General features: G+C 36.0%; 2 protein-coding genes and 1 long non-coding RNA gene across 3 annotated transcripts; all 3 read right to left on the reverse strand.

Annotated features, from left to right (window-relative positions):
- Nucleotides 1-31,256: 31,256 nt before the first annotated feature.
- LOC131605189 (uncharacterized) lies at nt 31,257-33,615 on the reverse strand. Its single transcript, XM_058877577.1, has 2 exons — nt 33,153-33,615; nt 31,257-33,079 (listed from the first exon to the last, which is right to left on the reverse strand). The coding sequence occupies exons 1-2, from the start codon at nt 33,613-33,615 to the stop codon at nt 31,257-31,259; spliced, it is 2,286 nt and encodes a 761-aa protein (XP_058733560.1).
- A 3,904-nt stretch (nt 33,616-37,519) lies between these two features.
- On the reverse strand, nt 37,520-38,884 carry LOC131605190 (uncharacterized). The gene has a single exon (XM_058877578.1). It carries the CDS (start codon nt 38,882-38,884, stop codon nt 37,520-37,522), a length of 1,365 nt encoding a protein of 454 aa, XP_058733561.1.
- A 15,311-nt stretch (nt 38,885-54,195) lies between these two features.
- On the reverse strand, nt 54,196-55,575 carry LOC131607073 (uncharacterized). Its single transcript, XR_009285191.1, has 4 exons — nt 55,221-55,575; nt 54,863-54,969; nt 54,688-54,747; nt 54,196-54,567 (listed from the first exon to the last, which is right to left on the reverse strand). It is a non-coding gene; the product is annotated as an uncharacterized LOC131607073 (long non-coding RNA).
- Nucleotides 55,576-72,089: the final 16,514 nt, after the last annotated feature.

Here is a 72,089-nt window from a genome sequence, read left to right on the forward strand (position 1 = left end):
TGTACAAGCACACTGCAAGACGGTTAAACGGGCTTGCACAAGCCTAAATGGCCGCGAGATGACCTTAGCCTAATTGGCGTCATTGTCCCGTTAACCTTCTTCACGCTAGTGAGTTACGCCGAGTACAAATCGCCACCTTGACGCCTGAGCCCATCGGGCGAAAGCCTAGTATTAGTCTACGTGACTTCACTAAAGGTGAGTTACCTCATTATGCATTAGCCTACTTGGCCGCATAACCCCACCATACCGAGCACGCAAGTGTGTTAACGCCAAGTGAGTAGAACCCCGTACGGAAACTCACGAGCACACTGCAACGGTAGCTCAGATGCACACCATATCGAACAATACACATGAACGGGTTATTCCATTGGACTACACGGCCCGGGAGGGCTCATAGACTACATAGTCGGAGCAGCGTCCCAGTCTAGCCTTCCGGCCCCTTCGATTCAAGCATACAGAAATATGACGTAATGTCAAGGTCACAAACAAGGCAAACAATTCAATCGTTTAACCAAAACGAAGGAGTTTTCATATTTCCAGCATAGTACGCATTGACATAACACAACTATCAAGAATAATGAAGAAAATTTGGTCTAAATACACATACTTCACATGTTATCAGTGTCGCACTTAACTGAAGGTGCGTCAGATATATCGAAAAATATTATTTAGACACTAAGGCTAATTTTCCTAGATAGTACACTTAATTAGCTTTCTAACGATGTATGGTACGCGTCAAACGGATACACGAAACGGGAGATATGAATTTCCCAAGATTGCTGAATTTTCACCCTGCGCCCAGGGTAATCGGTTACTCTGGGACCAGTAACCGATTACTGACATCAAAAATGCCCAGCCACGCCATTTTACACAGGGTAACCGGTTACCCAGGATCCAGTAACCGATTACTCTGATGCAGAATCAATTTTCTGCGTTTTAGGAGCTCTAAACCAGTCCCAAACAACCTATAGTTGATCCCCTACACTTGCATAACAGTCCAAACGAAATTTCATCATACAAAAACCATTAAGAACATCAACATGCAAAGATTAGAGCAAAGCAAATAGATTTAGCATCATTGATTCATAGGTTCATTCACAATTCCTAAACCCCGATTGAATCCCCACATGCAAAACCCCATGGCTACTAACTAGGGACTCACCTTAGGAGGAGATGAAGATGATGATAGAGCTGAAAGCAAGATGGAGATGATGATAAGAGCAAGGGTTGGACATAATTTGCTGCATGCAAGAAGTGAGCTTGGACCAAGTTTTGAAACTTTCTTCCTCTGCCTCTCTTTCCACGCTTCCTTTCCTCTTTCTCTCCCTCGCAAAATTATGTTTTTGATCAAGAAAAGAATGAGGGATCCAAACAAGTCCCAATTCCATTTAAGAGTGAAAGTACCATTATACCCCTTCTATAACCACTAATAGGTTTAGTTAGCACAAAAGACCAATTAGTAGAAATATATATCATATTTATCCATCTTATTTTATACTAATCACATTAGTAATGATAAAGATTGAATAAATATAATATCGGGTATTACATTGGAGTACTCAACGATTTTTTTCACTGCATGAATATTTGACATTTTACATGTGCAAAAAACTAAAATGCCATTAGCATATAAAATATGGGATGAAACATAATTATGCTTGGAGGATTTGATGAGATCTAAACCGCCCTCTAAAAACAACTTTGCAATGCTTCTATTGAAAACATCCTTAACTTGACAAAAAAAGAAGAGGAGACAAGGGATATCATTGTTTGACTCCTCTAGTACACTTAAAATAACCATGATTTGCACCATTGATTGTGATGGATAGAATAATAAAAGGATATAATAGTTTGGATCATTGACAAAAAGTTATGGAAAAACCAAACTTGCTAAGCACTTGCATAAGAAAATCCTAACTTATTGTATCAAAAGCTTTAAAAATATTTACTTTAAGGGCTAAATTCCCACCATAGTCTTGTTCCCCAACACATTCACCATTTCAGATGCTAGGCAAGTACAATCTCTTATACTCCTACCATGAATGAAACTCGTTGCTCCTTTGAAATAAGAGAAGGCATGATGGAATCAAGTATGTCAACTAAAATTTTCAAAATGATTTTAAACTTGATATTTTCTAAGGCAATTGGTCAGACATTATCCATTGAATCAACATCTTTGACTTTTGGAATAATGATAATAGTATTAGCATTGTAATTGGGCAACATCCAACCTGTACTGAAAAATTGAATCACTACAGTGCAAACATCCTCCTCAATAATGCTCCAATAAGTATGGAAGAAAATGCCTCAAAACTATCTGGCTCTAGAGCACTATATTTGTTGAGATTGTGGATAGGATTGTGTGAGAAAAATAGAAGATAAGGTAAAGTGGTGTAGAAGAGATGAATAGAAATCACAAAATAGTAAAGTTTTGGGGAGGGAAATGTTATGTTATTGAATTGCATAAAGCTGGAAAATACTTTAAACTATATAGAGCCAAGCAATAAGCTTGCTTGTTGGGGTGAAGATAAAATCAAATGCAAATATACTCTAAGTAGTAGGCATCATTAGATTTGGTCTACTTTTACTATCTTGACAAACAAGAATCTAATTATTATAGTAAGAACAACAAGTAAAGTAAAGTAACAATAACAAGCAAAGTAACAACAACAAGCAAGTAATTGATAAGTTAGAAAAATATCAATTTCTAACACTATTCCTTGATATTTTTCTTGAATACTCCAAGCATTGATTTCAATTCTTCAAACTTTCCATTGGAAAAATATTTGGTCATTATATCTGCTATCTGATTTTCTGAATTGCACTGCTCCAAACTGTTTTCTTTTTTACTTTTCAGCTTCTCTAATAGCATGATATTTAAACTTGATGTGTTTGGTTCTTCCATGCTAGACTAGATTCTTAGCTATGGCTATAGAAGATTTGTAATCCACCCATATGATTGTAGCTTTGTTTTGAAATTGTCCCACATCTGTTAAAATCTTCCTTAGCCAAATAGTTTGATTTGTTGCTGTAGCAGCAGGAATATATTCCGCTTTTGCTGATGATTGGGCGATAATTTCTTGTTTCTTTGAATTCCATGAGAACACAACACTGCCAAATGAGAAAACATAACCAAAGGTACTTTTTACATCATTTACACTTCCATCTCAGTCACTATCTGTATATCCTTAGAGGTCTCCACTCTCATTTTTCAAAAAACACAAATCATAATCAGTTGTACCTTTTATGTACCTCAAAACTCTCTTAGCTGCACCAAGATGAACTTGGAAAGTAGGCTAGTAGCAAACATTATATGAGGCCTGGTCGCTGAATGATACAACAAACTTCCAATCATACTGCTATAAATAGAAGCATCTGCACTATTATCACCATCATCCTTTGATAATTTTTCATTCATAACCAGAGGTGTGGAAACAAGCTTGCATTTATCCATATGAAACTTCTTTAATACCTCCAAAGCATATTTCTTTAGAGAAATGAAGATTCCAGCACTTGACTGAAAGATCTCCATTCCAAGAAAATATTTCATTTCACCCAAATCTGTCATCTTAAATTCATTCTCCATATCTTGCTTGAATTGACTTAGAGAGTTGGATTCAGTAGACTATTAGTTGCAATTCATTCTTTGACCTATTCACATACAAAGTAGCCTCATATTCACTTCTTTTTGAAACCTTTTTGCAAAAGATAGCCATAAATTTTGCTATACCATGCTCTTGGTGCTTGTTTTAAGCCATAGAGGGCTTTGTAAAGCTTGTAAACTTTATTTTCATTTCCTGCAACCATAAAACCTTCTGGATGGTCGACATCAATGTCTTCATCAAGCACTCCATTAAAAAAAGCTGATTTAACATCAAAATGATAAATTTTCCATCCCAGTTTTGTTGCTAAGGCAGCCAATAACCTAATTGTAACATGTCTTGCAACAGGTGCAAAAGTGTATGAAAAATCAACACCATGTTGTTGAAAATAACCTTTTCCCACCAATCCGGCCTTAAGCTTGTTTAACCATCAGGATTGAGTTTGGTTCTATAAACCCACTTAACACCAATAATCTTTTAATTTTTTGGTTTGTCTACAAGCTTCCATGTTTGATTTTTCTCTATCATTTTCATCTCCTCCTACATGGAAGTTTTCTATCCCTCAACATTAGCAGCTTCAGCATACCGTGTGGGCTCTAATGTAGCTATATTACACCTAGCATAAATATCATCCAAGGTTCTAGTACCTCGGGTTGGAAAATCAGCATCACTATCATAAATTTCTCCTTCATCTTCTGAATTTTGATCCTTCAAACTATCTTCCATAGACAATACCTTACTTGAACCTTCAACTTGACTTTTCTCCCAATTCCATTTAGGGAACTAATCAAATTTCACATCTCTGCTAACCAACATTTTTTTGGTCTCCAAATTATAAATTCAATACGCTTTGGAGCTACTGATGTACCCCAAAAATATACCAATCAAAGACTTTGTTTCTAATTTATCTCTTTCATATTTGGAACATGGACGTAGCATACACATCCAGATATCTTCAAATGTTGAATAGTTGTATTTCTTTTATACCATGCTTCAAAGGGTGTTTTTCCCTCCAAGGCTTTGGTGGGCAACAAATTCAACAAGTACACTGAGGTGTTAACAGCCTCAACCAAAAGGTTTTAGGAATATCTTTCTCAAAAAGCAAACATCAAGCCATCTCCATGACTGTCCTGTTCTCCATTTCACTCACTCCATTTTGTTGAGTGTAAGGAATAGTAAATTGATGTTGGATTCCAGCTTTCTCTCAAAATTTTTAAATTCTCTTGCTGTATACTCAGTTTTATTATCAGATCTGAGCTTTTTAATTTGACAATCAACATCTTTTTCAACCATAAGTTTGAAACTCTGAAATGCAGCAAACACATATGACTTCCGCCTTAGAAAAAATTACCCAACTCATCCTTGTAAAATCATCAATAAATAACAGAAAATACGTGTTGCCATTTAAAGATGTCGTTGATATCGGACCATACACATCAGTGTGTATGAGCTGTAACTTTTCAGAAGCCCTCCAGGTTGACGCCGCAGGGAATGATAATCTACTTTGTTTTCTAAATTGACATACATCACACTTGTCAACAACATCATCAATGACTAGTAAATTTTCAACCAAATCATGAGAACTCATTTGTTTTAAGATTGAGTAACTAAAGTGACCAAACCTTTTATGCCACAAAGAGGAATCATGACCAATACTTGGAAATGCATGCATGGTTTTTTGCTTCCATTCTACTGGAAAACTTTTACCCCTCATTTCAACCATCATTAACTTAGATCCAAAATGATCTATAATAGTGCATCTCATGTCTTTGAAATGAAATGAATTGTTCTTTTCCATGATTTATCCCACACTTAAAAGACTTTGATTTATTTTAGGTACAATAAAACATCTGAAATATATTTGATACCCGAAGGAGTCTCAAATAAGCTTTCATTTTTTCTGCCCACAAATGATAGTTTTCTCATACAAACACGGGAGGTGGAGGTAAAGAACTACTGTTGGAAACCATTTATGGTGTTTAAAGGTTTTTTGTGTATTTTTTCTTATTGGGTTTCTTTCCTCACAGACCCGTTAAGATCAATGAAGCTCTAGATACCATGTACGAAAAATAGAAGATAAGGTAAAGTGGTGCAGAGGAGATGAATAGAAACCCAAAAATAATAAAGTTTTTGGGAGGAAAAGGTTATGTTATTGAATTGCATAGAGGTGAAAAATACTACAAAATATATAGAGCCAAGCAATAAGCTTGCTTGTTGGAGTGAAGATAAAATCCAAAGCAAACATACTCTAAATAGTAGATATCATTAGGTTTGGTCTACTTTTACTATCTTGACAAACAATAATCTAATCATTATAGTAAGAACAACAAGTAAAGTAAAGTAACAACAACAAGCAAAGTAATTGATATGTTAGAAAAATATTAATTTCTAACACAGTGGATATTTCTTCTTTGGAAGGAAGGATAGTAAGAATATTATTCATACTCATGTATACCAATGTAGGAATGACTTCATCAACCCATTTTCTTAGGGTCATTGATGACTTTGTCCCATTCTCTTAGATGTGAAATGATGTTTTGGATCATTTAATCTTTACCATCTTATGGAAAAAGGTTGTGTTTCTGTCCCCATTAAGATGCCAATTAAGTTTGGCCTTTTCAAACCAGAAGAGATTTTCCTTTGCTTGATAATCTTCTAGCACTCTTTGGGCTTGTTTCTCTTGAGCTCTAAGACCATCTGTCATACCATATTTGCTGATTAGATATGGAATCTAATTAGACCATCTGTATAATCTTTAACCAAATTGTGAATATTGCTAAAAACCTCCTTCTCTAGAGTCCTTAGACTTATCTTTAGGAGTTGTAATTTATTATTGGGAATGAACATAGGGCAACCTATAATTGGAGTGGAAGTGGGTAGTGGTCAGGCATTAATCTAAAGATGGTTGCAAAAAGCTCTATCAAGATTTATTTCAACTAAACCTATACCAATCATACCATTAGACCTAGTGTAAGTGACACCCTTGGTAGGATTCTCCGCTAAATTATTTTGGCATGACCAATATTTAAAATCTTTCATATGAGATCTATTATGGCTAAGACCATCCATGTGCTTATAAGCCCCAAAAATGAAATTATAGTCACCTACGAAGCACCAGGGAATATTATTAGTAGACAATATAAGGGAAATGTATATCCATAATGTCCTTCTAACAATGTTACAGTTAGAAGCATAAATGGTAAAAAAATCCAAGATTAATTGCATCAATAAATAGATTAAATAAAGCTTGTCGCTTTCAGGCAGAAATGATGACATGGTCAAAAGACTTCCTACAAATGCACCATAAGTTGAGATCCAACTCCACTCTAGAGTTAACAACAAAAACTTTCAAATTCAGTTAGTTCGAAAATCTTTGAGGAAATTTTTCTAGGGCCATCCATAGCTCTGCAAAAAAAATAGAGGACATGGTAATGGATTTTTAATTAAATTCTTTAGAGCCAATCTTATAGGGGATTTGGCTAGAACTATTGCATTCCAAAACAAACACTTCATGAGGAAATGTTGACATGACCAACTTTTGATCTAGTTGAGTATCCCTCCATTGACTTAAACTTTTTCCTCATTTTCTTTTTATGTGACTTAGTTAAAGCTAACTAGAATTGTTCCAGGTCTGCTTTAGGAAATGTTTCTTCTTTTGATCCATCATTTCTATCTTTGCAATTTGGTGAGTCGGTCCCTTCACTCGAAACCAAAAGACTCTGATACCATTGTTGGAGTCAATTCGAGGGTCAACACGAGATAACATTTTACACTTGAGACACACCTTTATGAGAGACATGCCATATATTCTCTCAAATCTTAAGGTGGTAGATGTGTGGATTCTGTCACTTATGAAGTGCTCAATCTTCCTTTTTCTAATCAATTTGAGACTTCTTCCTCACACTTGATTCTTAACAAAGATTCCTTTAGGAATGTTGCATTTTTATCTTGAGTTTATTCTATAATTTCCTCTGATCCATCAATAAGTGTATCATCTACAAACTCTAATTCATCATAGAAACTCCCTTATAGTGTAATTCCTTCATCGACGTCTTTTGACAAGTTACCATCTGGATTTATAATATCTTTAAGGCTTAAATAGTGTTTTTGTCCCTGTAAGTTAGCATGTTTTTTGATTTTAGTCCCTGAATCTTTTTGTTGGCCCAAGTCCCCATATGTCCAATTCGCTTTAGCGTTAGTCCCTGCTGTTAGTCAGACATTAAAAAAAACGCTTGGGTGGCAGACGTTGATAACTTGGCATATGTTTTAGCTTTTGTTTTATTGTTTTCTTTAACACACGTGGATATATTCTCCCCCCCCCCCCCAAAATATGTCATCAAAATTCATGTCCCTCTTTGGTATTTAGTCCCCTTAAATTAGGGTTTATATTTAAAAAGCATTTTAGTCACAACTCAGGGAAGGTGGAGGCGATTGGTACAAGAACTTGTCTGGGTGAGGCATTTGAGGTTGACGAAGTGACAATCGTGTTTGAGCGACCTCAACGAATCTTCCAGGTATGAAATTTACGGTGAACATTCATCATGAGGGTAAGTTTCTTAGGGACGGTGTGGTATACTACTTAGGCGGGGGCAAACATTTAGTAGATATTGACTCTGATAGGTGGAGCTTCTTTGAAGCAACTGGTATTGTGAAAGATATTTGCAATCTTAAGTCCACTAATTATTGGTATGGTGATATAACATTGTATCATGTAAGCATGCAAGGATGGTTAGTGATGTGGATGTTGCTGAGGTCTACGAAAATGCTGCTTAAACTAGTTGTAGCTGTAGTTGTAGCTGAAAATGTAGTTAATGATGATGATAATGTTAATGTTGATAATGATGTTACTGATAATGTATATGATATTGAAGTTGATAATGTTGATGAAACTGCAAATGTTGATGATATTGTAGCTGAAAATGTTGTTAATGATAGTGAAGCTGATAATGGTATTGCTGACAATGGAAGGACACAAACCTCATATTGTTGTATCAACTGTGGTGTACATGGCCACAATGCAAGGAGTTGTTAAGTACTGGTTCCTGACCCTGAAGCTCAAAAAAGAAAGGTAAAATCTTAGCTCAATAATGCATTCTTACTAGCTGTTGGCAATTGATATTGATTGCATCACTCTGTATGCAGAAAAACCAAAGAAAAAAATGTTGCACAACATGTACCAACTGTAGCAAAACAACCAACTGAATGTGAAACATCTATTGAGTAGCAACAACCTCAAGATGATCCTCCACCTGAACAACATCCAATAACACAATGTGATGTGGACCAAGAGATTGAAATGCTTGCAGCAGATCTTTGTGCAACTTTTGAAACAACACAACCTCAACCCAATGTCAATGATCTCACTTCCCATGTTCCACCTCAAGTTGTTAGTGACCATGTTCCAACTGTTGGGTCTGCACCTGTAATTACTTCTCAATTAGTTGGTGACTCACAACCAAACTACATTTTGTCTGCACCTACTCAAGATGTTGAGGCTACACCTAATGTACCTGTTCCCGCGCCCCCTAAACTAGTTAACATTGTTACTGACAAATTTAGTTCAGGGTCAATCTCAAATTTATTGATATTTGCATAACTCTATCTATTTTAATTGTGTCTTTGCAGGAAAAAAAACCAAACAAAAGGTGGCAAGGAAGTTGGAGTTGAGGAGGAGTGATAGAACAAGAGTACTCAAATGCAAAAAGCTAAAGGGAAAAGGAAGCAGTGCAGCACAACCATAGAAATTATAGACATGCAGTTTAAGACTTGTTATTTTCATTTATGTATTTTGATTACAACCATTATGTATTATGTATTTTGTATTATGGCTTTAGCCATGGAGATTTAACCTTTATGTTTTGGACACAACCATATAATGCGGCTTAAGCCTTTAGCTTTATGACACAATGTGTGTTATGGATGCATTATCAAGTTTGTTTTATGTTTGTTTTATGCACAATTGAAGTGGCCTTTTACCAAATTGGCTTTCATGAAAATTTTCAAGTTTGGTCTATGCACAACTCAAAACAGGATGAACAACTTAATGTGATACATATACTAGCCAAAATTAAAACATCTTTTGCATTGATCATATGATACAAGGACCATTTCCAAAACACATTAATGTTACAAGGAATAAACTAAAAAAAACAACAAATAGACACAAACAAATGGGTTCAACACCATTTGTGATAAGCAAAGAAGAACCCCCATGACCCAACCAACAAAAGCTTCAATAGAGTCACCTTTCTCTTCTCCTTCTCTGACTTAATCTTCATCTTTGCCTTTTTGCCTATCTCAATGTCCTTAACAATGGACCCTAAATCCTTCAACATATCCGAGCAGTTGCACCCAATTGAAATTCTAACATCATTAGTTAGATTTCATTCAAGCTCATCGTCCCAAAGGAATAACTTGCAACTAGACACTAACCCTGCATTTTGACACTTCCAAAATCTCCTTTTAGGGTTTTCAATGGAGTTTGACATAAACATTTTCATGCTTAAGTTGCAACCACAAACCGGTGTTTGGACGTGATGAGAGTTGGCAGACGAATAAGAAGCCATGGATGAATGGAAGATGACTGTGCGGCGAATGAGGACGATGCTTGAAGGTGATGAGAGTGAAGGAGAAGAACACCAAATGTATTTTTTTTTCATTTAGTCCTTATTTAATAAACTGCAAAGAGAACAATTCCACATGTGTTAATGAAAAATAAAAAAATGAAACAAAATTATCCAGGTCATCACCGTTTGACAACTCACCTTTTTTTAATGTTCCATTGATAGTAGGACTGATTGCAAAGCAAATTGGACATATGAGGACTTAGACCAAAAAAAAGATTAAAGGACTAAAACAAAAAACACGCTAACTTACAGGAACAAAAATACTATTTAAGTCTATCTTTAACTATAATGTTGTTTCTTATCTAGATCAGATCATCTACCACAAATGATAACACCCGATTCTATATGAATCCAGAGCCATGTATTCATACTCATACATGTGCTGCCTATAATACTAAATTAACTCCTTAAAAAAATCGTTCTTACATTATTTTAAAATAGGCATAAATACAATTGGTCAAATTCTAAAAACAATTATCTCATGAATAGTACTATTAGTTAAAAGAAGTCATTAAGTTTATTTTAAAAAAAGAACATTTTAATTTTTTTTGTCTAATATATAGAATTGTCGTAGGTCCGACTTTAGGCTTCTACAGTCACACAACTATCAATTGAGTTGGCTTAACAAAATCACATTTCTTAAATTTCTTTTAAAAAGTTAAATTTCCTATTAAAAATATTTTCCTAAATTTCTTAAATTGAGTTGGCTTTACTAATATTTTCCTATTAAAAATATTTTGTAGTTAATACTATCATATGTACATTTGATTAGGGGTGTAATCGAATAAAAAAAATCAATTAAATCGATAATCTAATTCAAACAAAAATAAACCAATTATTTCTGGTTTGATTCAAAAATCAAATCAAATCGATAAAAGTCGAGGTGGTTTGGTTTGATTCTCGATTTTATGTGTGTTTGAGGTGTAAAAAATGTTATTTTTTGTGTATGATAACCTTTTATTGCTACAGTTCTTTTATTTGTAAATGAACAAAATTTTATAAAATATATTATCTAAAAAATTTAAAAAAAGAAAATACTCTAAAAAAAATGATAGTTGTGAATACACAAATTTATATAATGTTTGAAAAAAAATAATGTTTGGTTCTTTCCATTTTTTAAAAACACTAAAAAAAATTAAATCAAACCAAATGGATAGATATAGTTCGGACAATTTTTTTATCAAAATTCGATCCAAACCGGATCAATTATACCTCTATGTTTAATATTTAATCTTCTGGATAGTGTCCATGTATGTAATGAGGATTATTACCACCGAAAAAGTCCAACAATCTGAAATTTGATTGGATTATGAAAAAAAATCTTCTTTCTATTATTTTATTTTTATTGCGGCTTAAAGCTTAAAGCCATGATGACCATTGATTTCTTTTTTTATAAAACATGTGGTGTGGATCACATATTATATTTATGCATATCTATTTACTTTAATTTTTGCTGATAAATAAATGAAAATTAAATATTTTTAATTTATTATTTCAACATCAAGATATATAGGTTCAATAATAAAAATATATAAGTTGATGGTAAAAACTTGAAAGTTAAAGCATACTTATATTTGATGTGTATATATATCTAGAATCATCTCGCATTGCAGTCTAGAGTATGTGAAAGTTGGTCATCTCCAAACCAATTAGATCTAACACTTTCTAATTTTTCATAATATAAAAAAAAGTCAAAAAAAGTGTTTAAAATATCTAGTATGCTAATTTTAATGCAATAGGCATTCAAAAATTTCCGTAGGTCAATAGAGAAATCTAGAAGACATTTTTACCATTTAAAAAAAAATATGATGGTGTTATCTTCTTCAAAAGCATTAGAGATTATTAGATGTTTTTTATAATTTTGAAAAATCTGAAAGTGTTAATTAATTAATTAGTTTATAAAAAAAAAAAGAGTTTGTCGTTTTTCTAAATCTCTATAGATTATCTAATATTTCAAATAACCTTAAAAATTTCTATATTATTTTTAACAGTTGTGATTTTGCAACACTTTTATACGATTGTAATTGCATCGATAATTTTATATGATCTATAATGATTCCAAACTTATATAAATATGCATCATATGCTCTTAAAGTAACATATGAGAATGTTTCAATATCAGTATCATGCGTTGGTGTAGTTCAATGACATGCAACCTCCAATTGATTTTAGGTTCACACATAACACTCCTCTTGATGCTCTGAAATTTAAATTGACTAATCTTGTGCACCATACATACAACAAAAAGGTGGTTAAGATCGAGTATATTCCACCAATATCGATAATGAAGGAAATATTAGTTTCACTAAGTTTGAGTTGAAGACGAATTAAGATTTAAAAGTCATGTGAAATATATATCAGCGATACGAAGCAAACAGTCTGATCGAGGTGGATGTGACAGTCATACCAGTTGGAGGCAGTGACTCATTATTTGAAGGTCCTCCATCATGGAAAGCTCCAGCATCATCAGCAGGCTCCACGTGTGAGATAATGCAAGGGTGTGATACTATAGCGTACCACTCTAAGTAATCATCCTCACACTACCTAAGAAATTGCACATTCATCTATGAATGCCCTTAGATGGCATAATCGGGACTGGTCGAATGATGCCTTGAACATATCAAAACTCCTATCGCAAATAACCCGAAAACAGACGCAAACACCTCTTAGGTAAATATCTAGCCACTAAAATCTTCCATCGCAAATAACCCAAAAATAAGGCAATATCATCAAAATCCCGATGCACTCTATGTTATATATAGAGTGTCTAAATGACATCATCTACAGTCAACGTATCAATCCTTTGCTTGTACTCTAGAATACCTTCTAGATGTGAATCTATGATCCTCCATCTGGTGACTCGTGGGAAGCTAATGATAGAAACACGAACACGCCTGTCACAAATGGACAAGAAATGTTCGTATATATACAACATTAAACAACAAAAAGAAATTATATATACAAAATGTATTTGATAACTAAAAACTAATTAAATAAAATATAATAAAGAGTTAATAGTAGTTTACCCCTTGTAATATGAACGTGTTTCGGTTTACCTCCCACCGTTGCCAAAGACAGGTTTTGGCAACGTTTTTTTTTAATAAACCGTTGTCAAAAGGTAGGGAGGGGGAAAAGCAAAATTCGCTAACATTACAGGGAAGAAATTACTATTAACCCTATAATAAATATTCATACGTAAAATGAATTCATATAACTAAAAAATTGTCTTATCTCAAAGACAACCAAACTCTCCAAGTACCAAGTACTGTGTGAAAATTGTTAATTCCATTTTTTAAGAGATGGAGAAATCAAAATTTCTTGTAGAGTGATATTTCATTCTTTTAAATTGAAATTTTTTAGAAAGGAAAAAGTGATGCTAAAATATAATTTATTATGCTAATGAAATTAACCTATGTTTTTTTTATAAAATTCTAATTTGTGTTTTGCATTCCATTTTTTCAAATAAACATCATTTTGACAATTAGTTTTTCATTACAACTTCATAATTTTTATAATTATGATTTTTTTATATATGTTTTATTTTGTTATTTTTATTATTATTGTTTTATTCCTTGAATTTCATACTGCAATTCTATATTTATCATGTTTTTTTATTTGTATTAATTTTTTTAAAATATTAAATATTGTATTTGATTATTTGTATTGTTTATAAATGAGAATTTCTCTTTTGTAAAATATAATTAAAAGTGATCTCACCCATGAGAACTTTATTTAACATGAAAGTTGTAAAATTTTAAAGATAAAAAAAGTAAATTAATTTTAAAATTAATTTCTCTTCTTAAAAATTAAATATATTTATAATTAATTTTTTTTAAAAGAAACTGCAACCACTTTATGCTAGAATCTGATCCCAAACCTGACTAAATAGGTGGTGAAAAAAAACTTCTTCCCCTAAGCTGTCTTTTGAACCACATATATTTAATTAAAATAACTCACATTCTTTCTCTCTCTTCCCCCTCCTTTGAACCAAAGAGACTTTAATGTATACTTTCCATTTTATAAATCAAATCCTTACTCAAAATATGTAATTATAAGATCTTCTTTTCCATCTCACCCTTTACTCTCTAGTAAATTTATGTCCAAACAAATGGAAAAGCCCATTTTTCCCGTTAATTCATGTAAACAAAGGTTAAAATGTAAATTATAAGATTAAAATATAAATACTCAAATTCTATATATATATATATATATATATATATATATATATATATATATATATATATATATATATATATATATATATATATATATATATATATATATATATATATATATATATAAAAAGTGTGTGGATTTTTTTTATTAGCAGCCACTTTTCCCTAAGCTAAATGAATTAAAACAATTCATAAGCTATATATACATATTTACATCATGACACTAATGTACATCAAAATCCTAAAAAACTAGGGAGGTGGGGAATTAAATAAAACTGCAAAATTTATGTACATAATAATCATGTTCAATATTTTTTGGAAGGATTGGAGACCATCCTGTTTATATAATTCTTTTTGCCAAATCCTGTCTAGCTTTTGAATTAAACAAAACAAGTGATATTCAATTTGATTTACGAACCAAGAAGACTTCATCTATTCATGTTTGAGGGCAACCCAACTTGCTTTAAAGAACAGTCGATCAAATCAATATGGAGGGGTTTCTAAATTGTGTTGCCGTAGCATCCGATAGAAACATGACTAGGTTCTCTCTCAACATGTTTCTCCTTCTTAAGTTCAAGATATCGAACCCGAGGGTAATTTAAACATGTTAATGTAATATTGTCTTTTGAATCAGATTGCACTGTGCTACCATGAAGGCCATACGTCCCACTTTTAATAAGATTATGTTTGTGAGATATAAGTTTAAGCATCCCAATTCTCATGTAGAAATAATTGTTAGATCATTTTCTACGAGCATCGATAAGTTTACTGTATTAGAAAGCCAATAATCTTAATGCTGAAGGTTACTAACTGATTGGGTACATAACAATTCTCAAATTGTCCAACATTGCTATCGGTAGGAAGAAATCACCCTGAATAATTGAAGCATATGCAAAAGAAACATGTTGATATCATCAGTTATGTTAATTGACACTAATATGTCAAGCGTAAAGGTAACAAAAAAGTATTGATAGCACGAGGGACAAATTACCACATTCAATTAGGACTTAATCATACTCAGGCCAATGAGTTTAAGCACGATTACTTGATAACACAGCTAGGGAACAAAGCAAGTAACAATCAAATTATATAATGGTTAAAAATACATAGAAATATAGATTTTGAGCATTTGCTAAAATAATAGAGAAAGCAGTGCAAAAACTGCCAAGGACATTTTCTTTCCTATCATATACAGTTCAGAATTCAGATATAAATACTTTTTCCCCCTCTACATTTTATATCTTGTTTTGTTAGGATGAAGATCTTATTGTGACTTGTGAGTTTTTAGTTCTTCGTTTTTGATTTTGAAAGTCAATATCAAAATATGTTTGGATAAAATAGGGATGAGTTGATTTTTCACAAAAGTTAACCATTGTTTTCCAGTAATAGTTATATATAGGGAGTAGCAAATGAAGAGTAATGCTTACTTAGACTAAGTAATGCCATCTAAAAATATACTTTTTGGTTGAGCATAATGCTTACTTAGACTAAGTAATGCGATTTAAATGTAATCTACTATGTTCTGTTAAACAGTCCTACATTAGATATGATTTATGACTTGATGAAAAAGTGTTTATAATGGGAAGCATCCCTCGCCAGATAAATTGGTTTTGTAAGTTGAATTAGACCAAAATCCAAATGTTAAGATGGATTCAAATTGTTATGTAGGAGTGAGTTAAATCCAAACTCATTATAAATTGTTCAAAAAAAAAATTATTGAGAATTTTTTAATTCACGTTTTGTTTGAAGAGCGTTATTTATATCCATAAACTCAATATTACAAAGCACACCTTTCTACTCTCTACTTATCAAGAAACTCATACAATAAACCATTCAAATAAAGACAACTCATAACCATGTATATTATTAAAATCTCTTATGATATGTGGAACTAACTCCACCCCTTGAAATCCAACACAATGAAGTGTTTGGAGGCTGCAAAGAAGGCAAGCCAAATACCGCAATTAAGACAACTAGAGGTGGACTATAATAAAGGCGGAAATTTTAACAATCTAAAATAATATTTTCAGGAGGCATGCTACTAAACACCTAGAAATATCTTATTGGATGATTGCCCTTCAGTTAATAGATAATCAATATCTTCATTTTAATTCTTTAAAAGTTTTCAATTTAGATCTTTATTGACTTAGATATCTTAGCTAAAAGATTGTTGGGCTTGATTTGATTTTCATTGAGTAGAAATGATATTAAACTTCTAACACGTGGAGAAGTCATGCTTGAACTTTCTTATGATCTGCATTTGGCTTTTATGAAATGGATTATATCTAACCAGGTAAGAGACATATTAGCTTGATTTGATTTCTTTCTATTTTTTCTTCAAAATAAGAAAAAACATAAAGAAATCAAATCAAGCTAATATGTCTCTAACCTGGTTAGATATAATCCATTTCACAAAAGACAAATACAAATCATAAGAAAGTTCAAGCATGACTTCTCCACGTGTCAGAAGTTTAACGTCATTTCTACTCCATGAAAATCAAATCAAGCCCAATAATCTTTTAGAGAAGATGTCTAAGTCAATAAAGATCTAAATTGCAAACTAATAAAGAACTAAAATGAAGATTTTGATTATCTATTAACCGAAGAACAATCATCCAATAAGATATTTCTAGGTGTTTAGCAGCATGCCTTCTGAAAATATTATTTTCATTGACTAGAAATGACATTAAACTTCTAACACGTGGAGAAGTCATGCTTGAACTTTCTTATGATCTGCATTTGGCTTTTGTGAAATGGATTATATCTAACCAGGTAAGAGACATATTAGTTTGATTTGATTTCTTTCTATTTTTTTATTCAAAATAAGAAAAAACAAAAAGAAATCAATTCAAGCTAATGTCTCTAACCTGGTTAGATATAATCCATTTCACAAAAGACAAATGCAGATCATAAGAAAGTTCAAGCATGACTTCTCCACGTGTCAGAAGTTTAACATCATTTCTACTCCATGAAAATCAAATCAAGCCCAATAATCTTTTAGCGAAGATGTCTAAGTCAATAAAGATCTAAATTGCAAACTAATAAAGAATTAAAATAAAGATATTGATTATCTATTAACCGAAGAACAATCATCCAATAAGATATTTCTAAGTGTTTAGCAGCATGCCTCCTGAAAATATTATTTTAGATTGTTAAATTCCCGCCTTATTACAACCCACCTCTAGTTGTCTTAATTCCGGTATTTCGCTTGCCTTCATTGCAGCCTCCAAACACCTTCATTGTGTTGGGTTTGAAGGGGTGGAGTTAGTTTCACATTGCTAAGAGATATGACATGTGTTATGTTTATAAGTGAGAGCAATCCCTACCTTACAAATCGGTTTTGTAATGATAAGTTAGGCCCAATCCAAAATTCTGAAATGGTATCAGAGTCTATCCTAAATTCGTTGTTGGTCTTCTTGCATCATCCTCGCTTCAGCCTCTTAAAGGTTCGAGCGTGAGGGGGTGTATTGTGTTAGATTTGAAAGGGTAAATTTAGTCTCATATTGCTAAGAGATATGGTCCGTGTGATGTTTATAAATGATGGCAATCCTCACCTTACAAGTCGGTTTTGTAGGGATGAGTTAGACCCAACCCAAAATTCAGAGAGGGGGTGTGTTGAGATTTCCGCCTTAATTGTGGCATTTGGCTTGCCTTCATCATTACAACCCCAACACTAGAAGTTTATGCTTCTCGCATCGTCCACGCTTCAGCCTCATTGAGGTCTGGGCGTGGGGGCATGCTGAATGTGATTTGACCTTAACATTTCTTCATTTCTTCATAAAAGATAGAATTTATAACTCTATTATAAAGGTTAGAATTTTAACACACCCCCAAACGTGAGGGAGTGTCTTAAAATTCCCGCCTTAATTGTGGCATTTGCCTTCATTACAACTCCAACACCTTCATTGTGTTGGGTTTGAGGAGGGTGGAAGCTTATCCTAGATCACTCTTTGGGCTTCCCGCATCGTCCACGCTTCAGCCTTATTGAGGTCTGGGCGTGGGGGTGTGTTGAATGTGATTTAACCTTGACATTTCTTCATCAAAGAGAGAATTTATAACTCTATTGTAAATGTCTGTATCTCTTGAAAAAACTATCAATATCATGAACCAACTAAAAAATTAATGCGGAAAAGTGAGTTCAGAGTTTGTAAGGTGAGAATTTCCCCCATTTATAAACACAATAGAAGTCATATCTCTAAGCAATGTGAGACTAAATATTTCCCTTCATAACACAATGAAGGGGTTTGAGACTGCGACAAAGACAAGCCAAATGCCGTAATTTAGGAAACTAGAGGCAGACCCCAAAGAAGGTGGAAACTCCAACACACCCCCTCAAGCTCGGACCTCAATGAGGTCGAAGCATAGACGATACAGGAAGCCCAAGAAATGATCCAGGAAATGCTCTAATACCATCTTAGAATGTGTAGATTGGGCTTAACTCATCCCTACAAAATCGGCTTGTAAGGTCATTATGATTCATTGTTATTGTGGTCAAAAGACTCTTCACCAGATATTTAAATCATATTAACATTTAGACAAAGTACTGTCGTGGCGTCTGTTTTCTCAAATAGTAGAAGGTGTGGGACGGGATTGGTGATTTTAGTCATGGTAAGATCCTGAATCATTAGTTGTTTTTTTCTTCGCATATGTTTCCAAAGCTCCAAACATTGTGAGCTTTTAAATGTGTTGTCATCAACCGTTTCCAGTAACTAAAATCTAAATGTGCGGTTAATTTTGGACTGGACCAGACAAAATTGTAATTTGCCATATCTTTAAAAAAATACTCACAACGGTTTTTGACATAATGAGAACTCTTTTGTTCCTCACACACTTAAAAATATTTTTGACACTTACACTAGCAGGACCTAACCTGCTCTAATACCAATTTAATATCAAATGGGACTAAAATATAAATATATAAACCAAAATAACTAAGAGGAGAAGATGTAGATTTTTCTTCACACTCTTTTCTTATAATTTGATAATTGAAACAAGTACATGAAACATGCCTTTTATAGGCTTTACATGCTAAACATCTTAGACATTAAGTAATACAATAGGCGGTTAATCACTTGGTGCAATAGCATGCTTTTTTTAATGATGAAGAGTTACACCTCATTCTACATTTTACTTAGTGGTTAAGAATAGTTTTAAAACATGTACATGGACCAAGTGAACTCTTCATCGTTTTTCTTAACCACTAAGTAAAATGTAGTATGAGGTGTAACTCTTCATCATCAAGAAAAGCATGCTATTGGATCAAGTGATTACCGCCTAGTGATGAACCTCCTATTGTATTACTTAACGTCTAAGATGTTTAGCATGTAAAGCCTATAAAAGGCATGTTCCATGTACTTGTTTCAAATATCAAATATATGAAGTAAGAGTGTTAAAAAAAATTGCTTCCTCTGTTCTATATTTAAGTTTTCTTTCAAGTCCCATTAGATAACAATTGTTGCTTTGAGAGACCAGGCAGAGGTATAAACCAGAGCAAAAGACATGTTCACAAATCAAGGGATACTCCTAAGTAACCCATACAAAACTAACAGCATGTAAAAGACAGGTCACATATGAAGTACCATGGTAGGGATGTGAAACCATCAAGACTCCTAGGGAAACTGGTACTCGTGAGGTTATGGAAAACCTTGTATACAAGTTGAGAATGATTAGGATGAAGGAGTTTGGTTGCTCTCAAACAGTTGACAAGTCTATAGACATGAAAGATCTGCTTTAGAGAAAGATGAAGAGTGAATTATATGACACTACTACCAATCTTGTTCTATCAAGAATGGTTTGCCTCACATATAAAATTGGCTATCTCAGAGTCATGGTCTTCATGTTCCTAGAATGCAAGTTTGGTGGTGTAGACCCACATATCATAGTTGTTTTTGCCCAACCCACATATCATAGTTCTTTTTGCCCAACTAGTCATTTGATAGTGGGGCACTAATATAGTTGGTGAAAATGGATGGATCAATCTTCATAGAATTAGAATTGTGTGAATCAGAAAAAAAAAAAAGATAAATAACACAAAATTGTGGAAACACATAATGCAAGGTACAAACTAAGCACTACAAATATTAACCAACGACTCGTCGGAATATGCAACAAACAGTGGCGACAATGGTAGGTTGCACGACGAAAACTGAGACTAAGGAGTTAGTTACTCTTCCTCCTAATTCCACAACTGACTAATTATTCCTCATATCCATTCTTACTAACTGTTTTACTAGTGCATTTTCTAACGCTCTTCTTATACACATGTGTAAAAGGCCTACCATTTTGATATCTAAACAATCTAATGTGTTGAAGATGGTTTGATGTAATGTAACGACCACAAGCCATACCTAGTGAAGGCAAGACGAAAACTGAGACTAACTGACATCTACAATTAGAGATGTACCTGTCAGTTCATAAATGGAACCCTCTTGGAAATGGCATCCAGAAATAAAAATACAGCCCATGAAGGTGGAGACTGGACTGTATGAGTGCCAGGTAAAAAATATTATTCCTACTTACAAACTTCCAATAACAAAGCAATTTTTCCTTCCATTGTAAATACTTTCACGTTCAAAACTAACAAATCATCACGTTCAAAACTAACAAACCAATGATGCTACATTAACAAATAAAGCGCAAGACCTATATATACATATATATTATTCTGAGTCTTCTAATCAACCCTACTAATTATGGAGAGAGTGAGCTAAAAAATGAGTAAATCAATACAATAGGATGGATACTAATTATAAATACAATATTTCAACTTTCTTAAATATATAATAGTTTAGTCCATGGTTGTATGCATAAACCCACACACAACTCCACAAATGAAAAACATAGCTCAATGAAAATCTTACCTGGGACAGTACTTTGTTTTTTTTAAAGATATTTGATTCAAACTGATTCTCGTCAAATAGCACCATTAGAGCTTGCAGCTTTGTAGCTGAAAGTAGAGCTTGTTGAAATTTTCGAATCTCCAACACAATCACCATAGAATCTATAACTCCAGTTTCAGACCATGCCTGGAAGTTTTACAGTCGACTATTAAAAAAATCCATCATATGAGCACATACTATGAGTTTATGTGTAATTGGTTATTTGCATGGTGAAGACCTACATCATCTTTTTCTAAACTATGAATTATCAAGAGGGTGTGGGAGATGATTTTGGCTTGGCTAGGGTTGGAACCATTGGTTGGGTCAGACTGTGGCAACTATTAAACGAATATTGTGGAAATTATGAGTAAACACTGCTCAACAAAGAGAGCTGCAGTGATATGGGTGTGAATGGAATACAAGATATCGAAGAAATAGTTCATTATGTGAAGATGTTTTCCTGATGGTGGTTAGCTCTAGGCAATAAGCAGAAACAAAAAGTGTTTTGTAATTTCTATGAATGGAACCATTGTCCATTAGATTTCATGAAGGGTAGAATTGTAGACATGTTGGTATGGTTGGGAAATTCTTATAATATATCTTTGTTGAGTACAATTTGTATTCGTGTATATATATTATTGCTTGCATTTCTAATCATAAAGTCTTCAAAAATTGTGTCATTCACTCCCTCATTAAATATAATTAAAGAAGTTTTCACAACGAGATGTAAATCCAAACGACCAAATGATAGATACTAGAACAAAGCCATTATTATTCACGTAAGTAAAAGAAGTCATTTTTGTGACTGAACGGTAGAATTTTTCAAGAAAAAGTGGGTAGAATTCATTAACTACACATAATAAGCAGAACAAAGCCATTATAATTATTTATAATAAAACACTAAATGATAACAAAAGTCAAAATTAAAAAAAAGTTAAGGGCAATGCTATCTTGTGCCCTTGGGGCACAAGTTAAGGAAGAATAAATGACTATTGGTCTCACTTATTTTATTTTGAAACATGTAATAGTTAGACACTAATTCAAATATTAAATGCATAGACACTGTAATTAAAATATTAAATGCATGTTTTTATATTTTTTGTTTTTAATTTTATAACAGGAAGAAAGATGATGATATATGTATGAAGACCAACCATTAATCTTTCGCTTTTTATTTTAGATAATTTTTATTAAAAAAAGTTGTATCTGAATGATATATTTAGAACTGTAATTTATTTTGCTACACTATTATACTTTAAAGCATTTTAATTTTGTACTAAAAATTTTCAGGTAACTCTAATTTGCAGCAATATATTATTGTAATTTAAAGCAAATTAATTTTAAGCTAATTTAAAATTGAAAAGAAAAAATAAAATAAAAGTAGGCCTAATGTAGCTATTTTATTTCAAAGGGTAATTTAGTCCTAGTCATCCTTAGCAAACAAAAATTTAATGTTTTAATTACTATAATTAATTATCATAAATAAATAGGTTAAATCAACTATCATTAATTATACCTTATCATGTGCCATTGGGGCACAAGATAGCAAGACTCAAAAGTTAAAATTAAAATAAATGCACATGAGAATTTTTCTAAAAAAAGAAACGGTTTCCTTCCTTTTGCATAGCAAACACGTGACCGTCACTAATTAAAACCATTTTTGAATAAGTCACATTGCAATCATTTACAAAGGAAATACACTTTCTCTCTCTGCCTGAAAACAAGTACCTTCATATTTTTTTTCTTGTAATAATAAAAATGATAAAAAAAATAAAATGATAAAAAAAAAAGAAAAGTTGAAGAAAAAAAAAAATAACAACATTCTCTCCTCTCTACTTATGTTCTCCCCCTCTTGATACCACTCTTTATTTCTTGAAAAAAAAAAACAAATAGTAACAACAACAAATCTCAAATAAATAAGAAAATAACACAAAATCCAACGATTTTTACACAAAACAAACAACATCAAGGAAAGCAAACCAATGAAGCAAATGAAAAACAGAAAGGACAGAGAGATTACGATTCCGACGGAGCAAAGTGAGGATTCGACAGCAGTGAGTTGTTGTTGTCACGGCTGAGTTATGTCGTCGGAGGAGAAGATGTTGTGGTTGAGATGATTTTTCGGTGAAGTTTAGTTGTTGAGTTGCGAACGACGGCGAGGAGCTGAAGGATACAACACGGTTGTGGTGAGTTACCGAAGGTGGTTGTGAGAAGCTTGAAACAATGGTGTTGGGTGTTAGTGTTATTTCATGGTTATTTGTTAGGTGAGTGCAGAAGGTGGACAGTGGTGATTGGTGATATCGTTAAAGCGATTATGTGATATTGTTGGTCTAGTGGTGGAAGCTTGGATTTTAACTGTTGGGATGTTGAAGCTGAGTTTATGGTGATAGAAGGAAACACGAGAATGGGGGTATGGTCGTAAATAAAGGTGGTAGTATGTTGTTTGATAGGAAAGAAGAAGATGAAGGAGGTGTTTTGGAGGTGAAGAAATGGTGGTTGTTTTAATGGTGGAGAAGTGGTTTGTTTGTTTTGGTTTTCTCAGATCACCAATGAATAAGAAAAAGGAGATTCATTCTTTCTTCTATGTTGAATCCAAGAGAAATGAGAGAGGGCAGTAATCTCGAAGACCAGAGTCCAAACCCCTCTCCTTTCCTTTATTGTTTTTTTACTAATTTTTTTAAAATTTTAGAATTGGGAGCAGGATGAATATGAGTGTGCCGCGACCATCTTGTTTCTCATTCGCCTCCCCTAAATATGCATGCAACTTAACTTTAAATATGCAATCAACTAGGCTATGTTTGGGAGTTTGGAGGGGAGGGGAGGGGAAGACTTCCAAAAATGAAATTTTAAAAAAATATAGGAAATTATTTGACATTTTTTAAAAAAATAATTTTGTTTAGAATGATAAAAGAGTCATTATAATTAATAAATTTTTAATTTTCATAATACTATAACAACCTAAAAGATATTTGGAAAATTTATGTAAGCCCTTCAAAACCCTCCAAAACCCTTCTACAATACAATTTTTGAGTTCCCCCATTTTATGGGGTTTTTGATGTTATGAATAAACTCAAACCCTCCAAAACCCTCATACCCAAAATCTTTTTAGCCTTTTCACCAAATTCTTCCTATTTTTCAAAGCCCTCCCCTCCCTTCCCCTCCAAACTCCCAAACATAGCCCTAGGGTTTTATCAATTTTCAAAAAGGTCAATCTTGCCCCTGGGCCTCATTGAGTGATGGATTGAGTTTCATAATTCCACGAAATTTTTAGCAACAGACAAATAAATTAACTTAATTATTCAATTTTGATTTTATTTTTCTAACATTAATTATTATTAAATAAAAACAAAAATGTGAATACTAATTAAAAAAAATTTATCATGAGAAAATATTTGAATAAAAGATTTAAATAAATAATAATAATAATAATAAATGTGAATGCAGGCAAAAAGTAAGGTCATGAATGAGAGTTAATTTTTTTTTAAAACACCTAGATAGAGGGATTTATCGTTATAAAAGTGCTGAGTAGGTGAAATGTGAATATTGTTTGATAAAAGTTGTTGAGTAAAATATGAAAGAAAAAATGCGACGATTGAACGATTAATGCATTAGATTAAAACAAGGCATGTCCAAATGAATGAAATGTATGGGACAACATTGAAATATGACACTTTCGCTCTCTTTTATAACAATAAATCCCTCAAAATCATAAAATATTCTCTGTGACTCAACCTAGATGTTGTAAGTGTGGGATGGTCAAAACGATAGAATGCATAATTAGTGTAGAAACATACAACAACAACCATGTCTTTTCCTACTAAGTAGGGTCAGCTACATGAATCAAACAATGCCATAATGTTTTAAGCTAATACACAAACATAAGGAAATAAAAATTTGATACAGGATACATAAGTTACAATAATACGACAATTTTGTCAAGAAATAATAGACCTTTGTACTTGATAGTATCGACCAACATGTGGATGATCTAAGAGAGAATGTGTAGCTACTGTTGGAAATCCACCAAAACCTATGATGAATTTCTACCAATCTTGATGAACAAGATTGATATCACCACACAATAATGATAAACAATATAAAAGAAAGAAAGACAATGATTTTATGCAGAGTTTCTCTCTGTCCACAAACTGTGGAAAACTTTATTTTTCACTTGTAACTGCAAATTCTGTGAATACAAGTTAATTGGCTTGATTACAAAAATAGGATTACTCCCTCTATTTATAGATTTAGGTTAGCTTTCTCTCTAAGTCAATGCCCAAAACTATAAAAGCCCAAAATACCTATTTAAGAACTAAATCAAATATAATCTATTTAGAACTAAATCAAATATAATTCCTTCAAAATATATGTTGCGGTCGACACAGCTTCACCCCAAAACTCTTTAGGTAAATGCTTGCCATTTAACATACTTCTCACCATATTCATGATGGTTCGATTCTTTATTTTAACAATTCCATTCAGCCGTGGAGTGTAGGATGACATGATCACCTCATGCACAATCCATTATTTTTCACATAATGCAACAAAGTCTTTCGACACATACTCTCCACCACCGTCAGTTTTCAAAACTTTGAGCTTTCGACCACTTTGTCTTTCAACCATATATTTAAACTTGACAAATACCTCGATCACTTCACTTTTCTTATTGATCAGTTTTCCCATCGAATCCACCTGGATAGGACCACATACATCAGAGTATATGATTTCGAAAATAGCCTTCGACTTGCTTCCCGCATCCTTGCTGAAGCTATTCTTGTGCTGCTTCGCCTGCACACATTCCTCACATACCTCGTTTGGAATGTCGATTTCTAGCAGTCCTGAAACCATATTCTTTCTTTTCAAGTCTCTGATGTCTTTGAAGTTGAGATGACCTAGTCGATAATGCCACATCCATTCATCTCTGCTAGCTGCAGTCGAAAGGCACTTGTATTCCATCACATCGAATTCAATCTTGAAGATTCTATTTTGAGACATAGGAACCTTCAAGATTAACCTTCCACTTGCATCGACGACTCTCATCATCTTGTCTTTGATCGTCACTTTGTAGTTCTTTTCGACCAATTGCCCAATGCTGTGCAAATTGCTCTTCATGCCTGGTATGTACAACACATTCGAGATCACTGACCTCTTGCCATATTTCCTCACAATCATAACGTCTCCATTTCCTTCAGCTGCTAGAGTATTGTCATTTGTGAATTTCACCATGTTTTTCATTGAGGGCTTTATGTTGACAAACCAATCTTTCCTTCTAGACATGTGTGATGAGCATCCTGAATCCAAGTACCATTGGTCCTTGATTTTATCTTCATCTCTTGTTGTGACCATCAGCAACATCTCTTCTTCTTCTTCTTCATGTTTTGCAAAATTTGCATCACTTTCTTGATTCTCACGCTTCTCTGGACAATCACTCATATAATGACCATACTTCTGACAATTGAAACATTGTATGTGACTTTTTTCAAGCTTTCAACCACCACCTCTTCCTCTACCTGCAACACCACCTAGTTGGTTGCCTTGGTGTGAGGGCTTTATCTGATTCGATCAGCTTCCTTCTTGCTGATTTCGACTAGTCGAATTGTTGTAGCCACCTATACCTATATTTATATTCCAGCTTCCTTTACCTTTCTTTTCTTTTGTTGATTGAGCCTGCAGATCCATATCACTCTTCGACTTGCATGCGGCTCTTTCAGCCATTCTTTGTTCATGAGATTCAAGCGTCCCTTGAAGCTCTTCTTTTGTCAATTTCGACAAATCTTTCGACTCTTCTATGGCTACCACCACGTGGTCGAAATTAGGGGCCAAAGACCTCAAGATCTTCGAAACAACGACTCTTGTTGTTAACGCTTCTCCACATATCTTGATTTGATTTACTAGTTTCTTAACCCTAGTGAAGAAATCAGTTATGCTTTCCCTATCTTCCATCTGAAGCAATTCATACGTTCTTTTGTGAGTTTGTAACCTCACCTCTTTCACCTTCTCAGCGCCTCCAAAAGACTTTTCAAGAATCTCCCAAACTTCTTTTGCATATTCGGAATCACTAACCTTTTTGAAGTTGTCTGGACCCAGACATTGATGAATTATGAAGAGTGCTTTATAACTCTTCTTCTCCAATTCTTCGTGTTCTTCCTTTTCTTCTTCTATAGCGTCTTCTTCAAGCTCTTCTACTTCATCCTTTACAAGATCCCAAAGACCTTGACACCTGAATAGAACATTCATCTGTTTGCACCAATTCTTATAGTTATCTACTTTCAGAATTGGTAGACTTGCTGGATAATTTCCATTCCCATAATTCACCGCCATTGTGATTTTCTTCTTCTTTTCTTAAACTGGTCAATCGGAGCTCTTGATACCAGATGTTGGAAATCCACCAAAGCCTATGATGAATTTCTACCAATCTTGATGAACAAGGTTGATATCACCACACAATAACGATGAACAATATAAAAGAAAGAAAGACAATGATTTTCTGCAGAGTTTCTCTCAGCCCACAAACTGTGGAAAACTTTATTATTCACTTGCAACTGCAAATTCTGTGAATAGAAGTTAATTGACTTGATTACAAAAATAGGGTTACTCCCTCTATTTATAGATTTAGGTTAGTTTGCTCTCTAAGCCAATGCCCAAAACTATAAAAGCCCAAAATACATATTTTGGAACTAAATCAAATCTAATTTATTTAGATATAAATCAAGTCACTCTTTCCACACTTCTAAATCAAATCAAATCTTTTCGACACAAGGAATTACATTTTAACAACTACTTCCCTGATTTCCTCACCATAGATAGATGGATAAAGAAGTAAGTTAGCAGTTAAAAGAAGAGTATATAATACATGTAAAAAATAAGAAAAGATATGAAACGGGAACAACCGACTTCAGCACAGGCTTCTCTGAACAAATATGTGTATGTAATAGAACTTCCAAGATTACAAGGTGTCAAAAAATCAACTGTTTCGATTGATGCCTTGACAAAATAAATAAATAAATAAATAAGTAAACAAATAAATAAAAAATTATGGTCACAAAGAGAATATATGTCGCATAGATTTGCCAACCAGTTCTTTCCTGAAGATATGAAAGGTTATGTTGAGAATAGAAGGCAGTTTTGATGCCATAACAAGTGTCGAGTAAGAAATGAACCGGTAAAACAACTCAAATGATTAGGATCTTGTAAAAGTGGATATTATTAATAGAAATCTTTTCTATACCTCTAAATTGTACAACTTTCTTGCTAATTGCGGCAAAGAGTCGTTTAATGTGCCTTTAGAGGCAATAGCAAGGCGAAGTTTGTGAATCTGCAAAACAAGAAAAACCAAATTAATGTCGATCATAATTGTAAAAAGATGATAGCAGTAAACTGAGTTTTTTTACCATCATTAAATCTTTTTCTAGTGTTCGATATGCCTCTTGGTGATGAGTCAAGGACTACACAGAAGACAGAGACTCGGTAGACTTGCTGGTAAACGTACCTTTGTTATCTCCTGCTTTTTATAAATTCACACAAATACAATGGTTACTAAATTCTAATAACATGATTTGCATTCATCTTTTTGTACTTAATTTAATTTCAACAAACTAATGTATTCAAACTTTCAAGAATATTACATCAAATATCATGCACAAGCACAACCAATATAGTATCTGATTTGGCTGGATCTTGCAATATGAACGGCTTTTCTTCATCGGATTTCTTTTCTCGGCTTCAATTTATGGTTTGGAAGCATCCAACTTAGAGGAAGGGAAAGATGAACTGTTTACAACAGCTTCTTCTGATAATCGATTATCATCACAAGTGTGGTCTTTGGAAGGAGCTTTTTCTTCTTTTTTGTGTCCTATTGAGGGTTCGTTTGGTTGGAGGGTTTTAGAGAGGGGAGGGAGAAATATTTTAAGTTAAGTATGTTTGGTTAAATTTTTTATGAGTGGAGGTGATTGGAGGTAATCTGATTCCCCCGTGAAGCAATTTTTTGTTCCCTCTGAATCAGATGGATTTGGAGGGGAGGGGAGGGGAAGGAGAAGAGTTATGATAAAATCTATTTTTCTTATATTGACAAAATTATCCTCACTTTTTAATTAAAATTCTAAAATATTTTTAAAATATATTATACGTTAATTTTTGTCGCCTTATTAGAATTCCTCGATTTTTTACGGCAACTATATTATTATTTTATTTATATGTTGACTCAACTTTTTTTCCATGTGTTTCTTTTTAATCAAAATTTGCATTAACTCAAAAAATAGATAAAACAAGGCGATCGCTAGGATCCAGCCCTCAATAATACAAAGACAAATCTAAGGCTTAAGGCATCATCAATGTAGCTATATGTGGTCTATGATGGAATAAGGTATGACACAACAAGGGGGGTTGGATTGTGTCCCTTTTAAAATTTATCTAAGTATTTAAAAAGTTGCCTTTAATCAGAAGAAAAAGATTAGTAATAACGTTAGAGGTTTTAAGTAATTGGTGTTAAAGTGTGTGATAAAGTATAGTTGTGAATAATATGAATAAAGGACAATAAATAAAGAACACAAGAAAACTTATCCTGGTTCACCAACTTGGTTAGTCCAGTCCCCACACCCTGTGAGATTATCCTTTATTGAATACTTCTTACAATAGCCTTTTTTTCTTCTATGTATTCTTAGCCTCACCAGGCTTACACTTCTGAATGGTATAGCTTACAGATAGCTTACAAAATGATTGGTTTGTATATCTATGATATACTTTGTGATCTTTGGAGGTTTACAATAAATTCCTAAATACTCTCCATATGGCAGTGAGTATTTAAATTAGAATGTGTATGATAACTCTTAATATATTTTGATCACTATATGGTAGTGAGAGCTAAAGATAATATATAGAGAGTATGATTGCTTTGTGAATAAAGACTTTGGTTTTCTTTGTATGCTTGTGGATATTTTCGGTACTGAGAATGAAGCATAAGCCTTGTATTTATAGAGCAAAGCAAAGTGAGAAGGAAGTGCCGAGAGTTTCTCATGAGAAGTGCTGGCAGCTTTGTCTTTGTAGGACTTGGTATTGGCTTGACTTGGTACTGCTGACAATATGCAAGTTCTGACATTTGACCATTTCAACAAAGACTTATTCTTGGCAAAGTAAATCTGGAGGAGTAACTCTGGGACGAGTAACTCTGGAACAAGTAACTCTGGGACGAGTAACTCTGGGACGAGTAACTCTGGGACCGTGATTCTTTGAGAGTAACTCTAGGGCCATAATTCTGAAGAGTAACTCTGGGACCATAATTCTGGAGAGTAACTCTGGGGCCATAATTCTGGAGAGTAACTCTGGGACTGTCATTCTGAAGAGTAACTCTGCGACCATAATTCTAAAGAGTAACTTATTGAACTTCTGAGAATCCATATGTTCTTAAAGCTTTGTTCTTTGTCAGCTCAATCTTGAATCATCATTTTAACTCTTTGTTTGATAGAGACCATAAATTATTTAGATGATTAATTGATGAAATCACTTTGGAGTTTCTTTAGATAAAATAGTTTGTAATATTCAAAACATTAACAGAATATGTTTCAACATTCTCCCCCTTTTTGAATGGTGACAAACTTTTTATTTTAATTTCTTTGAGTAAGGACTTTGAAACTCCCCCTGAAAAGATGTATACTTTGAAAGGGCAAATGCTCCCCCTCAATGTTAGTTCATATATAGTAAATAATTTTAACAGCATTTGAAACACATGTTGATTAGATAGCAGTTTTTGATTAATGTTTGAGGAACAATATATTAATTGATTTACATCAATATTTTGATACACAAACACAAAAAGATCCTAGAGGACTACTGCTAAATATAATGCAAAGTCCTAGTGAACTAAAGATAAATAAAGTACAAAGAACTCAAACAAGACAAAGCTTTGGTCAAAGCTTGTTCTCCCCCTTTTGTCAAACATACAAAAAGAAAGGGGGCACCAAAAGAAAGAGGACGAGAAGATTAAGAACCAGATGGTTCATCATCAGATGTTGCCTCAGAAGATAATGGCAGAAATGGAAACTGAATCTGAGAGGGATCCGGAGGAGGCATTCCTGGAAACCTCGGGCATACTTGTTTAGTGACATAATCAATCCAGAATTTTTGGTAAGCCATTAACTGCTTTTGGAGAGCTGTAAATGATCGAAGGTTGACGCCCTGATGGGGGTTAACCGTTTCAGATGAGGTTGCAGATCGAGGATAAACTGGAGGACGATTACCAATGCTGGGGAAATTATTAAAGAATGAGGATGTGATGGATGCAATGGGATTTTGAGGAAGGGTATTTGAATTATTAGTGGTGTTTCTTGGAGGTGACGAGTCATACCTTGGAGCAAGCAGTGTTTGAACGTTAAAAGAGTTAACATCATCTTCCTTTGGAGAAGAAAATATTGGGGAGTTTGATTGGAAAACATAAGGATCAAGTGGTGGAACAGAAGGCATAGCGTGTGATTCTGTAGGATCAGTTTGTTCAGGTGGCTGACTGGAGTTATTAAAGAATGCTTCGATCTGAGCAGTAAGATCATCAGAGTCAGTATGATTGATGGAGGAGAGTTGGATTCTTCTAGGAGAAGGTTCTTTGTAGGAATTTGGAGAATTCAGAGGTGAGGTCGTGGAGAGAGGATTTGTTGTCATAGTAGGAGAAGTGTATGTGGCAACATGGGGAATAATTGAAGTTTGTTGATTTGAAGTGGGTGGAGTTAATAATTCAGCCTCAAGCATGGATATGAGTGAGGACAGCTGAGCTGAAGCAGGAGTGTGAGGAGATATTGGTGAGGGTGGTTGATAAGCTGAAGCATTAGGAGGACTTGAGAGAAGGTTTTCAAGAGCGAAAATGTTGATCATGTCAGTGTTAGAAGTCTCCAGAGTTGGAGGACTTGAAACATTTGGGATAGTTTCAGTTTGAAGAGAAGCTGGAGCTTGAGTGATGACAACCGTTTGTGGTGGGGATTCTACTGGGATTGGTGATGTAGATGTGAGGTCAATGCATTGTGTGGTTACAGGAGATTGTTTATTTGTTTCCTTTGGGTTTGGAGATACAGATTTAGAGGCATGAGGAGAGATTGGTGAGGACTTTTGTGGGGATTCTAGGTCAGCAGTGTTTGGAAGAGCCACAGATAGTGGAATGGGAGAATTTGTGGTCAGGCTGTTTGGAGAGTTAGGAGATTCAGTACCTGTTGTTAAAGGTTCAGTTGGAGCATATTGCTTAACAAGACGCCTGCATTTTGATTTGGCCTCAGGTTTAGGTGATGGTGCACGCTTGAGTGAAGGAATTTTCATGCGCTTCAGCTTGGAGGCATCCAGTATTTTGTTGATCTCGAAGGAGTCCTCATCATCCAGAGGAACATTAAAATGCTTGAATATTTTGGTAAGAAGCATACCATAAGGGGCGCTTCTTGCTCTAAGACCAGTGTGTTTGATATAGTTGAGCACCAAATATCCTATATTGAGAGGAGTTTTCTTTGAGAAATGATAGATGACAAGTAGGTCTTTATCAGTGACTCGTTCCATACTTCCTTTTCTTGGAAGGATAGTGTGAATGCAGAAGTTATGAATGATATGGCTGAGGGGTTCAAGGTTGGCAGACACAAAACGGTCAGTTTGATGTTTGGTGATGGAGAGTCTGTAGGATTCAATGTCTAGGTCATAAGATGAGGGCCATTCATCATTAAAGAGATGAAGTCCATTGTTTGGGACATGCAAAATGTCGCAAAGGAGCTCTGGGGTTAGGGTTATTTGACGACCCTTTACAGATGAGATTAGCTGTGTATCACTTTCAGAGGCTTCTATAGCAGCAAAAAAAATTTCTAACTAGTCTAGGGTAGAAGACATCACAGAGTTGGAGAAAGTTAGTCCAACCTGTAGCTATTGCAAGCTCGTTTATGTCGTAACCCCAGATAGAGTAACTATCCAAGTTGACGGTTTTGCCGGCCACGATAGGGAGTGAACGCCATTTTTCGTTATAGAGAGAACGAACATCATCATCAGAGATGAATTCTTTTGTTGAGATTTCAGATGGATGGTCATAGGCTTGGAAAGACGAAGAGACAAGAGAGGTTCCTTCGCTTGATTGAGTGGAAACGTGTGAGGAGGATGGTTTGGTGGGTTGAGGAGCAGAAACGATCTGGGTTGAGGGAAGATGAAGATTAGGGTTTTGAGATTCTTCCGTAGTTTGCTCAGATGGAGTGGGATTATGAGAGGTGTTTGCATGTCGTGTTGAGCGACGAGTGGGAGTGGTGGGAGTTGGACGAGAATCAGTAGATTTCATGGTTGATTTTTGTCGAGTGGTGGTGGTGCGGCGCTTGGTGGGTGGTTTTTCCATGGAGATTTTTTTTTGTGTTTTGGAAGAGAGCGTGGAAATGGTATCAGCAAAGGGTACAATATATGTGGTAATTTTGAATACCATTTGAAGGGTTTAAGAGAGAAGAAGATGAATCATTTGAAAGCTTTGGGAAGAACACTGATTTGATGGGAAGTTGGTAGAGAGTGTGCTGATTTGATTGGTAAGGAAAAAGGCAGATTTTTGTGTAATGATGAAGGAGTATGGAGAACCGAGAAGGACAAAGTCAGACACGTGATTTTAGATTGGCAACTCTTAATATCAGCAATTGAAATCCTAATATATATATTATTAATAGAAGAAAATTTTTTTTTTTAATTTATTATAGGTAAAGGAAAAAATATATATACTAGTAATAGCAGAATTATTTATATTTAAAAAAGAAAATTGTTTAATATTTTATTATTTTTTTAATAGGTAAAGGAAAAATAAGGGAGTGCTATTTTTACTTAGGTATTTTGATAATGGATAATTTTGACTTTAGAAAATTAAATCTATCTTCTACTAGAGGTTTGGTGAAAATATCTGCTAATTGATTGTTTGTATCTACAAAAATGAGTTCTATGTTTTCTTTCTGAACGTGATCTCTTATAAAGTGATGTTTTATTTCAATGTGTTTAGATCTCGAGTGTTGAATAGGATTTTTTGACAAGTTTATAGCACTGGTATTATCACAAAAAATTGATACCTTGGAGTATTGAAGTGAGTAGTCTTCCAGTTGATTTTTTATCCATAAAATTTGTGAGCAGCAATTTGCAGCAGACACGTATTCTGCTTCAGTTGTTGATAAAGCAATTGTATTTTGCTTTCTGCAAGACCATGTAATAAGAGCTTGTCCTAGGAATTGACAGGCTCCACTTGTACTTTTTCTTTCTATTTTATCTCCAGCATAATCAGCATCACAGTAAGCTATTAAGTTGATGTGATTTCCTTTTTCATACCATAGGCCAATGTCAGTGGTACCAACGAGATATCGAAATATGCGTTTGACAGCAGTCAAATGTGATTCCTTAGGGTCAGTTTGAAAACGTGCACAAAGACCTACTGAAAAGACAATGTCAGGTCTACTGGCAGTTAAATATAATAATGAACCAATCATACCTCGATATTCTTTTTCTGATACAGATAGTCCTTGTTCATCTTTATCAAGATTTGAAGAGGGATGCATAGGTGTTACCATAATTTTTGCTTCATTCATTCCAAATTTTTTTAATAAATCTTTAATGTATTTTTCTTGACATATGAAAATGCCATTTTTGAGTTGTTTTATTTGTAAACCCAGAAAGAAGTTGAGTTCACCCATCATACTCATTTCAAATTCACTTTGCATCAGTTTTGAAAAATCATCACACATTTTTTCATTTGTTGACCCAAATATGATGTCATCAACATAAACTTGAACTATTAGTAAGTCATTTTTGTGTGATTTTTTGAAAAGAGTTGTATCAATTTTTCCTCTGAGAAAATCATTTTTAATGAGAAAAATACTAAGTCTTTCATACCAAGCTCTAGGAGCTTGTTTAAGACCATATAATGCTTTTGTTAGTTTAAAAACGTGATTAGGATGAGAATGTTTTTCAAAACCAGGTGGTTGATGAACATATACTTCCTCGTTTAGGAACCCATTTAAAAATGCACTTTTTACATCCATTTGAAAAAGTTTAATATTTTTATGAGCAGCATATGCTAAAAGAATTCGAATAGCTTCTAACCTTGCCACGGGTGCATATGTTTCATCATAATCTATACCTTCTTGTTGATTATAACCTTGAGCTACGAGTCTAGCTTTGTTTCTAATTACTTTTCCATTTTCATCAAGTTTATTTCTGAACACCCATCTTGTACCAATAATAGTTTTATCTTGAGGGTAAGGAACTAGTTTCCAAACTTGGCTTTTCTCAAACTGAGATAATTCTTCTGTCATGGCTTCCATCCAAGATTCATCTTTTAATGCTTCATTGATATTCTTTGGTTCTACCTGAGATATCATTGCCATGTTATTAGAGTTATCTTTAAAGAAATTTCTAGTTCTTACCTGATCAGAGGTGTCTCCTATTATTTGTTCATGAGGATGATCAGTTACACTTTTCCATCCTTTCGGAGGATTTGCTGTAGGTTGTTCAGAGTTGTTTTTAGCTTCTTGGATAATGTTCATAGTGTTGCTTGTATCTGTTGATTGAGTGTTAGGAATTGCTTCTAAATCGGTTACTTCATCCTCGTGAGAATTTTCTAAAGCTGCAACATTTAGTTCATCAAACATAACATGCATGCTTTCTTCTACACATTGATTTTTCAAATTGTAAATTCGGTAACCTTTTGATGTTGAGGAATAACCAAGAAAGATGCCTTTGTCAGATTTTGAATCAAATTTTCCTAGAGAATCTTTGTTGTTAAGAATATAGCAATAGCATCCAAAGATATGAAAATATGAAATATTTGGAGTTCTATTTTTCCATAGTTCATAGGGAGTTTTCTTCAAGATTTTCCTTATGGTTACTCTATTTAAAACATAGCAAGAAGCATTGATAGCTTCAGCCCAGAAATATTTTTCAACATTTGATTCATTTATCATAGTTCTAGCCATTTCTTGTAAAGTTCTATTTTTCCTTTCTACAACACCATTTTGTTGAGGTGTTCTTGGACAGGAGAAATTGTGAGATATACCATTTTCATCAAAGAAGGTTTTAAAGGAAATATTTTCAAATTCTCCTCCATGATCACTTCTTACAGCAACAATATTTGAGTTTCTTTCATTTTGAACTTTTTTGCAAAAGATTTTGAATGCTTCAAAAGAGTCATCTTTATTTTTTAAGAAAAGTACCCATGTGTACCTTGAGAAATCATCAACAATGACAAAGCCATATCTTTTCCCACTTAGACTTGAAGTTTTTACAGGACCAAACAAATCAATATGAAGGAGTTCCAAGGGTTTGTGTGTTGACACAATATTTTTTGAATGAAAACTACTTTTGACCTGTTTGCCTTTTATGCAAGCTTCACAAATTGAGTCTTTTTCAAAATTAAGTTTGGGAAGACCTCTAACAAGATCTAATTTTGAAAGTGTTGAAATATTTTTCATACTTGTATGACCACATCTTCTGTGCCATAGCCACTTATCCTTTTCCTTAGATAAAAAGCAAGATTCAGATGAAAGATCATCTAAATAAAATGTATAAAGATTTTTGTACCTTTTTCCTAGAAAAAGAATTTTGTCAGAAGATGGGATTTTTACAATGCATGAATTTTGATTAAAACTAACTTCATAGCCATCATCACATAGTTGACTAATGCTAAGAAGGTTGTGTTTTAATCCTTCCACATATTGCACATTGTTTATAAAGATATTACCTTTTTTACCTATGGAACCAATACCTTTGATTTTTGCTTTATCATTGTTTCCAAAGGTTACAGTTCCTCCTTCTTTATTTTTGAAAGATACAAAACTTTCCCTATCTCCAGTCATATGTCTTGAGCAGCCACTGTCCAAGTACCAAGGCTTTTTCTTGAGAATCAGAAGACATTCCTGCATTATGCGTTAGTAGCCTTTTAGGTACCCATATTTCTTTGGGTCCTTTGTTGTTAGAAATATGATCTTTTGATATAGTGGTTTTCTTTTTGAAATAACAATGTTTTTCAAGATGATTTGTTTTCTTGCAATAACAACATTTTGGTTTGGTAATATTTTTCTCTTTTAAAATATTTTTTTCTTTTATTTGGATTTTAGTTCTATTTTTATTTGGAAGGAAAAATTTTTCATATATCATTTGATTTTCAGATTGTTTAAATCCTAAGCCAGCTTTATCAAAGACCCCTGATTGAGATCCCATTATTTTTTGAAATGTTTCAGTAGATTTTACAAAGGAGGTTATATCTTTAGTAAGAGTTTCTACTTGATTTTCAAGATTTTCAATTTATCTTGATTGTTAAGAGGTTTGATTTTTTCATTAATAACTTTCTGATGTAATGACAAACAAGAATATGCCTTTTGTAACTCCTTAATGGTTTCTAAATGTTTTAGGTTGGATTTTATTAGATCTTCTTTTTCAGTTTTAAGAGTGTGAATCTGTTCTTTTTGAAAGAAACATTTCTGAGTTAAGATATTTGAATCTTCTAATAAATTATCGAATAGAATTCCTATTTCTTTGCAGGTATAACAATAGTTTAGTGTATTTACCTCTTCAGAGTCGGAGTTAGTCATCAGGCATAAGTTGGCTTCCTCATCTTCGGCTTCAGAGTTAGAGTTCTCTGAGTCATCCCATTGTGCAAGCATGGATTTTTTAGAGGAGAAGTTCCTATGAGTTTTGAGTGGACATTCTGTTTTAAAGTGTCCAAGTTTGTTGCATCCATAGCATGTAATCTTGCTTTTATCAATCTCAGGTTTTTGGTATTCTTTCCTGGGTTGAAATGATTTTCTGTTTTGATTCCTTTTTAAAATCATTTGTTGAATTCTTCTAGAGATTAAAGCCAGATCATTTTCATCCTCGGATAGAAATCCGATATCTTCTTCAGTTGTTCCTTGTGAAGTGGTGATTTTAGATGCAGAATTTTGAGAGGTTTTAAGAGCTATCATTTTACCTTTTATTTGTGGTTTATCTTCATTGAGGATACCTTCATGAGCACGAAGAGATCCTATAAGTTCTTCAACTTGTAGAATCTTTAGATCTTTTGCTTGTGATATAGCTGTTACCATAGGTCTCCAAATTTTTGGGAGACATCTTAGAATTTTTCTGATTCTTTCATGAGCAGTATAAGCTTTACCAAGTGATCTAAGTTCATTGACAATTACAGTGAATCTGGAGAACATTTCATCTATGGTTTCTTCTTCCTTCATTTCGAAGGTTTCAAATTTCCTGACTCCTAGATCAATTCTTTCTTCTTTAACATGATTTGTTCCTTCATGATGTATTTTGAGAGCATCCCAGATTTCTTTGGCAGTTGTGCATTCCTCTATCCGGTCATATTCTTCCCTGCTAAGAGCACATGATAATATAAATTGAGCTTTATAGTTTAGTAGTACCTTGTCGTTTTCTTCTTTTGTCCATTGTGACTGAGTTTTTGGAACTGACGCAACTGTGTCTGTTGCAGTAGTCATTGGAGTGTAGTTGCCATTTTCAACCACAGACCACATGTTGTTATCTTGAGATAGTAGAAACAATCTCATCTTACCTTTCCAGTAGTAGTAGTCAGAACCATTAAAGTAAGGAGGCCCGTGTGATGATCCTCCTTCAGCTATAAACTTTGTATCAGTCATTTCCTGTTTGATCGATTAACTCTAACACGGTTAAGTGTTCTGTATATTCAGAGCCCGTAGCTCTGATACCAATTGATGGAATAAGGTATGACACAACAAGGGGGGTTGGATTGTGTCCCTTTTAAAATTTATCTAAGTATTTAAAAAGTTGCCTTTAATCAGAAGAAAAAGATTAGTAATAACTTTAGAGGTTTTAAGTAATTGGTGTTAAAGTGTGTGATAAAGTATAGTTGTGAATAATATGAATAAAGGACAATAAATAAAGAACACAAGAAAACTTATCCTGGTTCACCAACTTGGTTAGTCCAGTCCCCACACCCTGTGAGATTATCCTTTATTGAATACTTCTTACAATAGCCTTTTTTCTTCTATGTATTATTAGCCTCACCAGGCTTACACTTCTGAATGGTATAGCTTACAGATAGCTTACAAAATGATTGGTTTGTATATCTATGATATACTTTGTGATCTTTGGAGGTTTACAATAAATTCCTAAATACTCTCCATATGGCAGTGAGTATTTAAATTAGAATGTGTATGATAACTCTTAATATATTTTGATCACTATATGGTAGTGAGAGCTAAAGATAATATATAGAGAGTATGATTGCTTTGTGAATAAAGACTTTGGTTTTCTTTGTATGCTTGTGGATATTTTCGGTACTGAGAATGAAGCATAAGCCTTGTATTTATAGAGCAAAGCAAAGTGAGAAGGAAGTGCCGAGAGTTTCTCATGAGAAGTGCTGGCAGCTTTGTCTTTGTAGGACTTGGTCTTGGCTTGACTTGGTACTGCTGACAATCTGCAAGTTCTGACATTTGACCATTTCAACAAAGACTTATTCTTGGCAAAGTAAATCTGGAGGAGTAACTCTGGGACGAGTAACTCTGGAACAAGTAACTCTGGGATGAGTAACTCTGGGACGAGTAACTCTGGGACCGTGATTCTTTGAGAGTAACTCTGGGGCCATAATTCTGAAGAGTAACTCTGGGACCATAATTCTGGAGAGTAACTCTGGGGCCATAATTCTGGAGAGTAACTCTGGGACTGTCATTCTGAAGAGTAACTCTGGGACCATAATTCTAAAGAGTAACTTATTGAACTTCTGAGAATCCATATGTTCTTAAAGCTTTGTTCTTTGTCAGCTCAATCTTGAATCATCATTTTAACTCTTTGTTTGATAGAGACCATAAATTATTTAGATGATTAATTGATGAAATCACTTTGGAGTTTCTTTAGATAAAATAGTTTGTAATATTCAAAACATTAACAGAATATGTTTCAACAGTCTAAGCTTAAGACTAATCCACCCTCTATATACAATCACATTAATGATGTTCTCAGCAATATTCCTATCTTCCTTCCCATTACAAAAAATGATATCATTACGAAAAAGCCAAATCTCATTGAGGGTTTCAGCTAGGGCCACACTCATTAGGTCAAGCTTCCAACATTTGCCACAATAATGCTCAATAACCCAATTCACCTCTTCATCCCATTCATTTGGAATATGCCTAATTCTCAACTAGTTGAGAATATTGCTCCAGATATTCTTAAGCTTCACACAACCAAAGAACAAGTGGCCTATAGTTTCAACTTTGTCACAAAAAACGCATTGAGAACTAAAAACCATGCCAAATCTGTATAGTCTTTCTCTAGTTGCCAACTTGCCATGGAATATCATCCAAAGGGTCATAATAGATCTAGGCCTTGTTTTATTATGCATAATCAGATTGCACCAGTTAACTGTAGGGATACTTGGAAGTAAACCATGATAAACTTTCCTGCTAGTGAATTTCTCCTTCTGCAACATATTGTCCCACAAATTTTGTATCGCACCAATAGAGTCCCGCTGTTACAGAATTCCTTTAAATATCCCATAATCAGCCTGCTTGGTAATTCTGCTCATCACATCATCATTCTTAAGATAATAAGCATGAATCAATCACACCCATAGATCATCAGCCTTAACACAAATATTCCATAACAGCTTGATCATGAACATCTTATTCCAAACCTCCAGGTCCATAATGTTGAGGCCACCTTTTGTTTTAGGTTTACAAACTTAATCCCAGGCTATAGGACTTTTCATACTAATGATACTACGACATGTTCAGAGAAAAGTCCTACACATAGTGTTAATTTTCAACAGCACAATTTTGGGCAACAAAAAACAATGCATCCAATAAGAGATTATGACATACAACACGCTCTGAATGAGCTGGAATCTACATGTGTAGCTCAACATACTAGCACTCTAGTGAATAATTTTGTGCAAAAGTTTATCCACTAAAGGCATGTAATGGATCAAAGAAATATTCTTACTAGTCACAGGCACCCCAAGGCACCTAAAAGGAATATAACCTTCCTTATAAGAGGTCATGTTCAAAATATCATTTTTAACATCATTTGGGACTCCACCAAAATAAATTATGCTCTTAGATGGATTCATCTTCATCCCTGTAGACTCAAGGATCACCTGAAGAGTTTGTTGAAGAAGCTCTATGGATCCTTGATCAGCTCTGGCAAAAAGGAGGAGATCATCAGCAAATGTGAGATTAGTTAGTTGCAGCTTTTCATATTTAGGATGATGATTAAAATTTGGGTTTTTTTTTTTTTGCATTTGGACAAGTAATCTATTCAAATACTCCATGGTGATAACAAACAATAGGGGAGACAAGGGATCCCCTTGTCTGATACCCCTTCTAGCCTCCATTTTCTCAGTGTACTTCCCATTGATGTTGAACCTATAAGAAAATGTCTTCACAGTTGTCATTATCCAATCAACAAACTTCTTAGGTAGCCCAATTTCTCTCAGAATACTCTCAAGAGCATACCAGTCCACCATGTCATAGGCTTTTTGGAGATCAAGTTGGATCAAGCATCTTGGAGTCCCACCCTTCCCGTTGTAACCCTTTATTAATTCCATTGCTAGCAGAATATGATTATGAATTTTTTGCTCTGGGACAAATGCAGCCCGAGCCATATGTATGATGCTACCCATTACCTTGCCAAGTCTAGTGGTGAGAATCTTGGATATAATTTTATTGAAAGTGGAGCATCCAACTATAGGCTTATACTCCCTTATGGTCTTGACTGTAGGGTGTTTAGGAATCAAGGTGACCATAGTTTCATTGAAAGCTTTGTACAGAACATTCTGCTCAAAAAAATTTGAATGACAGCTATCACATTTTGATCAATCACCTCCCAGCTACTTTTGAAGAACTTGGCTCCATAACCATCTATCCCCGGGCTTTTGAGGTCTCCTATGCCTTTGGGAGCTGCTTTAATTTCAGGGACAATCACAGGGGGCAATGAGACTCTCTCTCTCAGCTATCACATTTTTCATGTGTTTTATTTTATTCATTTTTATTTATTATTTTGTGTGTAAGAACTTAATTGTTTTATAAGTTATTGTGTTATCTATATATATATATATATATATATATATATATATATATATATATATATATATATATATATATATATATATATATATATATATAATAGTAGTTGTATATGAGTTATATATATTATTTATAATTTAATTTTATAAATATTTTTTGGAATTAGATTGATCATTAAGATGATAAAATGATTCATTTGATCATAGACTATATTATTATTGTATGAAATTTATTAATATTTTATTTACCCTTTAATATATTTTAAAGTATTTGAAATATTTTGTGTTTGATTATTTATGTTGTTTATGAATTGATAATTTTTTTTGTGAATATCGCATTGTTTTTATTTAATTTAGCATGAGTGTTATTTTATTTTAAGGGTTAAAACTTAAATTAGTTTTAAAATCTCTCTCCTCCCCTCAACCAAACATATTTTTTATTAAAAAAAATTTCTCCCCTTTCCTCTCCTTCTTTTATACCAAACATAATTTTAATTAATATGTCTCCTGTTCTGGACTGGGCCGAGCAGGCCCAGCTCTTCTCACTAGCCGAGCAGGCCCAAGTCATTTGGGCCCATTTACTGGGTAACTGTCAAGAGTTATCCACGCGCGAAGACCACGCGTCACGCTTCAGCGAAGGATTCGGTCAACCATCTCCGAACCCTACGCTATGCTCATCCAGAACGTGAGTCTCCTGCTGACTCAGCCCTAGCACGTGACGTTCTGGCAGTTCCCTAGCACGTGGGCCTCCAGTTGGATTTAGCCCAATTAGGGAACCTTGGCCCAGCGTTGGGGGCTATAAATACACTCTTTCACTAGAGGGTCAGGTATTCCATTCTTCACTCTCAACCCTCATTCTCTGATAGCTACTAACTTAAGCATCGGAGAACCTTGCAGGTACCCCCCCATCTTGCTCTCCAAGCCAGATTCCGCTGCCTTGACGATTCTTCTAATCAGGTACGATCAGTGGCGCCGTCTGTGGGAATCTTGCTCCCCCTTCTTTAACAAAGATCAAAGCATTACCTTTCACGATCGTCATGGCCAACAACAACAACATCCCAAACCCTGATCCCTTCCTCCTGGAACAGCTGATCGAAGATTCCACCCGCGAGGTGACGAATCGTCATCGGCAGGAAGGACCACAACATGCTCTTGCCGGACAGAGAAGGCCGAGACATGAGACCTCGCAACCCCGGAGGCAACAGATTCAGAACATCCAACATGTGCACAGTTTTCAGCAAGTTCAGAACGTCGAACAAGTTCCTCCCGAGGGACACGTTCAAAACGGGGAAGACGAGCAGACTCTGTTAGAACAAGATTTGTTCTGATCAATTATCTTAGTTTTGATGATAACAATAATATGAATTTTGCTTAAGATTATATGGTACTCTAATCCAATGCAATTTCCTTTTCAGGAAATATATAAAGAGTACGCATAATTCAGCGCTCAGAAGCTTTGTCTCAAATGGTTCAGCATGCAACATCAGAACATGGTCTGGCAAGACATCAGAAGATGGTCGAAGCAGAATCAGAACATGGGTCTATGGAAGCATCAGAAGAACATGAGATCAGAAGCACTGAAGCTCAGAAGATGGTATCACGCTCAGAAGCACTTCAAGGTCAGAAGATCAGAAGATGCTATGCACCAAGCTGTTTGACTCTGATGATATTCAAACGTCGTATTCACAAACATCAGATCAGAAGGAAGTACAGGTGGCAGACTACGCTGACTGACAAAAGGAACGTTAAAGCTACTAAAGGCAACGTCAGTAGACACAGCGTGAACAAGGCTCGAGGTAGTTGACAAAAGCGTATAACATTAAATGCAATGCTGTACGGAACACGCAAAGCATTAAATGCACTCAACGGTCATCTTCTCAACGCCTATAAATATGAAGTTCTGATGAGAAGCAAGGCAACCAATTCTTAACAACTCTGAACGAAAATAAACTTGCTGAAACGCTATTCAATCAAAGCTCAGAATCTTCATCAACTCACTACATTGCTGTTGTAATATTTTAGTGAGATTAAGCTTAAACGTTAAGAGAAATATCACAGTTGTGATTATCGCTTTTAAGAAGCATTTGTAATACTCTTAGAATTACATTAAGTTGTAAGGAACTAGAGTGATCGTGTGATCAGTATACTCTAGGAAGTCTTAGCAGTTGGCTGAGCAGTTTGTAACTAGAGTGATCAGGTTGATCAGTAGACTCTAGAAAAGTCTTAGAAGTTGTCTAAGCAGTTGTTCCTGGAGTGATCAAGTTGTGATCAGAATACTCTAGAAGACTTAGTCGTGGACTAAGTGGAAAACCATTGTAATCCGTGCGATTAGTGGATTAAATCCTCAGGTTGAGGTAAATCATCTCTGCGGGGGTGGACTGGAGTAGCTTCGTTAACAGCGAACCAGGATAAAAATAATTGTGCAATTTATTTTTATCGTCCAAGATTTAAAGTCACACTTATTCAATCCCCCCCTTTCTAAGTGTTTTTCTATCCTTCAATTGGTATCAGAGCGCCGGTTCTAAGGTGCAAGCACTTAACCGTGTTTAGAAAAGATTCAGGAAGAGAAAAACGCTTCAGTAAAAGATGGTTGATGAAAGTGAAAAGTCTACACCTACACCTGCATCTACATCTGGCTCTGCTGAGCAATACAACGGTAACAATGGTTATACTAGACCGCCGGTATTTGATGGTGAAAACTTTGAATACTGGAAAGATAAACTGGAAAGTTACTTTCTGGGTCTAGATGGTGATCTATGGGATCTTCTAATGGATGGTTACAAACATCCAGTAAATGCCAGTGGCGTGAAGCTGTCAAGGCAAGAAATGAATGATGATCAAAAGAAGCTTTTCAGGAATCATCATAAATGCAGAACTGTTTTGCTGAATGCTATCTCTCATGCTGAGTATGAGAAGATATCTAACAGGGAAACGGCCTATGACATATATGAGTCCTTGAAAATGACTCATGAAGGAAATGCTCAAGTCAAGGAGACTAAAGCTCTAGCCTTAATCCAGAAGTATGAAGCCTTCAAGATGGAGGATGATGAAGACATTGAAAAGATGTTTTCAAGATTTCAAACTCTTACTGCTGGATTGAGAGTTCTTGACAAGGGATACACCAAGGCTGATCACGTAAAGAAGATCATCAGAAGCTTACCCAGAAGATGGGGTCCTATGGTGACTGCATTCAAGATTGCAAAGAATCTGAATGAAGTTTCTCTGGAAGAGCTTATCAGCGCCTTGAGAAGTCATGAAATAGAGCTGGACGCAAATGAGCCTCAAAAGAAAGGTAAGTCTATTGCATTAAAATCAAATATCAAGAAATGCACTAACGCTTTTCAGGCCAGAGAAGAAGATCCTGAAGAATCAGAATCTGAAGAAGAAGATGAACTGTCCCTGATCTCCAGAAGGCTAAATCAACTCTGGAAGATCAAGCAAAGGAAGTTCAGAGGCTTCAGAAGTTCAAAGAGATTTGAACATGGAGAATCTTCTGATGACAGAAGATCTGACAAGAAGAAGGTCATGTGCTATGAATGCAATGAACCAGGACACTTCAGGAATGAATGTCCAAATCTTCAGAAGGAAAATCCCAAGAAGAAGTTTCATAAGAAGAAAAGTCTTATGGCAACCTGGGATGAGTCAGAAGATGATTCAGAAGATGAGCAGGCCAACTGTGCGCTGATGGCGACAGAAGATGACGGATCAGAATCTACATCAGAATCAGATTCTGAAGAGGTATTTTCTGAACTTACTAGAGACGAGTTAGTTTCCGGTCTAACTGAACTTCTGGAACTCAAGTCTCAGATTAGTCTCAAATACAAAAAGCTGAAAAAGCAATTTGAATTTGAAACAAAGAAGCTTGAGTTGGAGAATTCTGAATTAAAAGAAAAACTTTTAAAATTATCCAATAATGTTGGATCTCCTTCTGATTCAGAAAAATCCACTCCTAGTCTAAACCATATTCTGAAAGAATATGATTTAAGTTTCAGGAAGTTCTTATCTAGAAGTATTGGCAGAAGTCAGCTAGCTTCTATGATATATGCTGTGTCTGGAAACAAAAGAGTTGGCATTGGTTATGAGGGTGAAACCCCATACAAACTTGAACCTGTTGATGAAATGAAACTCACATACAAGCCATTGTATGATCAGTTCAAGTATGGCCACTCTCATGATATTAGGCACACTTCACATGCACAAAGTTTTCACATAACACACACCAAGAAGCATGTGACACAACCTAGGAAATATCATGAAACTCATATTAAAAATTATCATGCTGTTCCTCCTATTGCTTATAATGTCAAACCCAAGTTCAATCAGAACTTGAGAAAATCTAACAAGAAAGGACCCAAGAAAATGTGGGTACCTAAGGATAAGATTATTCCTATTGCAGATATCCTTGGCTGCAAGAAGGACAAAGCACAACATGTCATGGTACCTGGACTCTGGATGCTCACGACACATGACAGGAAGAAGGTCTATGTTCCAAGACCTGGTGCTTAAGTCAGGAGGAGAAGTCAAGTTTGGAGGAGATCAGAAGGGCAAGATAATTGGCTCTGGAACTATAAAGTCTGGTAACTCTCCTTCCATTTCTAATGTACTTCTTGTAGAAGGATTAACTCATAACCTCTTATCTATCAGTCAATTAAGTGACAATGGTTATGATATAATCTTCAATCAAAAGTCTTGCAAGGCTGTAAATCAGAAGGATGGCTCAATCCTATTTACAGGCAAGAGGAAGAACAACATTTATGAGACAGATCTGCAAGATCTTATGAGTTAGAAGGTGACTTGTCTTATGTCTGTTTCTGAAGAGCAGTGGGTCTGGCACAGGAGATTAGGTCATGCTAGTTTGAGAAAGATCTCTCAGATTAACAAACTGAATCTTGTCAGAGGACTCCCTAATCTGAAATTCAAATCAGATGCTCTTTGTGAAGCATGTCAGAAGGGCAAGTTCTCCAAACCTGCATTCAAGTCTAAGAATGTTGTTTCTACCTCAAGGCCATTAGAACTCTTGCACATTGATCTGTTTGAACCAGTCAAAACAGCATCTGTCAGAGGAAAGAAATATGGATTAGTCATCGTAGATGATTATAGCCGCTGGACATGGGTAAAATTCTTGAAACACAAGGATGAGACTCATTCAGTGTTCTTTGATTTCTGCATTCAGATTCAATCTGAAAAAGAGTGTAAAATCATAAAGGTCAGAAGTGATCATGGTGGTGAATTTGAGAACAGATCCTTTGAAGAGTTCTTCAAAGAAAATGGTATTGCCCATGATTTCTCTTGTCCTAGAACTCCACAGCAAAATGGGGTTGTAGAACGAAAGAATAGGACTCTGCAAGAAATGGCCAGAACCATGATCAATGAAACCAATATGGCTAAGCATTTCTGGGCAGAAGCAATAAACACTGCATGCTATATTCAGAATAGAATCTCTATCAGACCTATTCTAAATAAGACTCCCTATGAATTGTGGAAGAATAGAAAGCCCAACATTTCATATTTCCATCCTTTTGGATGTGTATGCTTTATTCTGAACACTAAAGATCATCTTGGTAAGTTTGATTCCAAAGCTCAAAAGTGTTTCCTTCTTGGATATTCTGAACGCTCAAAAGGCTACAGAGTATACAATACTGAAACATTGGTTGTAGAAGAATCAATCAATATCAGGTTTGATGATAAGCTTGGTTCTGAAAAACCAAAGCAGTTTGATAATTTTGCAGATTGTGATATTGACATATCAGAAGTTGTTGAGCCAAGAAGCAACGCATCAGAAGCAGAGCTTCTCAGAAGCAAAGAATCTGAAGATCAAGTATCAGCTTCTCTGGAGGATCTAAGCATATATGAAGAACCATCTGTCAGAAGATCATCTAGACTCATCTCTGGTCATTCAGAAGATGTCATTCTTGGAAAGAAGGATGATCCAATCAGAACAAGAGCATTCCTTAAGAACAGTGCAGACTGTCAATTAGGTCTTGTATCTTTGATCGAGCCAACTTCTGTTGATCATGCTCTAGAAGATCCAGACTGGATAATTGCTATGCAAGAAGAACTAAATCAGTTTACAAGGAATGATGTTTGGGATCTTGTTCCTAGACCAGATGGATTCAATATAATTGGTACAAAATGGGTCTTCAGAAACAAGCTCAGTGAGAAAGGTGAAGTGGTAAGGAACAAAGCCAGACTGGTGGCTCAGGGTTATAGTCAGCAAGAAGGGATTGATTATACAGAAACCTTTGCACCAGTGGCCAGGTTAGAATCTATTCGTTTATTAATTTCTTTTGCCACTCAACATAACATCACTCTCTATCAAATGGATGTTAAGAGTGCCTTCTTAAATGGTTACATAGATGAAGAAGTTTAAGTCCATCAACCTCCTGGTTTTGAAGACTCTATGTCTCCTAATCATGTTTTTAAACTTAAGAAATCATTGTATGGATTGAAACAGGCTCCCAGAGCTTGGTATGAACGCTTAAGTTCTTTCCTTCTGGATAATGGTTTCACTAGAGGAAAAGTGGACACTACTCTCTTTTGTAAAACCTTTAAAAGGGATATTTTAATTTGTCAAATATATGTGGATGATATTATTTTTGGAACATCTAATGCTACACTTGGAAAGGAGTTTGCTGAGTCTATGCAGGCTGAGTTTGAAATGAGCATGATGGGAGAACTCAAGTACTTCCTTGGAATACAAATAAATCAAACATCAGAAGGAACGTATGTTCACCAAACCAAGTATGTGAAGGAACTTCTGAAGAAGTTTAATCTTCTAGACTGCAAAGAAGCCAAAACTCCTATGCATCCAACATGCATCCTAGGTAAGGATGAGGTAAGTAAGAAGGTAGATCAGAAGTTATACAGAGGTATGATTGGATCTCTTCTATATCTGACTGCTTCTAGACCTGACATTCTGTTCAGTGTTTGTTTGTGTGCTAGATTCCAATCAGATCCTAGAGAATCTCATTTAACTGCTGTTAAGAGAATTCTAAGGTATCTGAAAGGTACTACTAATGTTGGCTTAGTTTACAGAAAATCCAAAGAATACAACTTAGTAGGATTCTGCGATGCTGATTATGCTGGAGACAGAATTGAAAGAAAAAGTACTTCAGGAAGTTGCCAATTTCTTGGAAGTCATTTGATCTCCTGGTACAGCAAGAAGCAAGCAACTATTGCTCTATCAACCACAGAAGCAGAATATATCGCTGCTGCTGGTTGTAGTACACAGATGCTCTGGATGAAGAGTCAGTTAGAAGATTATCAGATATTTGAGAGTAACATTCCTATATTCTGTGATAATACTTCTGCTATATGTTTATCTAAGAATCCTATTCTTCATTCAAAAGCTAAACATATTGAGATAAAACATCATTTCATAAGGGACTATGTTCAGAAGGGTGTTATATCTTTAAACTTTGTTGATACAGACCATCAATGGGCTGATATCTTTACAAAACCCCTGGCTGAAGATAGGTTTAAGTTCATTCTGAAGAACATCAGTATGGATTTATGCCCAGAATGAGAAGATGAGAAGTTCTTATGTATGAGTAACTTCTGAAATGAAAATGGATTATTTTTTTTATATCAGAAGTTCTGATTGAAATCTTTTAGAAATTATGATTCGGTTATTACTAACGTTTCATTGTCTAAGTTGATTCAGAACCTCTTTTAAAGCAAAACAGCTGTAACGTTTTATCTCGGGATGGTAAACCTGTCGTTACTATTCATGGATAAACGCGCGTGCAGTTGAAGGGACGCCGATCATAGGTAACTGTGCTAGTCACCTCATTTGTCTTTATTATCTCTCCTCACGTCACGTAACATTAAATGCTAGTCATCATTCGTTTCATTTTATTTCCTTTTAAATACTCTTCAAAATGTTTTCTTTTGTCGTTTTTTGCATCTGAATTTTTTTAAATATTCTTTTTGATGTTATGACAAAAAGGGGGAGAAGATAAATGATAAATGATTTGATTTAATCTATCAGTTGCTGGGTAAAGAGGCTCCCACACATATACTAACAAGAACTGCAAGTTCTATATGGTTTAAGTGTTTTGCAGGTACAGAGAAGTGAAGTGAATCTTCAGAAGCAAACACTAGAAGCAAAACCATAAGAAGCGCTATTCTGTAAAAGGAATAAGCTCTTGGAAACTGAAGCAAGCTGAGTGCTGTCAAGCTTCAGAGATCAGAAGCACTGATAATAGAATTTGATCTATATTTGTCTATTTGTTCTGACAAAATTCTATTTGCTCTGATACATATAATGTTATGGCTCTGATACATTATTTGCTCTGATACATTATTTCAGCCTATATGGCTCTGATACATATAATGTGTTCAAACATACATTTTATGTTCTAACTCGTTCATGCTGACTTTTGTCGTTTAGTTTTTGTTCTGTAACATTTCAGAATGTAGAGATGCTCTGATGATGCTCTGGTACATTCAACAATGTTCTGATACAAATCTAGCATGAAGTGATGTTGGTAGACATTCAAAGTTCTGAAGCTATCCGAGGGAAGCAGAAATCAGAAGATGTGAATGTTCTAAAAAGATCCAGAAAACTCAAGTTCTGAAGCTGTCCTGAATGGAAGCAGGAATCAGAAGCTGTGAATGTTCTGAAGATCAAAGAAATTCAAGTTCTGAAGCTGTCCTGAATGGAAGCAGAAGTCAGAAGCTGTGAATGTTCTGAAGATCAAAGAAATTCAAGTTCTGAAGCTGTCCACGATGGAAGCAGGAATCAGAAGCTGTGAGTGTTCTAAGGATCAAAAGAAATTCAAGTTCTGAAGCTGTCCAATGGAAGCAGAAGTCAGAAGCTATGAATTCTCTGAAGGCAGAAGCTTATATGATCGTCTCTACCGAAATAATCAGGGAAGTCTTTTATTAAAGTTCTTCGTGTATTTATTTCAGGGGGAGATTATTTATCTCAGGGGGAGATTGTTAATCTCAGGGGGAGACATATTCATATGCTTATGCTATAGCTGTGTAATTTGTCTTTTGCCGTCTACTCTTTCTGATCGCAAATTCATATCATTTATATATGTTTTTGTCATCATCAAAAAGGGGGAGATTGTTAGAACAAGATTTGTTCTGATCAATTATCTTAGTTTTGATGATAACAATAATATGAATTTTGCTTAAGATTATATGGTACTCTAATCCAATGCAATTTCCTTTTCAGGAAATATATAAAGAGTACGCATAATTCAGCGCTCAGAAGCTTTGTCTCAAATGGTTCAGCATGCAACATCAGAACATGGTCTGGCAAGACATCAGAAGATGGTCGAAGCAGAATCAGAACATGGGTCTATGGAAGCATCAGAAGAACATGAGATCAGAAGCACTGAAGCTCAGAAGATGGTATCACGCTCAGAAGCACTTCAAGGTCAGAAGATCAGAAGATGCTATGCACCAAGCTGTTTGACTCTGATGATATTCAAACGTCGTATTCACAAACATCAGATCAGAAGGAAGTACAGGTGGCAGACTACGCTGACTGACAAAAGGAACGTTAAAGCTACTAAAGGCAACGTCAGTAGACACAGCGTGAACAAGGCTCGAGGTAGTTGACAAAAGCGTATAACATTAAATGCAATGCTGTACGGAACACGCAAAGCATTAAATGCACTCAACGGTCATCTTCTCAACGCCTATAAATATGAAGTTCTGATGAGAAGCAAGGCAACCAATTCTTAACAACTCTGAACGAAAATAAACTTGCTGAAACGCTATTCAATCAAAGCTCAGAATCTTCATCAACTCACTACATTGCTGTTGTAATATTTTAGTGAGATTAAGCTTAAACGTTAAGAGAAATATCACAGTTGTGATTATCGCTTTTAAGAAGCATTTGTAATACTCTTAGAATTACATTAAGTTGTAAGGAACTAGAGTGATCGTGTGATCAGTATACTCTAGGAAGTCTTAGCAGTTGGCTGAGCAGTTTGTAACTAGAGTGATCAGGTTGATCAGTAGACTCTAGAAAAGTCTTAGAAGTTGTCTAAGCAGTTGTTCCTGGAGTGATCAAGTTGTGATCAGAATACTCTAGAAGACTTAGTCGTGGACTAAGTGGAAAACCATTGTAATCCGTGCGATTAGTGGATTAAATCCTCAGTTTGAGGTAAATCATCTCTGCGGGGGTGGACTGGAGTAGCTTCGTTAACAGCGAACCAGGATAAAAATAATTGTGCAATTTATTTTTATCGTCCAAGATTTAAAGTCACACTTATTCAATCCCCCCCTTTCTAAGTGTTTTTCTATCCTTCAGACTCGACCCCAGACTGAACCTGATCGACCCCAGAACCAGAACGAGACCGACGCTAGAGATGGACATGCTGCCTCCTCATTCACCCACACCTCTGAGAGGCGAAGAGTTCACAGCCAAGACGAGGATGAGCAGATCAACATCCTCGAGGGCGCTGACCCTACAGCCATCCTCCTACTCAAAAAGCTGCAGAGAACCAACCGTCTCATCCGCCAACAGGGCGACCGCATCCACGAGCTGGAAAGGAAGCGACGATATCGTTCCCCTCCGCGGAGACGCCATCGGTCGCGTTCCTATTCCTCTTCACGCTCGCCTCCAAGGAGATATCGCAAGCACTCCCCGTCCTCGTCTCGTTCCCCGCCTAAGAGGAACCGTCGCCAGAGGTCTTACTCCCGCTTGTCATACCCCAATTTTTGACCTAAGATACCACCTCATATCATTGCATATGCATCATTTGCATCTCTAACAAATTGCATAGTTTGTGTTTGCTACTTGTGACTCAGCAGGGATTTAATCAAGAAATCACTCATCAGTACAAGTAACAATAAATTAGGGTTTTGTTCTCCCTTCATCTCAAAAGAACTATCTTCATCAACAATCAACATTTGGTCCTCAGAGATTCATTTCAACAAGCTCAACAGCTTTGAATCGACTGAATTAGGGTTTTGACTGAAGACAGCACACTCCTGACTTTTGCTCAGAATTTGACCTAGTGGCTTGGGACATGATATCAAGACCTCAAGTGCATCATTTTGACCTAATCCATTGGCTCATAACATCTCCTACACAAGGATTGATCAACAGTGAAATTTCAAGTCATCAGAATTAGGGTTTTGAACTATCAGGGACTGAAATCAGGGATCACATTTGGGAAACCCTAAAAATCCCCAGGAAATCAATCAAAGGTTTCAATCATCTTCAAATAAAGTGTGCCATATCCATTTGTGTGATTCAAGAGTTTTGATTGGAATCTATTTCAAGATTTTGGCCTATGGATTCATCATGGTGAAGAATTGATTCATATGGATTATTTGAAAGTTGGTACAAGTTTGAAATAATTCACGGAAATTTCACCAAAATTGCAAGAAATATCTTTTAGTCCATTTGTTGAAAGATTATTTCAAGTATGGTTTAAAACCATAAATTCAAGAATTAAAAGTTCATTGGTGCAAGAACATTTTTCACATTACTTCAAGGACTTTTCTTTCAAGAATATCCAACATTCATGGTTCATACAAATTTATCCAAGATTCTAAAGGAAATTCAAGTGGAGTGTCTTTACATGAACAAATTCCAATTTTCAAATGAATTACAAAGGAACTTTATCTAAAGTTCAAGAATTACAAAATTCTATTCATTTTCAAGAATACAAGTTCATACAATTTTAAAGTTGGAATGAATTGGAAATTACAAGAAAAAAGAGAAAAACTACAAAGACATTCTTGAAGACTTTCTTCAATCTTCAAATCTCCATTCTTGGAATTCAAGTTTCTTCATTCTTTCTTCAAAGAATACTCATGTCACATGAAAAAAAAAAAGAAACAAAAGGGGTGAGATTAGCAAAAAGTCCAATAAAAGAAATAATTCAAAAAGAAGAGATAATTCAAGACAAAAAGGAATCAAAGATAGATTTTTCTTCCACTTGCATGATTCATATCATAAGAAATATCTTTGCATAATGACATGGAGAATATTCTTATTCTTATTCTTATTTTCTCAATGATTACAATCTTGCCAATCAAGTTAATTTTTATGCCAAACACATCCTAAGCTTTTCCTATAAATAGAGGTGTTCTCTTCATTGCAAATCACACCAAAGCAACCTTAACTACTTGCTTTTTTCACTCCTCCCTTTTCTCTCATAATTTTCAAAGTTTCTTAGTTCCATAGTTGGAAAAGGGGTGAAGAAGTAGTTCATACCTTAGTGGAGAGCAACAACTTGAAGTTGCATCTTCAAGTCTCCCTAATATCCAAAAAAAGGTTTTGTTGCATCATCTTCATCAAAATAGATCCTACAACAACAAATTCAAAAGTTGTTACACTCTTGCATAGCTATAAGATTGAGCAACTCAAAGTGTCCTTCAATAACACCACCCGAATTTCCAGAAAAAAAAAGAGGTTTGAAACCTTACCTCTGACTTTCGGTGGCAGCCCCACATCATCTTCAACGCGGCAGCCGGCAATAAGTTATGCTGTTCAGCACCACAGCAAATTCGCAAAGCAAAAATTCAGAATCACAACTCAGTTGCAATAACAACAAACTTGTAGCAACTTTCAGAAACAGAAGCAGAGTAAACAAGGACTTACCTCAAATTCAAAATCCGGCGAACATCTCCTCGCCGAAGGTAAGTATACTTCATACCTCACACTCAATATTTTTGCTGTTAATTGTTATACCTATGATTTGTCTGAAACTGAAAACAGAGAAAGCTTAAGTTATCATCACTATACTAGAAAATACATGGAAAGATCATACTAAATTTTCTCTGTAAAATAAGTTCCATACACCAGAAAATCAACTCCAAATTAATTCATCATAAGAAAATTGCACAAATCCATTTTTACAGTTTGCTAGCTTTAAGTTTGAGTCTGAATATGAATAATTGTGGTGGTGAGCTTGGGGTTTTAACTGAACAATTAAAAGATGAGTTAAAGAGAAGCATACCTGGATTTCTTCTGATTTTCCTCCCATGGCCGCCGTAAACCGAGAGGGAGGTTTTTTTGTTGTTGTCTTCGTTTCAGTGAGAGGGAGAGTGATTAAGAGAAGCTAAGTTGTTGTCTTCAACCGTGGGCAGAGAAAAACAACCGAGAGAGAATCATTGTTGTCACCGTTTTCACGCGAGGAGACCATTGTTGTTGTGTCATTCGCGAGAGAAATGAAGATGAGAACGAAAATTGATGGTGATTATCATGGAGGAGAGAAACCGAGAGGAAAGTGTGTTGTTGTTGTTCGGTAGAGAGAATCGAGAGCAAAAGCAAGAGCAAGAGTTTTTGTTCCTTTAGCCATTGTCACTGTTATCGTGAGAAAGATGAAGAGAGTTTTTTTTTCAGAAAAAATGGGGAAAAGAGGCGCTGCCTCTGAGTTGTATTTTAGGGTTTTCTCAAAACCCAACTTTTGGGTTAAGAGGCGGATCCGGGCCCTTCCTGACCCGACCCGGTCCGGCCCATGTTTTTTTAAATTATTATTCAGCTTATTAATATATTTGGGCCTGCACACCTCCGTTCAGCTTAAACACCTCTGGCCCATTACTAATTTTTATTTCCTTAACTTTTTCTTTAAAAGATTTTCATGAAAAATATTTAGTATTTTAATTTTAAATATAGGATTTAGTTTTGTTTTCTAATCCTTATTAAAAAATGACAAAAAATATGTTTTAAGATTAAAAGTTTTCTTTTAATATTTTCATATGTTTATAAGTGTGTTTTTTAATTCTTATTAAAAATGCCAAAAAAAAATATATTAGATGCCTATGTTTCTAATTATTTTCTTCCTTCATGAAAAATCATAAAAAAAATATCTTCTTTTAGAATTAATATTTGAATTTGATATTTTCATATTATCTTGTGTAGTTAATCATTTAAATTTTTATTTGATTATATCACTTGAACTTTCTAACTTCATCCGAGACTTCGAGATTATTTCTCTGTTGTTCTCTGTTGTTCTCTGTTTGTTTGGTCTTCCATTTGCTGTAGAACTCCATAAACAATTACTGGATGATCATGGAATTGCTGAAAGCTGTGAGCTTATTCGACGTTTCTTTTCTGCTGGTGTGGATTCTTAATATCTGTTGAGATCCTAATTTATTCCAAGCACATCACTTGAAGATCACGGTAACACCTCAAACTCAGAAATCCAATTTTCTCATTCTTCGAGGTAAGCCTAAAACTCAATCAACTGTTTTCACAACAGTAATCAATTCACTTTCAAATCATGCAACTCATTGTTTTTCAAAACAGTGGGGCCTCTCGAATATTAGAGAGTGTAAGTCCCATTTCTTTTCTTTTTGTACAGTTTTTTTAAACAATAAAACTTCTTCAAAACAAAATCTTTTCAAACAATTTTCAAATCATTTTCAAAACAACCAAACTTCAAAACAGAACTTTTCAAATATACCATGGGCCTCCATGTAGGTATAAGTCCCAAGCCTTTTGTACATACCCATTCCAGTACATGAAATTAGGTATTTCATTGTACGCCTTCTTGTACATACACTTTTTATACATACACATTTTTGTACATACCTCGATCAGTTTGACTTTTTAACTTTGAATAACAAACCAAAAATGAAGGTTTCTTTAAATCTTCCCATAAATATCATGGGCCTCCATGTAGGTATAAGTCCCGAGCCCTTGTAAATACCTGTTTACATAGCTTTGAATAAACTCAAGTGGACTTCTCCCCGAGTGTGAGTCCCGAGCCCTGTGTATACAAATGGATCATGCTTACAGGTATATTTCCTTCATAAACTCCATTATATACACACACTTTGTCATATATGTATAACTGTTCATACTTGTTCATGTACTTGTTCATGTTTGTTCGTACTTGTTCATACTTGTGATTGTGTTATATGCTTATTCAACTTAGTACAACACTAGGTTCCCCATAGCCTCCTATTGGGCTTCGTGCAAAGAATCTCCACTGGTTTAGGTTAGGACATAGAGTATGGTTTCCCGGTGAAATCGCTCTAAGAGCTCAAACCAACTATACCATGCCTCCCCTTGGGCTTTGTACAAACGAGTGTCCCTCCCATAGCCTCCTCTTGGGCTTACAATGCAAGGACCCTGGATTGTCCCTCCCATAGCCTCCTCTTGGGCTTACAATGCAAGGACCCTCGGATAGCCTCCTCTTGGGCTTCGTACAAGGACCCACGGGCTTCTTATAAGCATCCCCCAATATCCAAATCAAATACCCTAGGAGATTAGACATTTTTCATCTCTATGCTAGGAGTATCTCTTCTATATCATCACAAACAATCAATCAATCAAAATCAAACTTCTTTTTGCCACAAGGCTGGCTAATCAATCAAACTGTTTTACCACCGTACTGGATGATTAATCAAAGTTTTTGTCACAAGGCTGACTTCATTGAAACTTTTGCCACGAGGCTGGCTGATTAATCAAAACTTTTTGTCACAAGGCTGACTTCATTGAAAGTTTTTGCCACAAGGCTGGTTAAACAAACAAAAAAAATCAAACAGATGTATGTGATGATATAGATTAGATACATCTAGCATTTAGACGACATTTGTCTATTTTCCTTTGCTTCCACTAGCATAAGTGGGAACTACGATTGCTCTGACTTTCTCAACATCCCTTTGAGAATACGTAGGCACAAGGTCGATCCTTGGCGAGCAAAACAAAACACAAAAAACCATTCAAACCTTAGCACCCGTAGACCCCGAGCTACAGATGCTCTGATTCCCTCTAAGGGATATGTATGCAGAGGATCGCGATGATCTTTGCGAGCATAATCAAACAAACACCTTAGGTCCCACCTACTTCACAACAGAACCTCTCAACAACATGGAATGAAAAACAAAGCAAAGAAACCTATAGAGTACTATAGATACGTTGGGTGCTAATACCTTCCCTTCGTATAACCAACCCTCTTACCCAAGATCTCTCCCCCCACTTTTAGGTTATTGCAGCTTTTTTCCTTTTCCTCCTTTGGAAATAATAAAAAGTTTGGTCGATACAAAAGAAAAATCATTTTTTATGAGCACTCGAGCCCAAAGAAGGCATCAGGTGTCTCATCCCACAAAAAAGAGGAACAAAACGATTTTTCGCCCGCGACCGAAAAATGGCGACTTCACTGGGGACCATCTTTTTATTGTTTCCAAAGGAAGGGTTATTTCTATTTATTTTATTTTTCATTTCATTTTTTGTTATATGTGTGGTTCTGGTTCTGTTACTTGCGTAGTTCTGTTACAAGTGATACATTATGGACAAATCCTAACCCAGATTAAGTACACATAAGAAATTAGGTGGAGGGTATAGTCATGTGCAGGCGCACGTGAGAATCCTTCCGCTCAGTGGAGGTTCCTTGTTGGTAATATATGTTTAGCATGTTTCGTAGCGAAGACATTATTACTTTCATTGAACTGTAGAAGCTGAGAGACCGTAGAACCCCAACCCATCCTGGCCTTATTAGGTTGTGGTGCAGAAACTATTCAGGTGAAGACTTGGATTAGTTGTCATGCGGAGAGCCACACTCAGACGAGTTTTTCTTGAGAATATTACTGGCTCATGAGTTTAATTGTGGAAGGCCGGTAATATCCGAAAGAAAAATGTAGACTCTGACGTATCAGTAGAACATGTCATGCAGGTGATTAACTAGATCTATCCCATTTTTGGTTCTCTGACCTCATGCTCGTGACTTTGGACCTTTGAACCTATGCGTTACCATGTTTGTGTTACCATGTATGCGTTACCATGTTCGCGTTACCCTGTTTGCGTTACCATGTTTGTTTCACCATGTTTGAATATGTGGCATCCATGCATCCATGCATTCATACATTCATTAAAAAAACCCATCTTTTTCCATAAAAACATGATTTTTCCAAAAAATTTAGAGAATTTTCTTTGCAAACATTATAGGATTAAGTTATGGAAAAAAGGTATACCAAAAAGTACGGTTTCAAAGCGCCTGATGTAGAAAGACTGATAGAGTTAGCATCTTTTGTACAAGATCCTTCTAATTTTAGGAAAAGTCATGGAAAGCTTTTGCCTATCCTGAACACTCATGTTGATGAAGGACTTCTCAAAACTCTGGTTCAGTTCTATGATCCCGTCTACCGGTGTTTTACCTTTCCAGACTACCAGTTGGTACCGACCTTGGAAGAATATGCCAATCTTTTGGGTATTCCTGTGTCTGACAAAATACCCTTCAATGGTTTGGAAGCCATTCCTAAATCACACGTCATTGCAGCAAGTACCCATTTGAAAAAGTCTGAAGTAGAGAGTAATTGGACTACCAAAGGAAACCTCCCGGGTTTAACCTCACACTTCCTGATAAAGAAAGCCTTTGATTTCATTGAAACTGGTAGCATGATAGCTTTTGAAGCTATACTAGCCTTGCTCATCTATGGGTTGGTTCTGTTTCCCAATGTCGACAACTTTGTTGATATCAATGCCATAAAGATCTTTCTGATTGGAAATCCTGTTCCGACTTTACTTGGTGACATGTATTTCTCTGTCCATCATAGGAATCGCCAAGGCGGTGGAATCATTGTATGTTGTGCACCTTTGTTGTTCAAATGGATTGTTTCACACTTACCTGAGTCTCCTATTTTCACGGAAAACCGAGAAGGTTTGCGTTGGCCTCGAAGACTTATGTCTCTTACTAATAATGATATTCGTTGGTATACCTTGGCTCGCTGTGGTACAGAAACCATTGAAAGTTGTGGAGAGTTCGCCAACGTACCCCTCATTGGTACACAAGGAGGAATTAACTACAACCCGGTCCTAGCCCGACGACAACTCGGGTATGCAAATTCAGTTAAACCTGTTGGTCCCTCAGTGGAAGGTTACTTCTACCGAGAAGGAGATAATCCTAAAAAATTGAAAGCAAGAATGATGAGAGCTTGGTACGACGTCCGATGGAAAGAAAAAGGTGAGGAAAGAAATTGCATTGCCATGGACGCCTACACCTGCTGGGTAAAGAAAAGAGCCAAGGAGTTCCAGATGCCTTATGCTTATGAAAAACCCATGTTTCCTGCAGTGTCTCAACGAACCAACATTCCAGCTATGGAGGAATACCAACGCACTTTGGCTAAGATGAGGACAGAAAAAGATGCTTGGGAAGAAAAGTTCCGTAGCACTGAGGTGGAAAATAGAAAGTTGAAGAAAAGAGTGAAAGATCATGAAGAAACACTCTACTGTCAAGACGGATGGCTCATGAGCAAAGATGAGAAGATTCGCCAGAAAGACGCTACAATCAAGAGGTACATTAGAGAAAGCAAGAAAAATCTGGAAGGCTCGACAAGCAACGCTCCGACTCCTGATGATTGGAAGAATGTTGTTAACAAGCTGAGAGCTGAAAAGGCCGAATTGAAAGCTCACTATGGGAAAGAAATCATGAAGCTCAAGCTGCACAATGCATTTGGTTCTTCGTCTGATGAAGATGCTTAGGATTTGTTTAGTTTTTTTTATTTATCATTTGCTTTTGTAAGGAGCTACGCTCCAATGTTGTAACATTTCCCATTATTGCAATAAAAGATGAATGAATAAAAGATTTGTTTGTGTTCAAATGTTTGCAAGAAAATAATCTTTAAAATATTTGGAAAAATCATAAATTTCTTTTTACATACATCATTCTGCATATCGAGTCTGTTGTATAGAGTCTCATCTTTTGGATCTTTCTCCAATAGATCGTCAAGCTGTCGCGTCTCAAAGTTTCTCGACCGCGCTCGCAATCAGATCACAGATACAATACTCGTTCAAGCAGAAGAAGAGTAATGGAACACTCTGAACAAGAGAATATTGAGCTTCGTGGTACAGTGACCACCCTTCAGGAAAAGTTGGAAAGTCTCACTACTCTGGTTGACTCCTTAATGGCCGCACAGAATCAGCCGCCGCCACCCAACAGTCAAGCAACAGTAACATCTGAAGTCACTACTCCAGTTTCTACAGTTGCATTCGGTATTCCATCTTTCTCCATGCCAGAAGGTTGGGGCACGCCTTTCAGCTTTGGTACAGGTTTCCGCCATAATGTTTCTGGGGTTCAAACATCCACAACTGAAGCGCCTGCTGCACAAAGTTCACAGTTCACTCCAAATCAGGGGGTAACTTTTTCTCAAGTCACTATGGCACTTTCTCAACCCACTATGACGGTTCCGACTCCTATGGTTCACACTGTTCCTTACGGAGACAATGAGATTTATCATGATCAGGGTGATAGCACAAATCAGCGAAGTCTTGTGGGAGATCTCCAAGAACAGTTCAACAAGATTCAGCTGGAAGTTAAGGCTATCCGTGGGAAAGATTTGTTTGGAAAGAATGCCCAGGAACTATGTTTGGTTCCCAGTGTACAGATACCTGCTAAGTTCAAGGTCCCTGACTTTGAGAAGTACAAAGGTAGTTCTTGTCCACAAAGTCATCTCGTGATGTATGCCAGAAAGATGTCTACTTATGCAGATAATCATCAGTTGCTTATCCATTACTTTCAAGACAGTTTAACTGGTGCCGCACTGAAGTGGTACACAAGCTTGGATAGCACCAATATTCGAACATTCAATGACCTAGGTGAGGCCTTTGTCCGACAATACAAGTATAACTCGGATATGGCTCCAGACAGAGATCAGCTTCGGTCCATGGCTCAGAAAGATCATGAAGCTTTCAAAGAGTACGCCCAACGATGGAGAGAAACTGCTGCTCAGATTAATCCACCGTTAAAAGAGAAAGAGATGACAAAGATCTTTTTGAATACTCTCAGTCCGTTTTATTATGAACGCATGATTGCTAGTGCTCCAAGTGATTTCACCGAAATGGTAAACATGGGTATGCGTTTAGAAGAAGGAGTCCGAACTGGACGTCTAACTAAAGAAGGTGGATCTTCAAGCGGAACCAAAAAGTTCGGAAGTGGTTTCCAAAAGAAGAAGGAACAAAGTGTTGACATGGTATCCCAAGGGAGGCCAAGAGGAAACGTCAATCGTCAACGACAGGTTGCTACTATCACACCAGTCGTTAATACCGCACCGAATCTGGGATTTACTCCGCAGTTTCAACAACAACAGCCTCGACCACAGGCTCAGCAGTTAAACAATAATTAGAATCGAATACAAAGAGCTCCACAGTTTGATCCGATTCCAATGACCTACACAGAATTGTACCCTGCTTTGATTGAAAGAGGTCTTGTTCAAACTAAAGCGCCACCACCCGTACCTGAGAAACTCCCATGGTGGTACAAAGCTGAGGTCTCATGCCCTTATCATCAAGGAGCACCTGGCCATGATCTTGAGCATTGCATAGCCTTGAAATACGAAGTTCAGAGGTTGGTTAGATCTAATCTTCTCTCTTTCAGAAATTTGAATCCTAATGTGCAAGCAAATCCGTTGCCCAATCATGGAGGGCATGTTGTAAACATGGTGTATGGATGTCCTGGCCAATACCGAGTCTATAATATCAATTTCTCAAGAGCCGATTTGGTACAAATGCACGCCACTCTCTGTCGAGGGCCGAGTTTTCGCCAGCATCACTATGGTTCCTGTAGAATATGTTGTGTGGATCCTCACGGGTGTTCGATTGTGAGAAGAGATCTCCAAGTTTTGCTAGATAATGGTACTATTGAGATCTACAGAAATAGGGATGAAAATGAAGTTAACATGATAGGATGTTATCCGCATGAGCTTTTAGTCTCAGATATCAACTCGGAAATGCCTACAGTTAACGTCATCGTTCCTCATTTCAACATGCCTGAGCGCATGGAAGTTACTTACAACAAGCCAAAGGTTCCTGTTGCTCCTTTGATCATTTGTTTACCTGGACCTGTTCCCTATGGCTCTGACAAGGCAGTTCCATACAATTACAATGCTACAATGATAAAGGATGGACAAGAAGTTCCTTTACCTACTCTCTCATCCGTTGTAAATATTGCTGATGTAAGTCGTGTAACAAGAAGTGGACGTGTGTATACTCCACTACCTCCAAAGCAGCCTGTTACTCCTGCAATTGGGCAAAATCTTGTTGGTACGCCAGTGGGGAATCCTGTGGAAACTCCTGTCGGTAATACAAACACTGATGTTGGTCAGTCCAGTGGAACCAATGTCAATCCTGACTTTGATGAAATTTTGAAGCTTATCAAAAGAAGTGAATATAAGATTGTGGATCAGCTTATGCAGACTCCTTCAAAAATCTCAATACTTTCATTGCTTTTAAACTCAGAAGCCCACAGGGAAGCCCTGATGAGAGTCTTGGATCAGGCTTTTGTAGATCATGATGTGACTGTTGACCATTTTGATGGGATAATAGCCAACATAACAGCTTGTAATAATTTAAGCTTCTGTGATGAAGAACTCCCCGAGGAGGGTATAAATCACAATCTTGCTTTGCACATTTCTATGAACTGTCAGTCAGACTCTTTGTCCAATGTGTTGGTAGACACCGGATCTTCCTTGAATGTGATGCCAAAGACGACTCTTGCTCGCTTGTCTTACCAAGGAATGCCTATGAAATTCAGTGGTGTAGTAGTCAAAGCATTTGATGGATCGCGAAAATCTGTTATCGGCGAAGTCAACCTTCCCATGACAATTGGTCCACATACATTTCAAATCACTTTCCAAGTCATGGACATTCAAGCTGCTTATAGCTGTCTGTTAGGACGACCATGGATCCATGAAGCAGGGGCAGTAACTTCTACGCTCCACCAAAAGTTAAAATTTGTAACAAATGGAAAATTGGTAACAATAAGTGGAGAGCAAGCCTTGATGGTGAGCCATTTATCCAATTTCTCTTTCATAAGTGCTGATGATGTGGAAGGAACGCAGTTCCAAGGTCTCTCTGTAGAAGACGAATCTTCCAAGAAGAAAGCATCAATCTCTTCTTACAAAGAGGCGGTAAAAGTAGTGAAAGATGGAACTACCACTGGCTGGGGGCAAGTTGTTATCCCTACCAAGAATGAAACTAGAGCAGGTCTCGGATGTTCACCAACATTCTCAAACTGCACCAAGAAGGATGAAACCCTTCGTCCGATCAAAGAAACGTTCCATAGTGGAGGATTCCTTAACCCAATTCCTCAAGAGGTTAATGTCCTTATCGAAGAATGCATCGAAGAAGGTCTACCTGATCCTGAAGAAGAATGGAAATGTTATCTCAATGACTCAGGATACATATCTCAGGAAGAACCATATCCTCCGTCACAGAAATCCAAAGGCAAAGAAATTGAGCCTGTTCCTGCAGAGATCTGGGACACCTTGGGACAACCAAGTGGAAAATTTGATTATATGGTGAAATACACTGCACCTGAAAGTTACAAGATTGCGATTGAAGATATCCAACCAACTGGATGGGGAGATTCCTTTGAATATGATAGTCAACCAGAAGAGGTTTATCAGCCCTGTCAATTTTCTCAGCAGCCTGAAATTACTGAAGATTTCGGATTTAATGCATCTGCCAAGGTTTATAATCCTGAAGGTGGTTATTATCACATAAATGCCATTTTTGAAGATGAAGGGGAAGATGATCCCGCAGCTGACTCAGAAAGTGTCGCTGACAATGAGTCTCTTCATCCTGAAGACTGGGAAATACATCCTGAAAATTCTGAAGATTGTGACTCATCTTATGCTCTTCAAGAAGTAGAAGAAGACCGTTTCAACTCTACAAAGAACAAGGTTGACAAACCAGGACCTTCAAATCCTGCTCGACCTGCAGTCAATGTCAAAACTGAAGATAATTCTGAGGAGAATTTTCCTGAATACATAATGCACAGAGGAGTTCGTTGCTACTGGAAGGCTGTCGACGTTCCGAATGTTGTTCGCCGCTCAAAGTAATCACCTCGCTGTTATTTTGACCTCCTGCCTTGCCCAAATCAGAGAGATGTTTTATAGGGCTTCGCTTTTAAATGTTCCGCCCAAATAACTTTGTGTATAGGGCTTTGTTTTAAAAGTTTCCCTCTTTGTCCTGCCCAAGGCAAATGAGTTTGTGTTTAGGGCTTTGTTTCAAAAAAATGAATCATAAATAAAGTGTCATTTCGAATTCCCTACATTATATGTTTTATTTTTGCTTTTTTTCTGGAAATGGTAATCCTAAAAAACCAAAATAAAAACAAAAAAAAAAAAAAAAAAAACTTTTTCAAAAAAAAATCTGCATACACTCTTGCATTCATAAATTTTCTGAAATAGATATAAATCACATGTGCAGATTAACTATTGATAAACCCATTGAATGCAATAACCCTATGCCCTCTCCCAACTTTGAGTTTCCTGTGTTCGAAGCCGAAGAAGAGGAAGAAGAGGAGATCCCGGACGAGATCTCTCGATTACTTAAGCACGAGGAAAGAGCCATTCTGCCTCACAAAGAGCCTTTAGAAAAGATCAACTTGGGTTCTGAAGAAGACAAAAAAGAAGTGACCATTGGATCACTGCTTGATGCTGATATCAAGAGTAAGTTGACAGACCTTCTCAAAGAATATGTTGACGTGTTTGCCTGGTCCTACCAAGACATGCCTGGGTTGGATACCAATATTGTTCAGCATTACTTGCCATTGAAGCCAGAATGTCCGCCGGTTAAGCAGAAATTGCGAAGGACTCACCCTGATATGGCTAACAAGATCAAAGTGGAAGTTCAAAAACAGGTCGACGCAGGTTTTCTTGTCACCTCTGAGTATCCTCAATGGTTGGCTAACATAGTGCCAGTTCCGAAGAAAGATGGCAAAGTCAGAATGTGTGTTGATTACCGTGACTTGAACAAGGCCAGTCCAAAAGATGACTTTCCATTACCACATATCAACATGTTGGTTGATAACACCGCTAAGTTCAACGTCTTTTCCTTCATGGACGGGTTCTCCGGTTATAATCAGATCAAGATGGCTCCCGAAGATATGGAGAAGACATCTTTCATCACCCCATGGGGTACCTTTTGCTACAAAGTGATGCCGTTTGGATTGAAGAATGCCGGCGCAACTTACCAAAGGGCAATGACTACTCTCTTCCATGACATGATGCATAAAGAAATTGAAGTTTATGTGGACGACATGATAGCCAAGTCCAGCACAGAAGAAGAACATATTGAATACCTTTTGAAGTTGTTTCAACGACTAAGGAAATATCAGCTTCGCTTGAATCCTAACAAATGTACTTTTGGGGTTAGATCTGGAAAACTCTTAGGTTTCATTGTCAGCCAAAGAGGTATTGAAGTAGATCCCGACAAAGTCAGAGCTATTCAAGAGATGCCTGCACGCCTGCACCAAAGACTGAAAAGCAAGTAAGAGGATTTCTCGGACGATTGAACTATATCTCCAGATTTATCTCTCAAATGACTGCTACTTGTGGGCCAATTTTCAAGCTTCTCCGCAAAGATCAAGGGGTTGTATGGACTGAAGATTGCCAGAAAGCGTTCGACAGTATCAAAGAGTACCTGTTAGAACCACCAATATTGATTCCTCCAGTTGAAGGAAGACCATTAATCATGTACCTTACCGTGTTGGAAGAATCCATGGGTTGTATGCTTGGACAGCAAGATGAAACCGGTAAGAAGGAGCATGCCATCTATTACTTGAGTAAGAAATTCACAGACTGTGAGTCTCGTTACTCCATGCTCGAAAAAACGTGTTGTGCTTTGGCTTGGGCTTCAAAACGTCTCCGCCAATACATGATCAACAATACTACTCGGTTAATCTCCAAAATGGATCCGATCAAGTATGTCTTTGAAAAGCCTGCCTTAACAGGAAGGATTGCCCGATGGCAAATGCTGTTATCCGAATATGACATTGAATACCGTGCTCAAAAAGCGGTCAAAGGAAGCATTCTCGCCGATCATTTGGCGCATCAACCAATTAATGAATATCAATCTCTCAAGTTTGACTTTCCTGATGAAGATGTCTTATACTTGAAGATGAAAGATTGTGACGAACCGTTACCTGAAGAAGGTCCTGAGCCTGGATCAAGATGGGGCCTAATTTTTGATGGAGCAGTAAACGCTTTTGGCAATGGAATTGGGGCAATCATCATCACTCCCAAGGGTACTCATATCCCGTTCTCCGCCAGATTGCTATTTGATTGCACCAACAACATCGCAGAATATGAAGCTTGTATCATGGGTCTCGAAGAAGCCATTGACTTAAGGATCAAGATCCTCGACATATATGGAGATTCAGCCCTCGTGATCAACCAAATCAAAGACAAATGGGAAACTTACCACCCTGGCTTGATTCCTTACAGAGATTATGCAAGACGTCTGTTGACTTTCTTCAACAAGGTTGAATTGCATCATATACCTCGAGATCAGAATCGAATGGCAGACGCCTTGGCTACTCTATCTTCCATGTTCAAAGTCAGTCACTGGAATGATGTGCCTAAAGTCAGAATCACGCGCCTTGAAAGGCCCGCCTATGTATTTGCAACTGAAGCAGTCATCGATGATAAACCGTGGTTCCACGACATCAAGCGCTTCCTTCAAACTCAAGAGTACCCGCTTGGGGCATCAAACAAAGATAAGAAAACTCTAAGGAGACTTTCTGGCAGTTTCTTCCTGAACGGAGATGTGCTATACAAAAGAAACTTCGACATGGTTTTGCTCAGATGCGTAGACAGACACGAAGCAGACATGTTAATGCATGAAGTGCATGAAGGGTCCTTTGGAACTCATTCAAACGGGCATGCAATGTCCAAGAAAATGTTAAGAGCAGGATACTATTGGTTGACAATGGAATCTGATTGTTATAAACACGTGAAGAGATGTCACAAGTGCCAGATCTACGCAGATAAGATCCATGTGCCACCGACTCTACTCAACGTTCTCTCATCTCCATGGCCTTTCTCCATGTGGGGTATCGACATGATTGGAATGATCGAACCGAAAGCTTCAAACGGTCATCGTTTCATCTTGGTGGCTATTGATTACTTCACCAAATGGGTCGAAGCAGCATCTTACGCCAATGTTACAAGACAAGTGGTTGTGAGGTTTATCAAGAATAACATCATTTGCCGATATGGTATTCCCAGCAAGATCATTACTGACAATGGTTCAAACTTGAACAATAAGATGATGAAAGAATTATGTGAGGAATTCAAGATTGAGCATCATAACTCTTCTCCTTACAGGCCAAAAATGAACGGCGCCGTCGAAGCTGCCAACAAGAACATTAAGAAGATCATCCAGAAAATGGTCGTCACTTACAAAGACTGGCATGAAATGCTGCCATTTGCTTTACATGGATACCGTACCTCAGTGCGTACTTCAACAGGGGCAACTCCCTTTTCTCTAGTATACGGCATGGAAGCTGTGCTCCCCGTAGAAGTTGAAATCCCATCAATGAGAGTCCTCATGGAAACTAAGTTATCAGAGGCTGAATGGTGTCAAAACAGATACGATCAGTTGAACTTAATCGAAGAAAAACGTATGACTGCTCTATGCCATGGACAATTATACCAAGCAAGGATGAAACAAGCCTTCAACAAAAAGGTTCGACCTCGTGAATTTCAAGAAGGCGACCTCGTGCTTAAAAAGATCTTGTCTTTTCAACCAGATTCTAGGGGCAAATGGTCTCCTAATTACGAAGGCCCGTATGTTGTCAAAAGAACATTTTCTGGCGGCGCCATGACTCTTGCAACCATGGATGGTGATGAACTCCCGCATCCAGTGAATGCTGATGCAGTCAAGAAATACTTTGTCTAAAAGTTACAAAAGAACAGCTCGGTAAGTCGAAAACCCGCAAAGGGCGACTTAGGCAAAAATGAGCGTCTCGGTGGACTGAAAACCCGAAAGGGCGGTCCAGGCAAAAATTAGAGACAATAAACAGAAAAAAATTCATCCTGGTAGATTGAAAACCTGAAAGGGCAATCTAGGCAAAAATTAGGGATTTATGACAAAGTAACTGCATCAGTCCGTACTTCGTCACCTGAAGAGTCTTTCTCATCAAAGGATCTTCAATCAAATCATCGCCAAATCTGAAGCGACAAGCATAGTTGTAACTCAAAGTTGTTAGAGGGAATAGTGGTTATTGCTTTCAATGTAGCCTTTTCCACATAATTACCATTTCCAACTTTTGTAAATACTCTATGGAATCACGCCTTTAGCTGATTACCATCCTATTAAATAAATTTGAGCCTTGTGCCCATTTGTTTGCAATCTTTAATTCCTTTCAGCTTGCAAAATGACGCTTTAATTGTGTTATTCACTTTTGAAACAAAAAAAAGAAAAAAGAAGTTTTAAATGAATTTACTTCACTTTTCTTTTTCAAAATAAAAGCGAAATTTTCCTTTGAGTTGTGAACAACAGAAGGAACATCAACAGCTATCTCCATAGGATGAATCAAAGATTATGATAGGAAAAGTTCTTCTATCCCCAGTGAAGAAGCTCTTCTATCCCCAGTAACGAAGATTTTCCATCTCCAGTGAAAAGGTTCTTCCGTCTCAATGAGAAAAGATGCTTATCTTCCCCAGAGAAGTTTAAAACATGTAACACCATTCATCACCTGCGTTGTCTACACCGTGTTGAAGAACATTTGCCAAGTATCTGGTTGTATTGCGACGTCGGTCCTTCTCCAGTATATACTTCATTGTCTGTCAGTTTTGTCAGTATGCATGCTACATTCATGACATTCATCATTCATACATATTTGCATCATTTATGCATTCTTGCATTTTTCAATATTTGCTTCATATTCACTTGCTCAGGATATATCTATCCCAAAAAAAGAGTAGAGAAAAAAGAAAACAAAAGAAAAAAGAAGAGAAAAAAAAAAAAAAAACAGATATGGGCGTGTCATCTCTCAAGTAGGTCGTCACCCATAAGCAGAAATAACATCCTTTCTTTCTCCAGTTCCCCACTGAGATCATTTCTCGTGGAAGAAGGTTGCTTTAGTTTCTCCCCTCAAAACAAAGGAGAGAATCCCCAGTTGAGTTCATTCCTCATGGGTACAAAGTCTTGTTTGACTGTCTCTTTCCAATTCATTCTTGGTTAGAACCTTGTCTTTACCAGAGATTCAAAACTCCGATTCCTCAAATAGAGTCGTGAAAAAACAGACAATAAGCAATTGTCTCATCATCCGAGCAGCTTGTGTCTCTTTCAAAAGCTTTTCCCTCTCAAGGAAATCAATCATGAAGACCATTTGACAATCAGGGCCTTATTACTGTTCGCAAGGCTGGATAACCAGTAATTTCCCTAGCAAAGTCTCCAGGATCATTTTATCACCTGGCTGATAATTGATCATGTCTTCAAAACCACTATCACGAGGCTGGTAGTCGGTAACTTTTTGTTCTGGTTATATTATTAAACATGTCTATCACCATGCTGATAGTCGGTAATATTAACCGAACCTTTGAAACTCTTTTTACCTTGTCAAGTCTGTCACCATGCTGATAGTCGGTAATGCATTTTCATACCTTCACCTTCGCATTATTAAACAAGTCTATCCCCATGCAGATAGTCGGTAATGTCGATAGGTAAGCTTTTCTTACAAAGCTATCATTCCCCGGTGAAGCATACACTTGCTTTCCCGAAAAGACAAAACGGATTCTCTCCCTAAAACGGATTGAGACATCCTTCCCAACCTCTTTTCCCCAGTGGAGTCAGTTTTGATATCCCTCGGTAAAGACATCCTTGCATCATTCGCAATTTTGGTATCTTAGGTCCAAAATTCGCGTCTTCTGATATTTAAGTCTCTTCCACCCTATCAAAATAAAGATTTTCAATCTTCATGTCTCAGGTTGAAGAAACTTAAATAGGGGCATCTGTCATACCCAAATTTTTGACCTAAGATACCACCTCATATCATTGCATATGCATCATTTGCATCTCTAACAAATTGCATAGTTTGTGTTTGCTACTTGTGACTCAGCAGGGATTTAATCAAGAAATCACTCATCAGTACAAGTAACAATAAATTAGGGTTTTGTTCTCCCTTCATCTCAAAAGAACTATCTTCATCAACAATCAACATTTGGTCCTCAGAGATTCATTTCAACAAGCTCAACAGCTTTGAATCGACTGAATTAGGGTTTTGACTGAAGACAGCACACTCCTGACTTTTGCTCAGAATTTGACCTAGTGGCTTGGGACATGATATCAAGACCTCAAGTGCATCATTTTGACCTAATCCATTGGCTCATAACATCTCCTACACAAGGATTGATCAACAGTGAAATTTCAAGTCATCAGAATTAGGGTTTTGAACTATCAGGGACTGAAATCAGGGATCACATTTGGGAAACCCTAAAAATCCCCAGGAAATCAATCAAAGGTTTCAATCATCTTCAAATAAAGTGTGCCATATCCATTTGTGTGATTCAAGAGTTTTGATTGGAATCTATTTCAAGATTTTGGCCTATGGATTCATCATGGTGAAGAATTGATTCATATGGATTATTTGAAAGTTGGTACAAGTTTGAAATAATTCACGGAAATTTCACCAAAATTGCAAGAAATATCTTTTAGTCCATTTGTTGAAAGATTATTTCAAGTATGGTTTAAAACCATAAATTCAAGAATTAAAAGTTCATTGGTGCAAGAACATTTTTCACATTACTTCAAGGACTTTTCTTTCAAGAATATCCAACATTCATGGTTCATACAAATTTATCCAAGATTCTAAAGGAAATTCAAGTGGAGTGTCTTTACATGAACAAATTCCAATTTTCAAATGAATTACAAAGGAACTTTATCTAAAGTTCAAGAATTACAAAATTCTATTCATTTTCAAGAATACAAGTTCATACAATTTTAAAGTTGGAATGAATTGGAAATTACAAGAAAAAAGAGAAAAACTACAAAGACATTCTTGAAGACTTTCTTCAATCTTCAAATCTCCATTCTTGGAATTCAAGTTTCTTCATTCTTTCTTCAAAGAATACTCATGTCACATGAAAAGAAAAGAAAC

The sequence above is a fragment of the Vicia villosa genome, linkage group LG5 (assembly GCF_029867415.1).
Source record: "Vicia villosa cultivar HV-30 ecotype Madison, WI linkage group LG5, Vvil1.0, whole genome shotgun sequence".
Classification (NCBI taxonomy): domain Eukaryota; kingdom Viridiplantae; phylum Streptophyta; class Magnoliopsida; order Fabales; family Fabaceae; genus Vicia; species Vicia villosa.

Bases quoted from the DNA above. Each gene is read 5' to 3' on its own strand.
- LOC131605189 (XM_058877577.1), bottom strand. From the start codon at position 33,615: ATGGAAAAACCACCCACCAAGCGCCGCACCACCACCACTCGACAAAAA. The intron at 33,080-33,152 runs GTTGGACTAACT...TTGCTGCTATAG, and splicing joins CGAGCTTGCAATAGCTACAG to AAGCCTCTGAAAGTGATACA.
- LOC131605190 (XM_058877578.1), bottom strand. From the start codon at position 38,884: ATGACTGATACAAAGTTTATAGCTGAAGGAGGATCATCACACGGGCCT.